General features: G+C 46.6%; 1 protein-coding gene across 1 annotated transcript; it reads left to right on the top strand.

Moving 5' to 3' along the window:
- Positions 1–25,834: 25,834 nt before the first annotated feature.
- LLPH (LLP homolog, long-term synaptic facilitation factor) lies at positions 25,835–54,593 on the top strand. Its single transcript, XM_069629757.1, has 3 exons — positions 25,835–25,961; positions 47,057–47,271; positions 54,046–54,593. Exons 2-3 carry the CDS (start codon positions 47,067–47,069, stop codon positions 54,210–54,212), a joined length of 372 nt encoding a protein of 123 aa, XP_069485858.1. The 5' UTR covers positions 25,835–25,961; positions 47,057–47,066; the 3' UTR covers positions 54,213–54,593.
- The last annotated feature ends 17,496 nt before the right edge of the window (positions 54,594–72,089 follow it).

The raw sequence follows: 72,089 nt of genomic DNA, 5'->3' as shown, positions 1-72,089 counted from the left end.
GGAAGCACCGTGCCTACAGCCGTTCAATCCGGAAGAGAGTACAGTCATCACCACGGATGCCAGTGCATGCGGGTTAGGTGCCGTTCTCACCCAGAAGAAAGGAGACGCAGAACATGTGGTGGCATTCGTCTCTAAAGCCCGGTCCATGGCCGAGAAGAACTACTCCACAGTGGAGAAAGAGATGCTGGCCTGTGCATGGGCTGCTGAACATTTCAGTACTTATGTGTGGGGCACCAAATTTAAACTGGTCACCGACCATATGTCCCTCATTCATATGCTCAGTCCAGGAGGGACAAAATCGTCGACACCCTGGTTGGCACGCATCGCAGCCAAACTGCAGGAATACACTTTTGAAATTAACCACATTGCAGGTAGGAGAAATGCTCAGGCGGTATGCATGTCAAGGCTGCCCGAGGATAAAGACAAAGCCACCACCTTCCTGCAGGATGAATGTATCGTAACGTCAATTCAAGACCTCAGGGGCCCAGATTTCCTAGAACTAAACGAGGGGCATTGGAATGAAGAAGACAGTAAAGACCCAATGATGGTGAGACTCAGTGAATGGGTTAGGAATGGATGGCCAGATGAAAGGTCTGTACCGGAAGGCATGAGGCTGTATTCGAAAGTGGCAGAAGAAGTTTCAGACGCAGACAGATTGATCATGAAAAGCGATCAAATGTTACCACCAGTGGGGATGAGAAAAGTCATCCTGTGCAGAGCCCACTCAGGGCATTTAGGGAACACTATGATGCGGCGAAGAGTGGGGGAAGCGTACTTGTGGCCCTCCGTGGATCAAGAAATGTGTGCAATGATAGAGAGATGCCATGAGTGTCTCAACAGTGATAAACGCATATGGCCCCACAAGCTCCGATGATTCCTATGGAGATCGCTGAAGCAGTGTGGCCCAAAGTGGGCTTAGACTTATTTGGACCACTGGAGGCAATGGCGCCCGAGCATCGGTATGGCATAGTACTGGTGGACTACCTGTCGAAGTGGGTAGAAGCAGAATTCGTCCCCAACATCACGACTGCCACGGTCATAGGAGTTCTCACATCCATATTTCAGAGGGAAGGTCTCCCTAGAGAGCTATTCACAGAAAAGGAGGTACAGCTAGTGTCGAGGAATATGGAGTCATTCCTGCACAAAAACAACGTTTATTAGAGAAAAGTTGTGCTTTACCATGCCCAAGCCAATGGCCTTGTGGAGAGAGCCAATAGGTTTATTAAAGGAGCCATCCATCTGGCAACCGCTTCAGGTATGGATCCCCTCAAAACAATCAAAGAGGCTATTGCGGCCCACAGGTTAACACCCAAATTTCACCATTTTGCAGGTTGAGAGGGAGGAGCGAAGCATCTACACTGGTACCACCATGGTTTACCAGAGTAAGAGAAGATCAAAGTGAATATGACTGAAGTTGTGTGGAGACTGGAAAATAGCAAAGCACGCATGAAAAGATGGAGCGATCAAAGACGAACAACCCAAGGTCGTGAGGTCATGGAAGGAGACTGGATCAAAATATGACTACCAAGCAAGGACCAAATGACAGGTTCGAGGTTCAGTCAACCAATAAGAGCTATCCATAAAGGGACAAACCACGTCTGCACCGATGATGGCCGCATGTGGAACATGGAGTGAGTAGCCATGTTTGAGAAGTATCGCGAAGCAGAAAGGTCACAAGAGGAAGCCAACCCTTGCAAAGGCCCCGACAGAGAGATTGCACGAGAACAAGGACCAGAAGCTAGTGCGAGAGAGACCACGGAGGAAGGAACAGAAGGAGAAGCATCGGAAGCCTCCCAGGAAACAAGTCAGGCACTGGACACAAGTGGCAGGAAAGAAGATCGACCGGGAAGAGAGCACAGAAGACCAGTGAAGTATAATGACTATGTTATGCAATAAGCTTGGCTGCATTATCAAATGGAGGTGTGTAGAGATATCACGTGATGCTAGGTCTCGCGAGAGCTCACACGCGAACCCGGAAGAGCGGGTGAAGAGAGCAGAAGCTGCGTAAAACGGGAGCAAAGAACACAGAGCAAGTCAAGCTCCCTGCACTCCTCTCCTGAGAGGAAATAAACCCCTTTTACAGACTTTATGGCATTGCATTACTCAGCATAGTTGAAGGCCAGTTGCCCTAGTACTCTATGCCTTATATGTTAATGTTTCCTGCATTGCTGGTACTGGAGCCACAATAAAGAGTTGAGCCTGTTACACAGACGCTTCCCGCCCATTTGTTCACAACAATTCCCTCATTCCTCGCCGTGTCCTCCGGTCTCCTGGTGTCGGCAAGCAGTGCGGGAGCGGTCGTCCTGGAAGGGGAGTCGGCGTCGGCTGAGTTTGCTCATAGCCGTTTTGCAAAGGTTTGTTCATAACAGTATAATAGATGTTTTCCAGACTGCCTATCTTGGAATGAACACATTCTATCATAAAAATAATGTATATGGTATTTAAGGCAGGTGCCTCCTCAACCTCCTAATAGCCACTGCTCTACATTTCAAGCCAGTAGAGGGAGCCGGCAGGTTTAGCCAGCCCCCTCTACAAGGGCTTGTCTGGCCCTGTCTGGAGCTGAATAGAGCCCAAAAACCTTGTTTTTGAACACTACAGTAAGCACCACAGCCCACTTGTACTGGACACCATACCTCCCTGTGTGATTCTGACTATTTGACTGCTGCCTGCATCCTCTCCCTACTTGCCTATCTGCTCATTCTAATCCCTGACCCTATTGAATGCACCTTGCTATGCCTCCTACTGTGTGCTTTCTGCTGCTTTCTTAATGCCCTACTTAATGCATTCCTATGTGTGTTTTATATCTGTGCACCGTCCATTTTTACTGCATTTGTGTGCTTTCTGGTAAATTCAAATTTAGGCATGTTTTACATCTGTGCACCCTCCATTTTGTACCGCATTTATGTGTTTTCTGGTAAATTCAAATGTAGGTGTTTTACATCTGTGCACCCTCCATTGTGTGCTGCATTTGTGAGCTTTCTGGTACATTCGAATTTAGGTGTGTTTTACATCTGTGCACCCCCATTTGTACTGCATTTATGTGCTTTGTGGTTAATTCAAATTTAGTTGTATTTTACATCTGTGTACCCTCCATGTTGTGCTACATTTGTGAGCTTTCTGGTACATTCGAATTTAGGTGTGTTATACATCTGTACACCCTCCATTTGTATGCTTTCTGGTAAGTTCGAATTAAGGAGTGTTTTATATCTGTGCGCCCTGCATTTGTACTGCATTTGTGAGCTTTCTGGTAAATTCAAATGTAGGTGTGTATAGATCTGTGCACTCTTCCTGTCTCCCTCGGCTGCTAGGGTCCTGGTGAGTTTGCCTGTACATTGTGCAGCCTCTTAAACTGTCTCTCATTTCCTCCACCTCTATGGCACTCTCCATCTATTCTTTTTTTTAAACTTGTTTTTTATTGATTTCAACAAGATTAGCATTATAGAAATGTATTGTTTGCATCCTCCCTCTCTCCATCTCTCCCCCACCACCACCCCCGAAGTGAGCCTTTTCGTATTCGGATCCGCAGTTCCAGTAGGTTCATAATATGAGTAATATTCTGATTCTATGTGGGCACCAATGGAGCATATAGTCACTTTGCAAGTATGATAGGACCAGTCCCCATTCTTGTTTGAAGACATTGGCCCTCATTACGACCCTGGCGGATTTTTTCCGCCATCGGCGGACTTTTCCGCCATGGCGCAAAGTCCCTTTACGCCATGGCGGATGGCGGACTTACCGCCCCATTCCGAGGTCGGCGGGGCGGTAAGTCCCCATTGACCCATTTACCCTTCCCCATTCCCATTTCGGCCCCATAGGGCTCAATGGGAGTGGGGAAGGTGTTAATTACGCCACCGTACACTACGGTGGCGTAATTAACACCGAGGTCCCATAGCGCCATGGATTTTTACGCCCACAAAAAGCGGGCGGAAAAGTGACCATGGCGCTCTGGGAACTCGTAGTTGGCGGTAAGGGGTCGGCGCAGCTAACGCTGGCGTAAACCCCTTACCGCCAGGGTCGTAATGAGGGCCATTGTGTTTCCCCTGAATTGTATATGTCACCCATTCTAGTGTGACAAAGCTCCAAACTTTCTGTAACCAGTCCTGGGTCGTGGGGCCCGCTTGCTGTTTCCAATATTGCGCTATCACCAGCCGTGCTGCCTTACGAGGGTCATAAATCCCAGTTTCTGAGTCTTTGTGTATGTTTTCGACCCTCTGTCCCACATCCCACACAACCAAACCCTTTTCCCCAGTTGCCCCGTCCCCTGGAACATCTTTTGCTTTGCATCTGTGTTTTCACACCTGTCCGGAACGCTTGTAGTCATGGGCAGTCCCACCAGATGTGTGCCAAAACGCCCCTCATATTAAAACCCCCCAGCCTTGATCTGATACCGATGGGAACATTGTATGGAGTCTTTTGGGGGTTATAATGCCACTGTAAGAGCACTTCAACCCACATTTCCCTCACCTGAATGGCACGCGTCTGCTCTGGGATAGTTGCCAGTAGATGTTCCCACTGCCCACCTGTAATAACCTCCCCCATGGTCCTTTCCCACTTTTTCATGTAATTCCAGTGAACCCGCTCCTCATTGTCGTTTAAATACCTATAGATATTTGATACCGACTTCTTTGAGCCTTTATGGGTCGTGACATACCCCTCTAAAAGGGGTCATTTGTCTTGTAGCTGCTACCTTTATAATTGGGTTGGTTAGCCAATTAATTAGTTGGTTATATTTAAACCGATTTTTCTACGTTAGCCCCATGTCTCATGTGCACTCCTCATAGGTCCTTAGAGTCTGTCCCTGATACATATCCTATATCTTCAGGCATCCCGCCCCAATCCATGTCTTAAATGCCCCCTTTCCAAACCTGGTGGGAAATCCGGGTTCCCGAACATCGGATTAAATGGAGAGGGGTTATCCGTTAGAGCCCCTGCTTGACTACTGAGTCCTACACCTCCACATCCACTCCAAGGACTTTGCCAATCCTGGTGTTGGGATGCCTTATGTTCAGACACATGAGCTCCAATAGGGATGATCCTGCTGCTGCCCTGTCCTGACGAGCACAAATCTTATGTTGACTATCAGCAGACCATTCTTTCATAACCCTCAACTAGGCCGTCTCGAAATATCTACAAAAACGTGGGAATGCTAAGCCCCCTCGATTCCTTGGAGCCATTTATGTGGTCATAGCCACCATAGTGGTGTTTTGCCTCCAGATATATGTTGATATGGTTCTAGTGAGGGATCTTAAAAAAGGTCTTTGGAATCCAAATGAGCAATGCTTCAAAATAATATAAACGCCTTGGGAGTGTTCCCATCTTGACAGCTGACATTCTCCCCCACCATGAGATTGTGAGGGGGTGCCACTTCATGAGATCTGCTTTGATTTTTTGAAGTGATTTGTGGGTAGTTTGCCCCATACATTTGCTCTATTGATCTTGTGAGGGTTATGCCCAAATATGTGATTCCTTCATACGCTATCTTTAGTTGTGTATGGGAACCCAGTCTATCCAACGTATCAAGGTTCAATGACAAATTCAAAATCTCAGATTTCTGTCTATTAATTTTTAACCGGGACACTGCAGCGTATACTTCCAATTCTTCCATCAGCGCCAGCAGAGATTGTTCCGGATCTGAAAATGCCACCAACATGTCATCTGCAAACGCTATTGCCTTCTGTGCTTCTCCCGCCATTCCTATTCCTTTAATCTGGGTCACCTTCCTATCCTTACCAAAAGGGGCTCAAAATAAATAGTGTACAGCAGCAGGGATAACGGGCACCCCTGTTTGGTGCCACTCTCCAATGTCACCCTCTTTGACACAGTCCCATTGACCGCAATCCGAATTGATGGTGATCTGTAATTGGCCATAAACATTTGAATAAACCCTGTGCCGAAACCCTATATGTTTCAATCTGCAAAGCATAAGTGACCACTCAACCCTGTCAAAAGCCTTTTCTGCATCCAATGACACCAGCATTGGAGGGTCTTGGGTCGTGGCCGTTTTTTCAATTAGATGTCATACTCTGCGGGTCTTATCATACGTCTGCCTAGCTGGAATAAACCCTGATTTGTCCTGTCCAATTCATTTTGGTTGCAAATGTGTTATCCTGTCCGCTAGGATCTTTGTATATAATTTGGCGTCTAAGTTCATCAGAGCTATTGGGCGGTACAAGCCTTGGGATATGGGATCTTTTCCTTGTTTTAGAAACACAACCTTTTTAGCCTCATTCATCAATGGTGTAATAGAACCCTTCTTTCTGAATGTATTAAAGAGTTTCATTAACCTTTTGGCAAGGATATTCCGATATTGTTTGTAAAAGATATTGTTGAATATCCATTTGGGCCGGGGGGTTTGTTTCTTGACAGTGCTCTCATAGCTTTCGTTACCTCTTCCTCCCGAATATCTTTCTCTAACCGTTCTTCCCTCTTCCGTGATTTGCGGGAGCGATAGCCCTGCAAGATACTCCTCCTGTTTATCCCCCTATCTGATGTGTATAGAGTCTGATAATATTCCCTAAAAATGTCTCCCATATCCTCATTTGTCATCTTATCCTCCCCATGGCTATTCCGAAGTTTCAGTATCATTGGTTTCAAAATTCAGGCCCATGTCGAAGAGCAAAACATCTTAGGCACTCGACAGTCATGTTACAGGGCTCGTCACGGCACAGAAACTGCCATGCTGGACCTTAAGTCCACCCTTGTTGGCATAGCAGATAAAAATAAAGCTGCACTGTTGATGCTGCTCGACCTCTCCGCAGCCTTCAATCTTGTTGATCACAGCTTGTTAGTCACAAAGCTTGGAGAGGTCGCGAACTGCTCCACATTGGCATCCAAATGGATAGCCTCTTTCCTGTGTCCCCGAAAGGTAAGGGTCTGTGTGGGCAACAATCATTCCATCCCCATTTCTCAGACCTGTGGTGTACCACAGGGCTCCTGTCTGTCGCCTCTGCTTTTTTAATTTGTATATTCGTCCACTACTGGATCTTCTAAACAAGTTGGGTGTACAGTATACAAACTATGCAGACGACACTCAGGTTGTCATTTAGCTCAGTGGCCACTACAAAAATGATGTGGAAACTATCAATAACATCAATAACATCTACCAAGCCATCCAGTATTGGATGGCTTGCAACTCCCTGGCTCTGAATAATAACAAAACAGAACTTATGATAGTATCTACCAAGAACAGCCGGTCCAAGCCCCCGACTATGCCAATTTCACAATTGCTGACACTGTCATCATGGTCCATAGGAATGAAACATTAGGCGTCATTCTGGATGACGAACTATCCATGAAATCTCATGTTCCAACATCCGGTCTAGCTGTGGACATATTAACAAGTGAATACATTATATTCGCCCATTTATAACAACTGAAAATTGTGCACTTCTGTCCACAGCTTTGATTAACTCCAGACTGGATTACTGTAATAACCTACTGTCTCTCACCACTGCTGCCAATATACAATCTCTTCAAGTGGCTCAGAATAACGCTGTCCGCACCATCTTTGAACTATCGCGCTGTACCCATATTTCCATCTATCGTAAGAAGCTACACTGGCTTTCGGTAAAACACCGAATAACACACAAGTTGTTAACAATAACACACAAGTGTGTGTTTTTAAGCAGTCCCATCTATCTGTGAGAACGTATTAAAGTCAAGACAACTGCCAGAAACCTTTGCTCTTCCACTGCTACAGTACTGGACCACCCAGGATTTAAGGTTGCTAAATATGGAGGCACCAGTCTTGATTCCCTGGGACCCCGGCTCTGGAATAAACTCCCTGCTGCTATACGCCAAATACAAAATTATCATCTTTTTAAAAAAGCTGTAAAGACTCACCTTTTCAATACAGAGTAATCCCCCCTTTCCCTCATCTGGCCAGTCTTTTTATGTTCTGTTCGTCTTGTTTTGTTTTTTCTGTGCGGCGTGAGGCCCACGGGCATGTGGCGCGTAACAAGAATTAAAATAAATCGGGTGTGCCTCTTATCCCTCAATTGCCTTGCGAGGAGCCTATCCGCATTATTGGCCTTGACATAGTACCACTGTTTCGTATATAACAAAGCATTCTCTTCCTTCTTAGTTCGAAGTGTCTCTAGTTGACCCTGAACATGTCTCAGAGCCCTCCTTAATCTATTATTAGTTTTTTTTGCCATTTCCCTTAGTGTGTCTCTTATCTTCTCCTCTAGCTCTTCCTCCAACTGTCACCTTTGTTTATCCCTCCCTGCCTTGATTGCTATCAGTTGTCCCCTCAATACCACATTGAATGCGTCCCAAACCATTTCTGGGGACACATCCTCTACCTCATTGTCCGCAAAATATTGTTCTATTTTATCACTGATTAGTGTAACTTGGACCTGGTCGTGTAAAGGTTCTGTGGGAAACTTCCACTTCCATAGCCCCCACCCACCCGGTATTCCCCATTGTAATGGTCATCGATAACGGGACATGGTCTGACAACGCAATAGATCCCAACTTTACTTCATTCACTTTCCCCATCAGTCCTGTGGAGGTCCATATATAGTCATTCCTGGATTGGGAGGAGTGCACATGTGAGTAATATGTGAATCTCTGCTCTTGTCCCTTTTCTACTCTCCATATATCATGGAGGGCCATCGTTGTCATTTTCCGTTTGAGTGTATTAGATGGTGCCTGTGCTCCCGGTGTGATTTGTGGGCTCCTATCCTGACTGGGAAACCACACCATGTTGAAGTCACCCGCCAGGATTATAGCCCGTTTAGCAAACTCTTCCAACCTCGCCAGCACCCCTCTCAGAAACCCATCTTGCCCCGTGTTCCGAGCATATACCATGGCCAAGGTGCCCTTATGGTTTCCCAGGACAGCATTCAGAAATAGGAACCTTGCCTCCTTGTCTGACAGGTACTCCTGTACCTGTGACCCCAATCTATCGTGTGTTGCTATCAGCAAACATGCCTTCTTTCCCCCGCATTTGCCTGGTATAGTTGTGTATACCCTCTGAGCTGTAGTTTTCCTTTGACCTTTTTGCTTATGTGTGTTTCTTGTTACATATGAATGTCCTGATTCTCGGCCCTCACACATTTCCAGTGTTTTCCCTCTTGATGGGTGTATGAAGCCCCCTTACATTATATGTCAACACCCTTTTGTGGCTGACTCCCCCTTTTCAGCCCAGTCCTTAGCTCCATGTCCCACCTCTCTCCTCTTCTGGCTCCCCCATCTCCCTCCATTCCTCTTCCCCCTTGCCCAATTCACAACAATAAACCCCCCTTGAAGATCTCCTTCATCCCATCCTGTCCCCTGAGGAGGGCCCAGGTTACTAAGATCGCCCAGACGAGCTGCCCGTCGTGTCTGGCCCTCATATTGTCCCAGAAATAATTTTTGGGGCATGCTAAACCCCATTTTAGGATTCCAAGTCCCTCACCCCTATCCCTGTTTCCCAATACTTATACTTAGCCACACTGAACACTCAATCTGCTGTCAAACATTCTTCTGACATCTGCCTCCTTCTTGAAGACTTTTATCTCGATGTCCTCGCTCTCACCGAGATGTGGTTCAATGCCAGCTCAGTCACTGCTTTTGACTCCCTCCTTCCTGACGGCTACAAGATCCTCTCCAAGCCTGAGCCTTACCGACCTGGTTGTGGAGTAGCCCTGATCTTCCCTGAACGGGTCCCCACATCTCTCATATGCCCCCAGCCCTACTCCTCCTTTGAAAGTCTTGTCTGCAAGCTTGGTGTCTCTCCGACTCTCTCTCTCTCACCCTTGCCACTACATACAGGCCCCCTGGCCCTGTCTCCCTCTCAGAATGGGCTGACTTCACCTCCTCTCTTCTGACCTCTACCTCTAAACTCCTCCTCCTTGGAGACTTCAACATCCACCTTGACTCTACTGTTTCTGCCTCCTCTCTCTGCCGTGATCTCTGTACCTCTTGCTCCCTCACTATTCTCCCCTTCGGCCCTACCCATTCGGCCTGACACACTCTTGATGCCTTAATCCCCGCTGATCTCCCGCTGTCCAATCCTCTCACTACCCGGCTCTCCTGGTCTGATCACTCTCTCCTCTCTTCTCATCTGGGACTTCTCGGTCCCCTGACCTAGCCTCCACCAGCACTGCCAGCCTCCTTCACGGTCATTCGACTGATGAAACAAGTGTCAACTGCTGTGTTTGCCTCCACCTTCATCCCTCCTCCTTCCCCACCACTTGTTTCTCACACCGACTCTGTCCTTGCCAACCTTCATCTTGCTATCACCAACACTTGACATCCTTGCCATGAGGATCCGCCTGAAACCTGCCTCCAAGCGTAACAGTTGGTACGACTTTGATCTAGCCACTCTGAAATGCAAGTGCAGAATTGCTGAACGGAAGTGGCAGACCTCAGGCTCATCCTCTGAGAAATGGGCCTGCCGCCTACTCCAGAGGCAACCACTCCCTAGCATTTGGCTCTGTCCCCTCTTCCCTCAAGCACTCCCTTGTGATCCTCCTCCTAAAAAAGCCTTCAGCCGACTCATTGTGTCCAGTCAACTAACACCCTATCTCTACTATGCCCTTCCTTGGGAAGCTCTTGGAGAGGTTTGTCATCCCCCAACTGACCCAACACACTGAGCTTCTTGATTGTTTACATGCCCATCAATCTGGATTATGAGTATCCAGAGACACAGAAACTGCTCCCCTGAACACCTGTGAAGAACTGCTCACAAAGCATGACTCTAACTCTCCTGCTGTTCTCACTCTCCTTGACCTCTCTTTCGCCTTTGACACGGTCAACCATTCTATCCTCACAAATCCTAATGTCTTTTCAAACACTTCCAGTGGACATCCCTTGGCCGGGTTAAGTCGAGTCGTGTCAACACCCTGTTTCCTGGGACTTTAGACTTGCGCCCTTCTCGTCAGCATTTCTCGGTCGGGCTCACTCTTGCCACCTTTCCATTCGCTTGCATTTGCAGGATTCACTTACCTTGCTGTCTCATTTGGTGGGATTAATTTCCCTTGCGCAAAGTGGCAAGTTTGAGGCAGCCAGCCAGCGTTCACCAGGAGGTGACACACCCACCAATTGGACGTGTCTAGAGTCTTGAGTCCCCACCAGCCCAGGTGAGTGGAGGGTGAGAATCCACCCAAAGGGAGACGAGCTAGCACACCCTGCACTGTTAAGAAGACATAAAACAGGAAAGCAGGGGGGCAGCCCAACACAACAGGAGGTCTTCCAGGAAGCAGGCCTTTGTGGGTGAAGGGTCTGGGGAGAGGTCCAATGCCAGGTGTGAAGGCCCAGACACAGGCAGCATATCTAGCTGACAATTCAGTGGTCATATCAGAGGAGGACATTCCAGTAACAGTATCAGCGCACCCATCTGACGCTTTCCAGATGGCGCAAGGAGAGGTCTCGCCATGGCAACCGAGCACTGCATTCGATCTAACAGACATTAGCAATTTGGGCCCACGGTAGATCCGCAGGGCCAAGGATTTCAGGGTATATATTGGTGCCATGGGGCTCATGGACGATGAGAGGAAGAAGAACATTTTGACATTGGCGGTAGGAGCACCGTTACAAGACATCCTTTCTGTGTTGGTGGATGAGGAGAAGGTCTCATTCGGGGGGAGATTCAAGAGGCACTAGTAATGTATTTTTCTCCACACACAAACGTGGATTATGAGTGGCACACCATGCTCCGGATAAGATTTTGAAGTGGGAGTATTTTACCCCCTATTATTTAAAGGTGGTAGTAAAATTATTTTTAGGGAGTAAAAAAGTAAGTCCCATTATGGCCCACAAGTACATGGCCCCAAACTCTTCAAAGGCCTGGGCAAACTCTGTGACTGCAAAATTCGCCTGCACTGACCCCACGGTCAAACCATTCACCCGACATTATCATGGATTTCTGATCAATATTAAAAAACAAGTGGAGGTGGAATCAGACGACTGCTAGACTTCAACATCATCGAGCCGGCGGTTGGGTCCATCCATCTCGCCTACAAGTACCCATCCCGATGAAGTCGGCGGAAGTGTCCATCTATTTTTGCATAGACATGCGCAGACCATATGAAACCATCCAACGAAAATGACATCAGGCCCCCAGAATCAAAGACGTGATTCACCTTCTTAATAGCACAACAGTCTTCTCCAAGCTTGCCCTCAAAAAGGTCTACCATCACCTGGAGCAGGCGCTGGAGTCTCGCTACATCACATTTGTGACGCACGTGGGGCTATATCGCTATAAACAAATGAACTACAGAATATCCCTGGCAGCAGAGATATTCCAGGAAGAAATACACCAGGTCATCAAGCACATCCCCAACTGCATCAATTATAGTGATGACATTTTAGTATTTAGTAAGTCAACACAAGAACAGGATTACACACTTCACTGAGTTTGCCTAGCACTTGAGGCAGCCCGGGTGGCACTCAAAGACAAATGTGAGTTCAGCGAGAAAACACGCAAATTCTTTTGCCACATATTTTCGGAGCAGGGCTGTTCACGATATCTGAAGAACTACGCAACAGTGAGTGCTCCACTCCAGGAACTCACTGGAGACAAGCCTGAATTCCTCTGGACTCCCCACTGTAAAGCCTGCTTTGAGACGATATGAGCAAACTGCCGCCACCACCATCGACATGGCTTACTTTAGCCATCCTGGTGCAGTTTGATGAGAGGACACCACACATCAAAAGAGTTGTGTCGTATGCCAGCCACAGTCTGTCGCCTATGCACCAAAAGTACTTGCAACCAGAAAAGGAGAGTTTGGCCTTAGTGTGCGCCTGGGAGTATTTTCACCTATTTCTGTTTGGAAAGGCATTCACGATCATCACAAATCACCAAACACTCTTCACCATCTACAGGAACCCCAAGTCCAGGATGCCTCCTCTCATAGTGTGCTGGGGACTATGCCTTCAGCACTACAAACTGACGATCTGCCATCGGCCGGGGGAAAAACAAGAACCATGCTGACTACATGTCTTGTCACCCCGCAGCGCCCGCCAAGCCTGAACTTTCCATCGCGGATGCATACCTTCACTATGTCATTAATCAGATGTATATTAGGTATATTAGGCCAGTTACCATGGTTGCCACTTGCAACATTTGAGCCTCTTTAGTGTAAGGACCCGGAAGGACCTCAGAACTTAACAGAACGGTAAGCCGGGGTAGAAGGCGTTTTGATTAGGAGTGATGTTGTGAGAATGGAATCCTGCCTCACTCCGTGCTTTGTTTGTTTTTTCTGCTAATGGGAGGCACAACCCGCGAGCTTTTGCAACACGGCAATATGCAGAGCATTTCTCCGCCGCACAGATGGAACCTCTTGGTAACGAGTGCATAATACGGCTGTTACGTCGGGTGTTTAATGTGCCGGCTTGTATTTTGTTCAAGCAGGAAGGCAGGTTTTAGATGTGGTCCATGTCGGATGATATGAAAAGGAAAGAGCATGTGTAGACGCAGAGTGTTGTCCAGCCCCATAGATAGAAACTCTAGGGAAGACGGCACAGTGCGGCTAAGTGTGTGGTTGGACAAATGATACATGAGTCCGCCTGCACCTTTTGTCACGGCTCAGAGGATTGCATCTCTTGCTGGTATGGAGTTTAGGTTGAGGGCTGTGCTTATGGGGGTTAAAAGAAAGAATCCAAATTGAACTGTGGTTGGAACGATCTTAATGACAGACAGGAGTGGTTACGCAGTATCAGAACTAGAACGACTACTTAGACTAAGTACCTGCAGTACAGGAGCTGCTGTAAATACGACGAACCCTGACCAGTCAGGAGGAGTTCGGGAATCTCTAGGAGATAGGAATAGGGAGGCCGAGTTTATGTGTACAATTGCTGCAGAAGGGTATAGGAAACCATGTCTTTTCTGTAGAGCAATGGCCTGATATGCCGTATAATTGACACTGCATATGATCTTTTCCGTGTAGATACATTGGCCCCTGGCACAATACTCTGGATTTGTAAGAGGGATGGTGATGGAGTTGACAGCCTTCAGCAGCTACCGTGGCCACAGAACTGATTACTTGTTTTTTTGAGTAGATACATGCCATGTGCAGTGAAGTAACTTTGGCCCTTGGCATAAGGGCATGGACAAGACTCACTTTGGGTGAGTATGAGTACAATGCTATTGTTTCAATACCCCTGTTTAATTGTAGGGAGTTTATCTCCCATGCACAAAGTGATTGTGCCCATGATTACTAATAATAACCATGCAGCAATTTGAATAAATGAGTGTTGCGAATGGGCAACTGAAACCCTCTTAATATGTCATTTCTATAGGATACTCGCAGAGATGTATCCAAACTGGTGAGGTGAAGAAGGAACAGGATTTACCTGCAATCGGCTCTGTCAGGAAATGTGTTGTGAAGAGACTATGTGAAACGACAGCAAGGAATGAAAACTTGTTTTTGTAAAAGAGGATGGTGGATATTGGAATAGTGTTCCCCTGAAGAATTTCCAAATACAGTTTTAATGAGTATTTAAGAAATGAAACATGTTGGGTGAGAGAGTTTATTTGGAAGGAAGGTGCATGAAGGTTATGAATGCGAAGAGAATACATTGACACAATTTTGTGAAATGTACATCGTATATTGTTTTTTTAGAGTAAAAATAACTTGATTTACACTATTGTTGTGAATATCCATCGTATTTAGTAAGAAGAGTGCCATATAGGATTCATGCTATAATGAATTTGTGATGTGTTGAATATGAGTTAGTAAAATACTTTGAGATGAATTTCATAACGGCGTTGCAAGTTTGTTTTTTCATCTAACACATAACACGTGTATTTAGTCTGACAGAGCGATTTGGAGTGTCAATGGGATTATCTTACTTTGAAATGACATAGAACCACTGGAACACTGTTGTTTATTGTGATTCATCAGATGAAGCCCTTTCCAGTGTCTTGGCAAACTCTTCAGCAAGAATCAACGGCCGACAAGGCGCTTGCCATCATCGTGCACTGCGTAACCCAGGTCAAGGTGAAACACACAAGAGATATGGCTCAACATCTTGATTCTGCCTCTAAAAGCGATGTTAGGGCTTTGACACTGGTACAAGATTAACTCACTGTCTGTCACGCCGCCCCCCACGTTACCTGCTGCACCTATAAAAACAAGGACACGCCCTACCCCGTCTGTGACCTCCACCCCTCTTGCCACCCGACACACACCCGACACACACACCGCAGCGTTTTGTTTCCACACCTCACGTGATTACGGTCACGTGTTTTCTTCCGAGGGATAAAGGAAGACCGGAAACTGTAGACGTTCCTTCACAGCTGTTTTCGTCTGGATCACGTGTCGCCCACTACTTCATTCTAAGGATCTTTACTCATCGCCTGACCACGGTTTGCTTCACGGATTGTTACTCTTGGCCCTTATCTGTTTTTGAACTTTGGACTGAACTTTGGATTACCTGTTGACTGCTACGCTTCGCCCAACGGATTGCTCTGTGCTTAACCCTTCATCTGCCTCGACCTGGATCGCCTGTTTTTGACCTCGGACTGCTTGGTTTTCTCTACGGATCACGTACCAATTTGGGATTTCGGTCCTGCACTAGGTGTTCACCTTGCCCTCTGCCTGGCCCAATAGCTGTCTGAAGGTCAACGCCTCTGTCGGCCTTTCCAGAACCATCTTCATATCCTCACAGGTACATTGTGTTCTTGTATTTGGCATTTAGTATATATTGCCTTGTCCTGTATTCTAACCACATTGCACCTTGCCTTGTAGCGCTCAAGGGGTTCTTCCGGCTGTGTCCCACGTCCAGGCTTGCGGACTTCCACCTGTGGCTTCAAAGATCACACAGACAGTATTTCTGGTGTTGTCAGTGTGATACTTGGGGACAGAGGGGTTGCCCATACTCTGCACGACCATCAAGTTTGTAACAGACTGTGAAGCCCTTTTGGTCGTCCAGAGTATGGATCCCTCCACCGGGGATCCAGTGACCGCGTTGATGAGGGCAGTGGCGGCCCTCAGGACCGACATGGCCGCCGCCACAGCAGCCATATATCACCGTCTGGACGCCTTACAGAGCAACCAACACCCTTTACCTGCATCGCTGAGTTCGGGGACCCAACCCCTCCAGACCGACTAGCACCTGTTCTGGCCCCAACTCCCACTCCAGTGTTACTCCCAACACCCGTTCCTCTTGCCGCTCCAGAACGCTACCAGGGGGACCCCCGGAAGTACCATACTTTCATTAATCAATGCAAGCTACATTTCTTGTGCAGACCTTTGGCTTTCCCCGATTCAGTCACTAAAGCCGCATTCCTTCTGTCACATCTGTCTGGGGTGGCGGCCACCTGGGCAAATCCAATGTTGGAGAATGATCATCCCGCTTTGTATGATTTTGATCTTCTCATAGCCGAAATGGCCAAAGTCTTCGACACTCGTTATAAGGCCCAATCAAGGGACCTAGAACTCTTGGATTTGACACAAGGGAAACAAACACTAATAGAGTACATCACACGGTACAACCAGCTGGCCGCCGAGACCTCCTGGCCGGAGGAGAAAAAGGCTATCGTGTTTTATCGTGGGCTATGCAACACCATGAAGGATGCACTCTCGGTGATTCCTGCCCTTCCTTCGGTGTTCACGGATCTGATGGATCTTGCCTTACAGGTTGACGCAAGGCGATCCGAGCGGAGGGCAGAAACAACATTCACTAGCCAATCAAGCCCGAGCACTTCTAACACCGCTTCTGAACCTATGCAAATAGGAGGCATCCGAAGTCCATTAACATCATCCGAACGTGAACGTCGGAGGGCTGAGAACGCCTGTTTCTATTGCGGGTTGAATGGGCACTATGTAAGGGAATGCCCCCGACGCCCCAAGAACAAGACCCCGGGTTTTCAGAAGGCTCGCCCATGATACAGGGGGCACCGGCGAGCCTGTCTATGACCCACGCTGAACCCGCCTTCGGTCCTATCAGACCGGTGGTAGTCCAAGCCCTTCTGAAACCCACTAGAGAGATCGCACACATCGTACAGATTGTGATTGACTCCGGGGCCACTGGTTGTTTTATCGATATTGCCTTGGCACATCGTCTCAATCTGCCCTTGGTTATAAAAGAACACCCAGAACCCGTACACGCGGTTGATGGCACTTCCCTATCCTCCGGCCCAATCAAGTTCCAGAATGCTCCTCTGGAAGTAATGATACAGAGTACCCATAGGGAAACCATGTTGTTTGACCTTATCACTACACCACAGTTTGGCATCATTTTAGGGATACCCTGGTTGCGACAGCACAACCCCTTGATAAATTGGGGGACGGGACAAGTCACATTTCAGTCAGAAGTGTGCCAACACTTTTGTCTCACAGAAGGGGATTCGGTCTCCACTCCTGCTACCATCCTTAGTGCCATGGCTTCCACCCACATCGATGACATAGCCTCCGACCCTGTGCCCTTGCATACCGTGGGGGCCGTCATGTCGAACATACCAGCTGACTATCACGATTTTCATATGGTGTTTGACAAAGCTACTGCAGAAGGTTTACCCCCACACAGACTATACGATTGTCCAACAGATCTGGTCTCAGATGCTCCCATTCCCAGGGGTAGGATCTATTCATTATCCCAGTCAGAGGAACGAGCTCTCAAAGAGTACATCCATCGGGCCTTACAACTAGGTCACATCCGTCCCTCCTGTTCCCCTGCTGCTAGCCCGATTTTTTTGTGCCGAAAAAAGAGGGCGATCTACGCCCTTGTGTGGACTACAGGCGTTTGAATTCCGTCACAGTAAAAAACAGGTATCCCCTCCCGCTCATCTCCACGCTGTTGGACAGGTTGACCAAGGCATCCATATTCACCAAGCTGGATCTAAGGGGGGCATACAACCTAGTCCGGATGAGGCGTGGAGATGAATGGAAGACGGCATTCTGTTCCCGACAGGGGTTATTTGAATATACCGTGATGCCCTTTGGGCTTTGTAATGCCCCCGCAACATTCCAACGATTTATCAACGACGTATTTTCTGATATCTTGGATACGTTCGTGGTGGTATATCTGGACGATATATTGATATACTCATCCTCTTTGGAGGAACACGTTGGTCATGTTAGGGAGGGCCTCTCTCGCCTCAAGGCGAACGCCTTGTTCGCCAAACCCGAGAAATGTCTGTTCCATACAAAGGAAGTGGAGTTCTTAGGCTTTCACATCTCCCCCGGAGGGTTATCCATGAATCAGACTAAGGTACGGGCTGTCACGGAGTGGCCGACTCCTGCTAACATCAAACAGCTCCAGTCCTTTCTCGGCTTCACTAATTTTTACCGGAGATTCATCGCCGGCTTCTCTTCTATTGTTTCGCCTTTGACCCCTCTGACTAGTCCTCTCGTCCCGTTCACCTGGACCTCCGTACACCAGGAAGCCTTTGAGACGCTTAAGTCCAGATTTGTTTCTGCTCCTGTCCGGCAACACCCTGACCCTGGTCTTCCCTATGTTCTGGAAGCGGATGCCTCCTCGTTTGCATTAGGTGTGGTATTATCTCAGCCTTGTCCAACCAAGGGTAGCTTACATCCAGTAGCCTATCACTCTCGGAAGTTCTTGGCTGCCGAGACACACTACACCGTGACCGAGAAAGAGTTATTGGCTATTAAAGACGCCCTCCAAACGTGGCGACACCATCTTATGGGGGCAAGATATCAGACGGTGGTTTACACAGATCACAAAAACCTGCAAGATCTGGCCTCCCTGAAATGTATAAACAGTAAACAAGTGCGCTGGCATTTGTTCTTTGCTGCCTTCGATTTTGTTGTTAAACACAGACCGGGTCGTATCCACGGCAAGGCTGACGCTCTTTCCCGTTCTCCTAGTGGGGAATCACTGTCATTGTTTCCGGACACACTGTTAGGGAAGGGCCATGTGATATGTATGTGTACACCATCCCCACCCATGCTCACCGCCATCAGACAATGGGTTTCCAAACATCCTCATGCGCTCGCCGAATGGGACATTGCCCTCCAAGAGGGGTTGCCGTTTATCCAAGGCAAATTGTTTCTCCCTACATGTGATGTACGTAACCAGGCGCTTGCCTGGTCACATGATGCTGCTATAAACGGCCACCCTGGGCAACAACGCACCCTGGAATTGCTACAACGTTGGTGCTGGTGGCCATCCATGAGGAAAGACATAGAGCACTACGTAAACACCTGCTCGATATGTGCCCAATGCAAAACACGCAGAGGACGGCCTCTAGGGTTGCTCCTACCATTGCCCATTCCCCCCAGGCCTTGGCACACTATCTCTATGGGTCTCATCACAGATCTTCCCCGCAGACAAGGTCACGATACCATATGGGTTATCATCGACTCATACACGAAAATGGCCCGGTTCATTCCCTGTACGGGCATACCATCAGCCCCAACCCTGGCTGGCCTGTTCTTCAAGTCAGTCTTCTGCCTCTTTGGTCTGCCGCAGGTCATCATATCGGACCGTGGATCGCAGTTTACGTCCTGTTTCTGGCGTGCTCTTACCAAGCTCCTGGGTATTGGTGCTCGCTTCTCCTCGGCCTATCATCCCGAAAGCGATGGACAGACCCAGCGGGTTAACCAAGCCCTTGAACAATACCTACGTTGCCTGTCCCTTCAGTACCAAGATTCCTGGCCCAATCTGCTTTACATCGCGGAGTTCGCCTACAACAATTCCCGACATTCGTCCACTGGGTTTTCCCCCTTCTATTCGTTGTATGGGCAGCATCCACGCACATTACCGTTCCCTGATTTCCCCTCTGCCACTCCTGCAGCTGACGCCTGTATGCGCGATCTAGCTGGCGTCCATGTACAGACTCTGGTTCATCTCCGTGAGGCCCAGGCGGTGATGAAGGCTAAGGCGGACCGGAAGCGGGCTGAGGCACCGGAATACCATGTGGGCGATCGGGTATGGCTGTCGACCAGACATTTACGGATCCCCGGCTGTCGCAAGCTGTTGCCTCGCTTTGTGGGCCCTTAAAAGGTCACCAGGGTCTTGAACCCTCTGGCTCTCTGGCTGTCTATTCCTCCTGCCTGGCGGATCCACCCTGTTTTTCATACCTCTCTCCTCAAGCCCTTCCTGGCTCCTACTCGTGTCCTGGTTCCTCCCGCCCCTGTCTCTATGTCTTCTCAGGACGTCTATGAGGTCAGCGCCATCCTTGGTTCCCGTGTCCATAGGGGTTGCCTCCAGTATCTGGTGGACTGGCTGGGTTATGGTCCCGAGGACCGTTCATGGGTTCCCTCCCGAGATGTCCGGGCTCCGCTTCTGGTTTCACGGTTTCATAGGGATAACCCGGCCAGCCCATGGGGTCGTGGGCCTTTGAGGGGGGATTCTGTCACGCCGCCCCCCACGTTACCTGCTGCACCTATAAAAACAAGGACATGCCCTACCCCGTCTGTGACCTCCACCCCTCTTGCCACCCGACACACACACCTTAAAACATTCACCGCTTTGCCTCCTCGCTTCCTGTACAGCAGGGCACGGCAGGGCATGATTGGCAGGACTGGCGTTTATCGCCCTTTACATCGCTGGCAAACGAAGTGGAGACTTCTTCATCGCCGAGACACGCGGCATTCATGGAAACCTGCGCATCACGGCGCGTCATGGATCACGTGACTCATGGTCCCTTAGCAACGCCGCAGCGTTTTGTTTCCACACCTCACGTGATTACGGTCACGTGTTTTCTTCCGAGGGATAAAGGGAGACCGGAAACTGTAGACGTTGCTTCACAGCTGTTTTCGTCTGGATCACGTGTCGCCCACTACTTCATTCTAAGGATCTTTACCCATCGCCTGACCACGGTTTGCTTCACGGATTGTTACTCTTGGCCCTTATCTGTTTTTGAACTTTGGACTGAACTTTGGATTACCTGTTGACTGCTACGCTTCGCCCAACGGATTGCTCTGTGCTTAACCCTTCATCTGCCTCGACCTGGATCGCCTGTTTTTGACCTCGGACTGCTTGGTTTTCTCTACGGATCACGTACCAATGTGGGATTTCGGTCCTGCACTAGGTGTTCACCTTGCCCTCTGCCTGGCTCAATAGCTGTCTGAAGGTCAACGCCTCTGTCGGCCTTTCCAGAACCATCTTCATATCCTCACAGGTACATTGTGTTCTTGTATTTGGCATTTAGTATACATTGCCTTGTCCTGTATTCTAACCACATTGCACCTTGCCTTGCAGCGCTCAAGGGGTTCTTCAGGCTGTGTCCCACGTCCAGGCTTGCGGACTTCCACCTGTGGCTTCAAAGATCACACAGACAGTATTTCTGGTGTTGTCAGTGTGATACTTGGGGACAGAGGGGTTGCCCATACTCTGCACAACCATCTAGTTTGTAACACTGTCACAGAGGACCTGATTGTAATGAAGGGCTGCAAGATTGTGCTGTCCAAGTCCAGCAGGTTGTGGATCTGGAACATGAGGGTCACCAGGGGGTTGTTCTCAACAAAAAAGTTGCTTCGACATAAGATATGGTTCTTAGGTCTGGACAATATGGTCTAGGATACACTGAATAAGTGCTACATTGGTTGCGTAGTGGCCCCTGACCCCCCAGCCCCATCTGCATCCGGTACAGATGTCCCCATTGCCGGAGGGCATCTGGGAAGAACCGGCAATTGATTTCTTCTTTCCCATCTGAGACGGTACCTACGCGCTGGTAGTAATGGATGAATACTCAAGATTCCCTGTGGTCCAGCTAATTCTGTCCATGGCTGCTACGGCAGTCATACCAGCGCTGGACCGCACACTCACGGCCTACGGCATCCCCAAAACTATCAAGGCGGATAATGGCCCCCATTCACTAGTTTGGACTTTGCAAACGTTGCAGTGTATGAGGTTTAAACATCGGAATATCACGCCTCTCTGGACCCAGGCCAACGGCATGGTCAAGCGCTTCATGGGGAATAAGAAAAGGGTGTTGCAAGTGGCACATGTGTCAAGAAAGCCTTTTGAACAGACCCTCTACCAGCTACTGAGAGACTGATACAACATGCCGAATTCACCCAGAAGAGCTGCATTCCGGCACGTTCAACAGACATATTGTGTGTCGAGTGTATTCTTTTGCTCCGTGTGTGCGGGCGAGCTATAAGGATGAATGTTACCCGACCTCCTAAAACACTCCGGAGGTCGTGAAGGCTAATATCACACTGGCAATGAGGATTCCGACACAAGTCGCCTGTCAGAAACTAAAAAAAAGAAACTGACGACGACGTGCCGCTGTGCTGCCTGCCCAACATTCCACTCCTAAATTATCAGAAAGGCCTAGAATGGCCCAAGAACACCACAAGGCGCTCTGCTGCCTGACCCATATTATACACCAGGGATACCAGAGGGGTCCACTGAGGCTCAGAGACTGCCTATACCACTGCTCCCAAGCAACCATAAGGGAGACACAGCGGTGCGCCCAGGCAACAGAGGACATACCTCTTTGCCAATCAAAGCGACCACGTGGGGACACGTTATACCACTGACACAGCAGAAGGGGAAGGAAGCGTGCAAAGAAAACGCACTGGGAATATGGCACCAACAATTTGAGCTCCACTTACAGGCCAGAGACATCATTGAAGGGAGAAGAGAATGCATGTTCCTGCTACTAAACATCAGCACTGCAGTGTTACGTCTGTTCAACACACTTCCTAACAGAGGGACAGCAGATGAATACAACTCAGCAAAAGCGACGTTGACCAACAAATTCAAGCCTGAACTGAACCCAGACTATGAAAGATTCCAGTTTTGCATGACCTGCCAGAGAGAAAAGGAAACCATGGGCGACTTCCACATCTGGCTAAGAGAGCTAACGATTGGATGTGAGTTCCCAGACGAGGACTTTGCGGTCCGTCTGCAGATCATCAATGGGCTGTCGTCCGAGAAACTACGTCGGGCAGTACTGTCGGAGAAAAACACCCCGCTGGACTGCATACTGGCAATGGGGAGACTCCTAGAGCGCACAGATGACCAGGTAGCAGCCATGGAGGCAGCAATGTAGCACCTGCCCCTGGACAATGCGCAAAAGGAGGTGGCCGCGGTACACGGTCGACAAGAGGAAAGGCGCCCCAACAGCATGAGGCCAGGACGCCCGAGCCAGGACGAAATGACACCTGCAAGTGGTGTGGTGGCCCCTGGCACAGAGCCGAACCATGCCCGGCGTTAGGAGTAATATGTCGGAAGTCCAAACGGCTTAATCACTTCGCTGTCGTATGCCTTAAACCCAATACTGCGAAGGACACAGGCCGACAACACACCTCCAACCGGCAACAAAAGGGGAGAGGTAAAGCCAGAGCAGTCGACACTACCCAGAGATCGCCCAGCAGTAGCGGAATGGAAGAGTCCTCTGACAAAAGTGCGTTCCCCGAGAGACGCTGGAAGGAAAGATGGAAGAAAACAAGATGAAAGGAACATCGAGTGCACATGATCTCCACCATAAAGCCAAACGGAACGAAACCCAGTCGGAAGAGACGACAACACAAACTGCCATTGTGCACCATCCTGTCAGAGTGGTAATTGACACAGGTGCGACGGTGAACGTCATGCCTATCCACACCTAAAATTTAGACCCGAAACCGAGGCTCCAGAACAGGCGAGTGAGACTATATGCATATGGGTGCAAAAGGCCCCTACCAGTGAGCGAGTCATTCTGATCAGACCTAGCATACAACAGAGCCACGTGCAGAGCCTGGATATACGTTGTGGATGTGGGACTGGAAACGCTGCTAAGCTGTCGCACCACAGAGGAATTGCACCTGGTACACTTTGCGTTCAGCGTTAACCCATCAGAAATAGGCGACCTATTTGCAAAACACCATCAAGTATTTCAAAGGATAGGGTACCTCTGTGGCAGAACAATCAAGCTACACATCGACCCGACAATACAACCTGAGGCCCTACCACGCCGCCGAGTCCCCTTCCATATGAGAGAAGCAGTCGAAAAGGAGCTGGAGAAGCTAGAAAAACCAGGGATAATTGAGAAAACATCTGGCCCCACTCCGTGGGTATCACCGCTGGTCGTCGCACAGAAACCACAGCAACCCAATGCAGTAAGAATATGCATCGGCTGAGAACGCCACGTCATTCCCACCATCGATGAGCTGATTGTGGTGGAGCCAAAGCCTTCAGCAAGCTCGACCTAAGGTCAGGCTATCACCAATTACACCTTGCCAGAGAATCCAACTTTTTCATCCCGGCGGACCTGATGTTTGGCAGGCGAGTGAGGACCCACACCCCACAAAGGCCTGAGTCGAAATGTCTGACTGTCTTGGACCAGAGGTTGCAGGAGAAGGATACGCTAGAGATGAGAAAAATGAAGGATGTGACGGATTCCAAGAGGAGTGCGAGAGATTGACCTCTTACCTTAGGCGACAAGATGGTGGTGCAACAGACCTGATGCAGGAAGGAGGGTTCCAGGTTTGCCCCAGGGATCCTTACAGGTACGCAGAAGACTGGCACCATGGTTACGGCAACAGACACTGAGAGAAGGCCAATCACATGCAACATTTTCCACTTCAGAGAATGTGAGGGGAAGAACGCAAAGGGCAATGATTTCCCAATTGAGTGGTTTGCTGAGGACCCGGACGACCCTTACAAAGGGAATGGCAAGGCGTCTGATTAAGATTGGAGAAACATGGAGACCAACCCGCCAGGACAAAGCTGCATCCTGCCACGGGAATGGCTGCCTATTCGGGCCAAGTGTAATACTGTAAGACTTATTGAAGAGATGGGTTAAAGTATGCTATGTTTCCATTTAAGAAAGGGGAAGGTGTCATGTTGTACACTCAGTCAGTCTTGTTATGTGAGGCGGGGTTAGAGTGAGCGTTTTGAGTGGTATGTGACATTGCGGGACAGGAAGCCCGTAGTTAATAAGGTTTGGTTGAGATCGACCGCACAGTGTGGGCCTTCTGTTATTGGCACGCTGCACCCATAGTTGTAAGCCATTTGCTAGGGCACGAACAGCAGGCGCAACTAGCCTGTTCTTAGGTGAGCCCCCGTTAAAGTGAATGGGCGTGTAAGGAACTTGGCAGGTGAAAGAAATGATTCCAAAAGCCTGTGAGTTGAGAGCTATTACATATCGCTCAACTCACACGCTTTTAGAAGGGGTCACCTGCCTTATAATCAGCTGACTCACCCGCCAAACCCCTGCACGCCCATACATGGGTTGCTGCGGGCCAAAAACAAAATAGAGGGTTTCACCAGCATACATGCCAAACCTCCCGATTTAGGCGGAAGACTCCCAATTTCTCAGTAATAAATAATGCTATATTTAACTGTCTCCCGCCTAAAATAATTATAACTCCAATGCCAGTCTTATGGGAAAACTGCATTCTCCCGATTTCTGTTGTGAAATCTGATCTCCCTCTCAGGGGCTCCACAATGTTGGCACCAGCTGTGTCAACAGAAAAGGTTGAGAGCTCTGCCTATGATAATTACTCAAAGCTGAAAATTGGTACACACCTAACGCTAGTATGCTTGCTTGAATGCGAAAGAGTGCATAAAAATGTGTGAGTGTCACACTACTAGATATGTGACACTTGTCAGTAAGAAAGATGCCAGTGCTCAGAGCCTGAATTCCGAGGAGTGCATCAAGCATACTCTCTCTACCCCTCTATGTGAGAAACTGAGAAAAGTTTAACACAACACTATTACACGGTAAAAGAATATTAATGGATGGATAATGAGCGTCTTGTAACCGAAATTCGTTTCATAAAGATAAGCATATTTATATAAAGAAGTGGAAGTATTTAATTAGAACACAATATATCCTTGTTCAGAAAGTATTGAAAAGGGATCGTTTAATTCTGATTCTCACAGTAATTTCTATGGTTGTTGGCCTTTCTTTGGTGATCAGGGCGCCTCTTCAAGATGGCCGCGGGGTTCGCAGGCGCGTGTACCTCTCGCTCGGCCATGTCTACCGCTCCATGTTATTTACCCACAATACATGGCGAGGGCAGGGAGCAGCTCCGCCGCGTGTAAGAGCAGCGACGAACTCTTCCTGTTGCTGTCGCAGTGCTACGTGTGTATCGCGACTCAGCGAGGGGAGACTTGTGCAAGTAGCGGTGAGTCTGCAGGGGTCCGAAACCGTGCTCCCTGTCCTCTGGGTATTCCAGCCAGTGTACACGTGTCACCAAGCGTGTAGCGACCGCCAGCATCCCTCCTCCACTGGGCTAGCCCAAATGATTGCTCCTTCCCACATGCCTAATCTGTTCATGTGGTTTTATATTCTACGACATCAGTTCCCCGCTTCGCATGTGTGGATGTGCCTCAGTGTGCTTCCATGCATTAAGTAACTGTTTGTTTGTATGTAATGCACTTATACCAAGTGCAACACTTAAATGCATTTGGGAATGCTAGCATGTCCCACACTTGGATAGCATCTTGAACGCTAGCCCATACCTGCCTAACCTTTTGGGTTTTTCCCGGAGACTCAGGAATTTTAACAATTTCTCCAGGTAAGACTCTGGAATCTCAGGAATTTTGGTGGGGAAAAGCTTTCACTGATTGCTGAACTGCACCGCCATGGACTCCCTGCCTGAGTGTGGCTTTATCTCTGCAGCAATGACTGTGACGCTTTCTGCACATTGCCAAAAACAATGTAGGTGAAGCCATAGCCCTCAACTCACCTGCTTTTGGCGGGTGTCACCCGCCTTGTAAAGGGCTGACTCACCCGCCAAGCCTCCTGCACGCCCATTCATTCCAATGGGCGTCTCACCCGCCAAAAACAAAATCGGGTCATTTCACCCGCCTTTGCAAGAAAAATGGTTGAGAGCTATGGGTGAAGCAAAATAACGTGTGTTTATTTTGCTTCACCTTTCATTCTTTTTTGCCGACTGTTGAGGCCTCTAAGGACGACAGCACGCTTAGGTGGGTCTTAAATGTCTTTTATTAATAAGGCAAACTGGTGGGTGTAACTTGTACTTGAGTAGGGCAGGGGAGTTACTCACAGTTCCAGTCTGGGCCTTCCAGTTGCTTCACTCGAGGCAAGGTGTGATCAAGGATGGCATGCTGTGAGCTTCCAGGGCCCCCAGGTGGCCTCCTGTGGCCTTGGACTTATGCCCTGCAAGCTGGCACTCAGAGGGTTCTTTGTGCCTCCTTAATAGTGGCTCCTTAATAGGAACAGCGCTATGAGCCGACCTCTTGGTCTGGTGCTCTGCCAGGATCTGGCGGCAATGCTCTCTGACGTTTTCTTGAGAGCGCGGGCTCGCGAGATCCCGTTGCATCGAGATCGTGCTCCCGTGACGTCCCCACACCGACTTTCAATGCAAATATGCGTGTTTCTTTTGCTTTCATTCTTTTTGCCCAGGTTAGGGTGGGTTCAGCCCCATTGAACCACAGCCATCAGGCTGGACAACTCGCCACTGTACTACGTAACCTGATGAAAAACAACTAAGGTGAAATGTCAAATTTCGGTACTGCAAAATTTAGGGAAAATCATGGAGTTTACATGTGCACATTTTAACGTGTTGATTTTATGGAAGTCGAATGCCTTTTGTCCTATGCAATGTGGGTGGTTGTGAAAAGGCAATTTAATGAAATGTGCATGTTTCAATTTGAACTGCAAATTTCTGACGTCACATCACATTACAACAGAGTTTACCTTTTTGACATGTGGGCGGAGTCATGTGAAAATGGCTGGAGTTTTTTGACTGTGGGCGTGGCATAAATCTCAGGAATTTTGATTTTCAAACGTAGGCAGGTATGCGTTAGCCTCAATCGCTTCTTGGCAGGATTGTGGAAGCTGGCTGGTGCAACACCTGGACAGAAATGTGAATGTTGGCATGTTAAATATCATATAACCCACTAACCAAAAAAAGCTCAACATTTCTGCATACGTATCTCACTCAAAAAACCACCCCTTGCACAGCATCCTGCACGCACTTCACAACCCTGCATCAACACATAAACCACACCAACAGCACACGAGGACCGACATTGATCCCATACTCGCACCAAAGCTCAGCACCCGTGTATACCGAGTTGAAGCTGCCAACAGAACACCATTCCTCTGACTATCCTACTCCCTTTCACCTTACTAACCCATCCGACCTTCTCATTTGAGATCCGCCTGGGGACCAACTCTGTTGGTGACGGTGCGCGGTACAAATACCTTTTTAACATTTAACAGATGAAGTGCTTCATAAGCGCATAAGAAAGCGCTTATGAAATAATATCAAGAACTTGCGGTGGGGGCATATGCTCTGATTAGTTCCTTCTTGGGGGCCCCCTTCAGTGCGTGTAGTGCAAGAATCACAAATTCTCTTCCCTCAAGGTTGAACTATGGTCTCACTGTTCAGCACACCCTACTGAAACACAAACCAAAAAATGATGAAGGCTTTTTAACAAAACAAGGATTCCTTCAAGAAGTACTCTGCAGTGCTTATGTTAATATGGCCAGTTGGTGCCTTGTTCACGTGTCAGGGGTGTGTGTGTGTATGCGCTCTGTGATATATTTTATTTATACTGCACCCATACACAAGTGTTTCAAGCGCGATTGTGTGCATGGGGGCCTTAGTGTCATGGTGTGTGGTGTCTTCATAAGAATGTGTTCTTTTTTTTTTTCATTTGTATAGTGCCTAAACCCTCGGACACCTAGGGGCTGTTGCAGTCTAGTTACATCTATGCATATGCTTGATTCATAACTGGGTATAACGGTAATATATTGGGAGTGGACATACAGTTAGGAGAGAGGAGAACAGGACATGGGGTGCATGCAGGGTGACATCCTGTTTGGTGAAAGTTGAGGCGAAAAGCCAGGTTTTCAAAGTATTTCGGATGCCCAGTATGAATTCTCTGCTCTTAGTTCTGCTGGGAGGGAGTTCCAGTGATTAACTGCGACTGTTGGGAAGCTTATGCCCCCTCCTTGGGCTCTTTTCACTTGGTATGGTCAGTTTGTGGGCATGGGTGGATCTTATTGGTCTGTTGGATTTTGTTCTTGTGATTTTTTTATTTTTTTTTTTGTTTGTTTTGGGAAAGGTACTGGGGCCAGTCTTATTCAAACATTTGTGGAGAGAGAGAGAGAGTCTTGAAGATAATTCTTTCTTTGGTCGGAGCCAGTGGGCATTTTTTCTGACAGCTGTGATGTGGTCCCTTTTCGGGATGTTCAGTGTTGTTCTGAGGGCATTATTCTGTGTTACTTGCAGTTTAAGTTCCTTTTGGATGGGCCTGAAAATAGGACGTTACAGTAGTCCAATGTCGCCCCCATGATTGCTCTGGTCATGTAGCTATTCGAATTGAGGAAAAGTCTAGCTGCGTTGATTAGTTTTGCTGTGTAGGCTGCTGATGAGGCAATAGCACTGACTTGTCTGCTTAAGGATAAGGATGCGTCTAGATACACACCTAGGGTGTGAGGGACTGTGTTCTATACTTGACCATTGTCAGTTGAACAGCCGGTGTTGGAGCTACAGCCTGGATGGTGGTTTGGCGTCTCTTGCCTTTTACCTTCTTGTGCTCTGCGAGGCACACTATGTTGCACCAGACGGTGCTCAAGAGAATGCTTGAGAGAAGTGGGGAAAATTCCAGTGGCGAAGGAGAGGTTGCAGAGGTCTGTCAAGGCTGGAGCTATTCAATGTTGTCCATGATGGATTTGGAGGGTTAAGGGTCCACCTGCTTAGAAGAAGCTTTCATAGACCAGACTTGTCTAGAGACCGAGGGAAGAGAGAAGAAGGGGGGTGCTGGGGGAGGCCGAGGGCGTCCGAGTTGATGGTGCATGAGTGGGTGTGGAGGAAAGAGAGGGCAAAATGTCCTCTGTTTTGGTGGTGAAGTGTGCAGCCAGGACCCTGCAAAGGGCCTGGGCGGGTGCAATAGAAGATTAGGGTTGGCCAGTTCCTTACAGACCTGGAAAAGTTTGGATGCTGTGGAGATGCAGGCTTGAATATGGATTACTTTTCTTGGACTGGATGCAGAGTGTATATTGCCTTTGCAGAAGGCGGCAGGCCAGTTTGTCAGAGGGTGTACCTGAAGATCCCCATTTCCGTTCTGCTCCCTTGCGTTTAAGGTCAGCCAGGTCAGAGTCGTACCAGGAGTTTCACTTTTTGGCAGGCTTCAGTCGGACCCTCGTGAGTGGGGCAAGCATGTCGATATTGGAAATGGAAAGGTGAAAGTTGGAGAGGGCTGTGCCGGGGTGGAAGTCGGCCTCAGAATTAGGAGAGTAGGTGGTGTCAAAGGCAGCCACTGACTTTTTTCATGGGTCGGATGACCTTGAAGGTGGGGGCAGTGCAGGGTGTGCCAATCCTGAAGAAGAGGAAAGGTTCAAGTGAGAGGAGAGAGTGATCAGTCCATGAGAGTGGGATGTCTGTAGATATAAGAGCATCCAAGCCGTGGCCAGCAGTGTGTGTCGGACCAGAGGGTAGAATGGAGTCAGAGCAAATCGCATAGGTTGCGGAAAGCTCCTGAAGAGCCGGGAGAGTCGAGATGGATGTTGAGATCCCCCAGCAGGAGGCGTTGGGGGGGGGGGGGGGGGGGAGGAGGAGGAGGAAAGGAGAGAAGATGCCAGGTCAGCCCACTCTGAGAGGAAGAGGGTGGACTGGCCTGGCGGACAATAGAAGGTTACCAGAATAAGAGAGTGGGGGAGAGATGGAGAGCCTGCAGACTAGGCATTCAAAAGAGGAATGGGTCGGAGTGGGAATGGTGAAACAGGGATCCACTGTGGAAAGATCAGGGCAACTCCCCCTCCTGGCCTGTTGAGCCTGGGTTCAGAGAGGATCTTGTTGCCTTCAGGGCGAAGTGTCAAAACTCCTGACATAGGGGTCCTTATACCAGGTCTCAGTGAGAGCAAGAACATCAAGGTCCCGGTGTTCCAGGAGGTGGCAGATGTTGGAGGAGTGCTTGAATGCGGAGTGAGAGTTAAGCGTGGAAACGTGGAGCAGATTGCCATTTTTGAAAGACTTAGTGGGGCGGGTCAAGGCCCCCCCAGGTAAGCTGTCCAAGTGCGTGAGAAATGGAGGCAAGAGAAGGCAGAGGGGCGAATGGAGTGCAAGAAAGGGAGCCGGGACAGTGGTCGATGACAAGTGAGCCTCAGACGCGTTGGCAGTGGGGGCAAAGGCACTGGCATGGGAGAGGCTGAAAAGGTTGTCGGTGAAGAGAGTGGGGGCAAGGGAACCAGGATAGTAGAAGACAACAAAGGAGCGATAGTAAGAGAAGCAGTGTGATCAGGTGGAGGCAAGGTAGCCAAGGTGTGCCTAGCAGGTCAGGGAGGCTGTAGGTGCAGTTGGCAAGGGAGCCACTGAGGAGGAAGGTGCTAAGTTGATAAGGTGAGGGAGGAGCCTATCAGAAAGGTTGAGTTGAGGCCCTTGTATCAAGATGGTACCATTTCGATAGACATTTATGATGACCCTGGAGGTCGAGGAGAAGGCAAGAAGAACCTCCCCGCGGTTGCCACCATTGATGTCTGAGGAAGAGTAGGGGAGAGAGCAGATCGACCATATGTAGAGTCCATAGGTCGGGAGAGGAAACTACAAGAGGATGTCTGAGAGTCTCTTTGGCGGATGCACTGACGTAGGTGTCGGCGAAGGCCTGGGCTGGAGCCAAGTGTGTCCTCCTTAAGTTTCTTCCTGCCAGACTTGGTGAGCGGTGAAGGATAGGAGATGGAGAAACAGTTAGAGAAGATAGGAGAGATAGAAAGCGCCATTATGAGGATGCACAGAGTGTGATGCACTTAACCAGGCTGTGCAGCTGAGGCACGTGGGAGGGAGTTGGCAGAAGGACGCAAGCGCGCCAGGAAACACAATGGGAATGGGAAAGGGCAGTGGGAGCTTTAAATAAAGGGGATACCTGCAATCTAAACCCTGGTCCTTCAGGTATAGTACAAAGCACAACAAAATGGTGGATCGTGATGACACACTACACTATTTCAATTCAAAGCAAAATTTTATTCAATGAATCCACAAAATACATGTGTCTATGTTACTCTAATGATTCACAACTCGGGCATCCAAAAACTCTCAATCCTTCATTCATGCTTCTATACATAAAACCATAATGGCCAATTCAACAGTGTGTAGTCACAATCTGGTCCTACACAGATCTTTACAATTAATTATTCCACTTCTATTCGTTCTGACCCTGTCCTTGTTGACAGTGTCATTTACAGTTTGTTTTGTAATTTACAAACAGTTTGTGTGATCGTCGACACATGTTTCGGTCTCCGTGGACATACAATCTTGTCCATTTTCATTCAGTCGAGTTGTCCTGCGCTTCTCATGGACTGGAGTAAACCATATCGTAATCTAAAACATATATAGACAAATCAGGATTGTGTGCCCTTCCCATTTCTTCTACCAATGAGTCTTCTTGTCAGAACAAGCATGTTTGAGCAATACATGCCAAACACCATACTCGCCCCTGGGTATAGACTTGGGGGAGGGGGGGGGGGGGGAGAGAGATGCGGATGGATAAGGTGGAGTGGATCCTTCCACATGATTCTAGTAAAAAGGAACGGTTTGTCAAATCACTCACTAATTTTGGGCGTATACTCGCATAGGCAAACCCTTGCCACATTTATTCTTGATATGGTTACACTTCTTCGCTGCCCATAAGACATGCAACCTCCAAATATGGATCCCAGGGGCTCAAAATCCTAACGATACAAGACCAGTAGTACCATAAGGCCACATGATTGTATTCACCAGTGTACTGTCTAGATATCGTCAAAAGAGCACCGTCAAAAAGACACTTCTCCTCCTTCCGGTGACCCACAAATGGACAATGCATAATGGTAAAACTCTTTGGTCCAATGTTGTAAATACACTGGCTCAATTTGGAATGATTTTTTTAGGGGTCTCTACAGAAAGAAGTAAATGAAGGAAAATGTCAATTCTCCATATTGACCCAACTGATACAATATAATCATCCACATTGACCACAAGGCGGCCGTCCCAAACCACCAACTCGGGAGTGATTAAATGTACCCCACGGTCATACATTACTACTGCATCACCCTAGGTGGATCAGCTGGTCCAACGTGCACCCACGTTATAGACCGCATATTTTATACGGAACACCAGTCGCGTCCAAATGAAACTGGCATCTATCTAAGGTGCCACATAATGCCTAAGCTATATTTAAAATTATATTTACACTGCGGGGTCCAATTTTCCATGCAGTACATGTAGCTCTCTCGGAATGCCCCACTAACTGGCGTCTGTCTCGTGTCGCGAATAGTGCCCCCATATATTCCGCTGCATTTATACCGCATGATTCAGTTCCTTTGGGACAAATCCACTAAATATGCATCTGTCAATATGTCCAAAATAGCAACTCGCAGCCGTATTCCTTACCTGTGTGCACTCCTCAAATACATTGTGTTCAAAATCCAAACGAATGGACATCAAGAGAGACAGGACTATTCCTTATATTCATGTGTAGTACTCCCATGGGCATAGAAAGAGGACTTACTCATGCTTTGCATTTTTTACGTGAAAGGGAGTCCACATATCTGGGTGTGATATACTCTTTACCGGCTGTATGTATTTATGGAGAGTGTAACAACCCATATTCACATTAATATTTTTGTGGGTAAAGTGTACGCATAGTAACTGATGTTATAACACACATACTACATACTCTTCGTATTGGGGGAACCTATGATAAATCACTCCAATTGTCATTCCCCAGATACAGAGATGACCGGTGTGTCTAACCAGTGGTTACCTACCCCTGAAGTACCTCACACAGCCGGCACAATAAACGTTTGTTGAAAACCTGACACCAGGAGTATAGATACTGGTAATTCATAAAAAAAAAGGGGGCACCACATGCATGGTATACCATGTAAAATAATTCATATGGGTGACCATACACACAAAGTTGTTTATTTGCATGTAACAAGAATATTCCATTCTACAGTAGGGATGTAACGGTATACCGTTAAAGATACCGTGAACCACTTAATTGAACAATAATAACAGTCACATTGTTTATACCGTTATACCGTTCATACCGTTGTGTGCTTTTCAATCTGATTTGGAAAGGCTGCAGTAAGCAATTGCTTTGCAGTCTTGGTTTTGTACTGTTGGATGTGCCGTCTACCAAGTAGTTTCAGTTAGAGCAGTTTTGAATGCCATTCCATAAACCACACATGCCTTACACAAAATCAATATGTTAGCAATAGGAACAATAGATACAGTGCCAAGAAGGAATAGGGTTTACTTTGGCGTGGCGGCTTTGGCGTTTATATATTTATAATGGATAATATCCTCTAAACATATGGCAATGGGGGATTTCGCTGGTTCTATCATTGAATTTACATATAAGTCACACTGCGAAATTCACTCATCTCTGTGGGTATTCCCTGCTGCCATACCAAAGGGTAACATGTCAGTGATTACTGAACACCTTTTGGCCCGCAAGTAAACTAAAGGCTGTAACGTAAAGGGAAATTGCGTGTGTGCGTTTGTGTGTGTGTATGTGCACAAGCGTATACTACCATCGGCCTCCATTGATCTGTGGATCTGTGGCATACAGGTTATCAAGATGGCAACATGTTCATCTTCACCAGTAGCCAGCGGGGAAGCAAAAAGCCTAAATGACCACTTAAGAAAAGCTATTCAGTTTGCTTTGCCAGTTGCAGCAGGCCTCCACCCCACCCCCTCCTCTCCACACGTGTTTGTGTGTTTGGTGGAAGCAAGGCATTTCAGTGGAAAGTATGTTGAAAAGCCCAATTCTGGCCCTGGGTGCCTGGTTTTGTTTGTGATGATACATCTGTCAATTTATGACCTTTTAGAAAATATTTGTTAAGATCAGTTAACTCCACCTGCTATACCGCGATAACCATGATATAACGTCATTTGGCAAGAAGGTTATTGTACCGTCATAAAATGAATACCGTGACACCCCTATTCTACAGAGACATTTAAACCCTGCTTCACTGTGTCCAGAGTATGTATCGAAACGTTGCTGAATGCCATGCAGTAGAGTGCCTATATCGACCCCTCTGTTATTAACCTTTATGTGTTGCAAGACAAACCATTTCATGTCCGTGTCCTTATGTTCAACCAAGGGTTTGTCTGCCACTATTGCGTATACAGCTTCTATGTTCGGATATACGCTGTCTATTTTCTCTCGTTTTTCCCACATATAACAGTTGGCACGGACAACTAATCACATATATGACGTTCTTCGTCAGACAATTTGTATGATGATATTTCATTTTCAAGCAGTAGTGCCATATCTAAATTCACGTTTTGTTTCCGTGAGTGGGCAAGCGACACATTTACCACATTTATAGAGGCCAGTCACAGGCGCTAGCCCCCATTGATTTGAGTACTGATTGTACTTTATCACCTGCCTTGTATGTGTGCACCAGTTTCTGCCTAAGATTTTGATTTCTTTTTAAAGGCAAACATAAGTGCCTGGCTGTTTGATCAAGTGCCAGTGTTTATTAATACTCTTCTTAAGGTCATCACTAATGGGATTGAATGTCGACACTCCAACTAAACGGCCACTCTGCCTTTTTTTCATGGGTCGTCGGACAAGTGTCTCTTGCTGTGTCTTCTGCTCTTTTGAGGTGATCCCTCACTAGTTGTTTTTTTTGGGTAACCTCTCACCCAACCTCCCTCGTAAGAGGTCTGCATGTGTTTTTAAATTCCTCTTTCTCCGTGCATTTGCGCCTAATCCTTAAAAATTGGCCATAGTATGTTGGATTTCTAATTGGCAGAACATAATAATGCAGGATGACAGCACACCTAGATGTGACTTAGTTTAAAAATTCAAATCGATGCAGGATGAAAGCACACCTAGTATTGCTTGCTCCGCTTTGCTTGACAAGGCTCTACTTTTGTATTTTGATTCACAAACACTAAACGGACTCCTTTTTGTGGGCGTTTTATTTTTTTGTTTAAAAAAAAAAACCTTTTTGTGGATGTCTGAAAACATCTGATCAATTCTCCAATCCACACACTAGTTGGCCTTTTAAATGTTTGATTTGTTTCTCACAAACACCACAGGACTCATTGAAAAACGTAGTGTCCTAGGCTTGAAACCCATATGAACAAGTATGCTATGATAGTTTATATAGCACCTATACACAATGTGTTTCAAAGCGCTTCAAGGGAAAATACAATGTCATTCTTACAGGCCATGAACAGTAACGATGTGAAAGGAACTATCGTACTAGGCCTGACAACATTTCAGATAGTGCTGGAGGGGGAGATGGGGGACAGACGAGGTTGCGATCATACTAGGTCCAGTGACAATTCTGATAGAGTAAATGCCTAGAATAAAGTAATGGGAGGAGGGAAGGAGATAGGAAAAGGGAGAGGAGGAGAGAACAGAGAGTAAGCAGTCAAAAAGAGTGGAGAAGCAAGAGGGGAGAGATTTTACACTTGCAGAAGTCAGTAGTAACATAATGTTGCATGCCAGGATACAAGATGAAGATGGGAACAGCATGATTGAGGGTTCCATGAGTACAAGATGCAAATGAAGTCCAGCATGAGAGTTGAGAAAGGGTGACGCACCATGAATCAATGAAGTCCATAAAAGTCAAATAATGAAGCTACTTGTAACTCCGGCCCAAACTGCACCCGTTTAGGACAGGGTTACACAGACACTCACCGACCCCTGCCAGGGCAAAAGATGCGCTCACAGCTATAGAGTTTAAATAGTTTAACATGTGTAGGTCGTTTTTACTGCACTTACCTTCCAAGTTGTTGGAGGAACCCATATCCCACTCCCTGGGGGACATTTGGAATGGCCAGGGTCCAGGACAGGTGTCCCCTGTCCAGGGATGGTGGAATGGCCTGGCTGGGCTGAAGGACAGAGGGAACACTTGAGAAAACTATTAATGGTTGAAGAGTCTGTTAGATGGCTAGAAGGAAGGGTTTTGTGCTGTCTGTCCCTGGGAGGCTGTTGTCTTGAGCAGGCCCCAGAGTATGATGGAATCTTCTCATGCCAGGCCGTGTATGCAAGGAGTTACCCAATGAGTAGAGTGCCATGGGCCCTTTAGGAAGTACGGCCCTAGTTGAAGACATGGCTTTATCTGGCATACGTGTGGCCTGTGGACAGATGCAGTGGACAGGGAGGAGTGAGCAGTACCTCGGACAGGTGGTGGAAAGCTGGTGAACTGCTAAATGTGGGCTGCACTAACGGTGTGTCCCGGGTCGGGACAACAACCCAGAACAGATGGCCTGCAAAAGTGAGTCAGCCCGTCCTAGTGCCAGATGGAGCACACTAAGAGAGTAGCCTAGGTCCAGAGTCGCGTTGGCGGTGTGGCTCGGTTTAAGGTTAGTGATGTCCCAGGTGAGGAAGAAGGCAGGGGCCAGGGGAACCCGGGTCGCGTTGACTGGAGTGGCTGGGGAGCTTTCGCTCACCTGGGCACACTCATGGCAGTGATGTGAGCGGATCCTGCCCATTCAATTCAGGGGGGTCTATCCACTGGGAGCACGGCCCCATGAATAACAGCGCCACCACAGAGGAAACTAAACTTGGGCAGTGACACTAAGAAAACACTTTTGAAGTACAGTGAGCCACATATGTCTGAGTGCCTTGAGCCCCTGACCCTAAGGCAGACACTTGGAGAGCGGATTAAAGGACTGTGCAATGACTAACTCTGCCCAATTCAGTATGCTACGTTACTGACTGGAATTCAGTATGTAAATATATATCTATGTACATTATTCTTACTTGTATTGATACACAGTGATGTTTGTTCTGTTGGTCCTGAGTTTTAGGGGACATGGTAAACCTTCTAGAACATGGGTAAACATTTCAAGTTGCAAGCTATTCATCCCATCAGTTGTCCTTTTACACACAGCATTAATCACACGAGTCCATTATTACTAGCCACTGGCGAGTTCCCATTTTGAGGCATGTTTTTGAACATACTTTAAGAGGGGGGGATCCATGTCATGGAGATAGCTAGGTGAGGGGATCTGGCTTGCCATGAGCCTGACTTGAGGGATGGCGGTCCCCCCTGAGTTGTCCCATTACGTATGGGGGTAACCATAGCAAAGGTCCAGATGGAGGGAAGTGGTGTTGCTCTTTTCGGGTAGTCCACTTGTTGGCTTCCTCGAGTGTGAGAAAGGGACTTGAATTCTAACAATACCTCGTGTTTTTCATAATGATCCGTTTTGTTTTTGGAGAAACTTGCAACAGATTTATCCTCTGCAATAATGTCCCTGCAAAACTGCCTCCCATTATGTGCAGAGAAACCCCTCAACGCTCACACCAGAAAAAATACAACCCACTAGGGGGAAAAAGGCCCAGCACACCACTTGCAAGGGGAACAAAGTTTTATTTATACATAAATAGAAATGTGCCAGCAAAGTACTATGCTGCCACGGAACATTCTGGCGAATCGGTATGAGCGACACTTTATGAATGCAGTGCCATCAGTGACATACATTGCATAATGTACAAATCCAAATGGCTGGTTGGTGCGACCCTATACATAGGCTACCTGCTCCATAGGGAATGCCAGGCCATTGGTCCCAGCCCCTTCCGTCCGTCTTCTTCCATGCAGGCTTTGCCTTGTGCGTCATCAGACATGAAGCTCCACTTAATTGGTTCTTTGGTGAAGAAAACCAATGGAGGTTCGATCTCTGACCTGATGTGCACCTCGTAGTGCAGACAAGGGATCTATGTGATCACTGCAACCCTATTGCGAAGGCCAAAAATGCGGACCTTTTTTTTTAAAACATTATTTTTTAAAAACTCTTTACACCACATACATATGTGGGAGGAAACCCCCTGCATCACCCCTATAATATTATATCATATACCCCCCCCACATATATATGTGGTGTAAGAGGAGCCAAAAAAAAAGTCTGCATTTTCGGCCGCGTAATTGACATTTTTGGCCATTACCCAGACAAGGGCTAAGAGAATACTGCGATTGCATTACACACATTAACTCGATTCCAGACCCGTTGGTGTCCGTTGAAAGCTCACCACCCCCGTTTTAGCTATGGTTTACCCTTCCCAGCACCTTGCAGTACAATCACGTGAACTATGGTGAAGGCAACTGGTCCCTGCTTTCTGATCTTTCTTGGTCGATTGAGGGTCCAACCGTTTTATGGTGTGGACTGACTGGTACCTTGGAATGCTGGGGCTCTTGGGATGGGGGCATCTGGGTGCTATTACTTGCAGCTGGGTCAGAGGCTCGTGCCCTCCTTGTGAGATCGCTTTTCGCAGAGCGCTTTCAATCCCCTTTGGGCCTTGCAGGGCAAATTCCTTCTGGGATACCAAATGTTTGCAACATGAAACAATGAAGGGTCTATGAATCTCTGTAGCTCTGGCCTTTCTCACTGGTGTCCAAGCTACACCCTTTTCCCGCATGTATGCACTTATTTCTGTGTGCACGTCTCGGGCCCTGGCTGCAGTGCGAAGTTAGGCCTCGATTCCAATGTGTCTGCTACTATCTAATATGGCGTTTTGGTTCCCCATGTTTGCTAGAACAGAAACAGCCCTCATCCTCCCTGCACTATGGCCCGTACCACCCCCCCCTTCCCTGTGTCCCTACTGCACACTTCCAGGACTCTGCCACATCCGAAAGCACTGGGGGGGGGCTGGGATGATCACCCACCCCCTTCCCAACATATGCCACACTGTAGCTGTGAAAATCCTCTGCAACTTTCTTTGACGCTAAAACCACATTGCTCCTGATGATAGCCAATTTATTTAATGGCTAGTAATAAACTGTTGCTCGGTTTAGTTATACCAATTGTACAGACCATAAAAGGTGAACACCATCCGAGATTAAGATATAATTTTGAAGAAGTATTTAACCACCTATTATTTATTAATTTTTTTGGGGGGGGGGGGAGTCAAAATGTAATTTCTGTCACCAGTGGGGCTGTCTTTAGGCAAATAAAGTATACTTTAAATCTAAAATCCAATATGTTTTTGTATTCCATACTTTGCAGCTTGTCATTCATACAAATTCGATTCATTTATACCTTCATGGTACTCTTCAGATCCAGCAGTAGATCAAAGTTCCTTCCTTTTGCACTGTTCTGATGAGCACTAAGAAGGAGATCGATGGGTGGATAACTCTGGGACAACACGTTTGTCTTGGAAGCAAGACCATGCAGTGCAACACAAGTTTGAATCCTGATCCTGCACTTAGAAACCAATAAGCGCGTTATAAAAGAACAATTATTATCTCTATGGAGCCGCACGGGTTGAGGCAAGCACATGCATATTTGTCATTTTATTGGGCATTACAGGGTTCGAAATTGAGGGGAGCTTTTTAGCTACTGCTTTTAGCTTGGAAGAGCCTGTTCAGATTGACACAAATTGCTACCAGGAACAGCTTTTAGCTCCCCAGCCCAACTGATGCTGAACACACACACATTTGACATCAACTCTGTGCGCGTGGGACAATCAATAAACTTAAATGCACATATTTACATCATTTAAAACATAAGAGTCCTACATTATGGATAAAATGGTTAATAAGCTAGATTTGCTGAACTCTATGTACTAGCTCCTCATTCTCCAGTGGTAGCTCTTGCTCACTGGTTAATGCTGGATACCTAGGAGCAGCTTTTAGCTCCTCCTTATCCAATCTTAATTTCTATCCCTGCATTATTACTCCCCATTTCTTTTGTTTGGGATTGTTTGCCTGTTTTTAGGATGCACCAGTTGGCTTGTCCGTCACGTCTGAATGGCTGGACGGAGCTTTAAGAGTCCATGTACTAAGAATCTCCTAAGAAACATCCAGACATACTGCATTAAATGGTCCCCTTTAAGAACATCCACAAATACCTTTCCCAATACGGAAGAGTTATCACAATATAATCTTAAAAGCATTGAAATGTTGGTCCTGAAGGCAGCCAAGAAGTGTTCAAGTGCTTTAAAAAAAATGGATTCTGTTTTAGTGAGAAATGTTTTCAAATATTTGATTACCCTTTCTGCTCTGTATAATTGATGGTGGGGCAGGGGTGGCATCCTGTTTCCTATCCCGCAAGATGCCACATTGCAATTTCATTCTGTCTTGCAACACCATCTGTTTTTCTTTCACTAAAGTCAGATGTAGTTTTCATATTTTTGAAGTGAATGAATGGCTTTGAAATGTGAGATTCCACTATAAAATACAGCATCACGTTGGCACCGTATGGATTAGGGCCTTTTTTAACCAAGCCTTGAAGTTATGCAGCAAAGATCTAAATACTTGCCAAGTAATTCATTTATCACATGTCTCCTCTTTGATGTATCATACAGAGGCAATAATATCAAACATTACCAAAAGTTTATCTCCAGAGCAAAAGTGTTCGATCACAGGTGGATGCGTATTCAGAAAGGCTATTACCCAACTATGCATAAACCATAGCAATCGTTGTTATAATTCAGGCTCCAGAGTCCTAGTTCTAGGGGGATTTTAGTTTTCTGGGGTTGCAGGTAGTAAACTTGATGGTGGGCGTCAAATTACGATCACAGTACTGAATGTGCCTCATAGTGTATTGCACTAATAGGGTCAGCTTGTTCACCTCTCAAGTCGATCACTCACCAACTACATCTAGTACCATGCTTTTGTTCTAGATATTGCCATCGTAATAAAACTCTGCACTATACGAGCTGCACCTATGCTTACCAATAAATTATCACATTTGAGAAACGCGCATCCCTACTTGGACAACCATATCCCCTCCCACTCATCCAAATTGGTTTCCTCTCAGATTATTTCTTTTTTTTGTTTGTTCTATTGTCCAATTTCTTTTTCTTACTGCCTGCTCCCCAACCCGCCCTTCCTTTCCACTGACTGTCTGGCGACACCCTGCCTGGGTCACAATATGCCATCCTTTGGACAAGGCCAGGCGCCGTAAGATAAAAGTATTGGATACCATAACATATACTTTGAGTTGTATGGACGTGCACTTGGTTCTAAAAATCGCGCTTTCCATTGACGGAACGATTGGTGTTGACTCTTTGGGGGTTCTATGGCTGTTTCAAGTATTTAGAGTGACAAATGTGTCCTGATATTCTTAGTTTGAGATTTTTTAGTTGACATTCATATGCAATGATCACTTGCACTTAATTGTAATTTCCGTCCACGTTGTGAGTGAAGTCGGTACGTTTTTAGTCTTCTCCTTGGTACAATTTCCTTTTCACCACACAGACCAGCCTACCCGCCACCCTGAGCAACAAAGACGCAACTCCAAGGCACATATCATCTTCCCCCTTTCTTTACCAAATGCATCTCCCAATCCTTAATCCCACCCAATTTCGCCATCCCCACAGCCAACAGCCCACCCCTTCTCTCTTGTAACAACACATTTAAACCCTTATATGAAGGAGAAAAGCGGGGGCTTCACAACAAATGCTGGATAGTTCTGTGTAATCCATGAACTGTTTCTATATGGCCACATATTTTAAATATCTCCCATCACACAGGGCTGTGATCTTTTCCAAAATCAAAATATCCCAGCACTTCATCCTCCACATTTGAAGGATCGGATGCTCTGACTTTTCCAATTCTGGGCAATGGTCAATCTAGCTGCCAATAGCAAGTGTCCTAGCAGGGTTATCGGGTAATATTATCCCCACCAATAATATTGCCATATATATATGGTCCTTAGGGTAAAACCATAGGTGATATTATTAGTGGGGATAATCCATGGGGTTATTGGGTCTGGGGGGATGGCGCAGGTTCCATGGCTTAATATCAGCACAAAAACATATGGCAATATTTTTGCAGGGATATTAACATATGGAACCCTAGCAGGGATGCAATATGCCCAGACATTTGGGGGGGGGGGGGCCTTGCCAGTGTCCCCAGCAACACCACCAACGGCTCCAGCGGTAAGTGAACCCCTATAATCTCCTTGATCTTACCCAAAACATCCCTCCAAAAATACACCCCTTTCCCACAGTCCCATAGCTCTTACACATCTGGGTCCAGATTCAGGCACACATCCTCTACTGCGATTTCCAAATTCCCTTCCTATTTATTTGTATAAGGCAGACTGGGGGTGGGGGGATGGGAGGGGGGAGACACCACCCCCATATATCTAGTAGCTTTACAGCTGCAACACTTTGGAATTTCTGGCGCCAGCTTGGAGTGTACGCTGAAAAGGGTTTAAGGGCCTCTTTCCCTCGCTTTTAATCCTGCCCAGTGGCACAGTTGCACATACCGAAACCACTCCACTTCAGTCAAAAAGAAAGCTTTTTTACATTCAGTAAAGAACAATAGGCTACCCACTTATATACCTGCTGCAAGTTTTCCAATCCACCCGCAACCCAGGCCCCAAATCTTGCCTTCTCACAGCCCGGCAGAAAGGCGGTGTTATTCCAAACCAGTGCGAGTGGACCTGCACCCACTGGAGTGCTTTGAATAATAAAGCGTTTGCCTAGTGTAAGACAGCAACAAAGACCCCCGTCCCCCAGCACACGATCCAACTGTGACCAACATATGGAAGCCTAGACACACCTATCCCAGAGAAGGCCTTCTCTGTAGCCCTCCACTTTGGAGCAGGATTGTTCCCCAACCAGACCATCACATGAGATCTGCTCAGCCAGGTTATATCTGAAAGCTTCTGCAACCCACCACCGCCAACCCTGTCTCAAATATTTTGTCAGAACCTGTTTAGCGACCGTGCCCTCCTTTTACCCTAAAAGAGTTGGGAAGTCCTATACTGCTAATTACAGAGCTCGGCATCGAGAATTCTAACCAGCAGGCCCAGGCAGAAATATAAAGGTTTGGGAACTAAGTTCATCATAACAGCACTGATCCTGCCAAACTAGGATATCTCCTACCTGCCCCATCTAGCTAGATCTTCCGTCAGTTCCCTGAAGGGCGAGGGGAAATTAGCTTGGTACACCCCAGACACCCTATTTGAGATCTGGACCACCAGGTAAGGAAAGGATGCCAGACTCCACCGTATGGGGGAAGAGTGCCTCCATATTAGACCGACCTGACTCACTGAGATGTCGAGCCCATGTGATATGTTGTAGTTAACAATAAATCCGACCACTTTCTGTAGAGATGTTAACTCTAGCAGTGTGGCTCCCAAAGATAACCGGGGTTTGCCAGCATTAAGAGAACATCTTCATACACTGAAATCCAGTGATCTTTCATTATTTCTGGCATGGCAGGCGAACAGCGTCATTGGTAGCATGAAAACCAGTGAAGAGGGGACAGCCCTGCCTGCTCCTTCTAGTTATAGCTAAATTCTGAGAGTAATGCCCATTCAATCTAAGCGCAGTGGCAAGAACCAACTAAGAAGTTCGGAACAAAGCCAAAAGCCTCAAAGATATGCCTAATATAGCCCCAGTCCACCCTTTTGAACGTTTTTATGGGCGCCTAGGGCCTCCACCCCTGCCTCCATCCGCTGCCTCCATTGTGGCCCACCCCAATGATTTCTAGGACCCATCTGATGCTATCATGAGTACTCCTTCCTGTTTGATCACCATCTATAATTGTTGGCAAGACCTCCCTCAAGCGCTGCACTAGGATCTTGGAAAATAGCTTTGAATCATTATTAGTCAATGTAATTGAAGGGTATGAGTCGGAACAGGCTGGGTCCTTCCAAGGTTTCGGAATCAGGACCCTAGTAGATGTTCCCATTAAGTGTCCAAACCAGATTCTAGGAATTAATTGAATAGGAACATCAAGTGTGGGACTAGAAGGGACCGGAACTTCCTATGAAAGGAGGCTGTGAACCTTTCTGGGCCCAGGGCCTTGCTCTCAAGGATTTGATTGCCCATTCCACCTCGCAAGGTGTCGTATAGGCAACTATAGAAATTCCCTCTGATCAAGGTGCGGGAACACAGCGTCACGCAAATGTTGAACTTGCGCTCCCTCAGATAGCAATTTCCCTCCAAATACAGATGTAAAATGTATCTGTAGTTTGTCCGACTTCTGCCCATTGCAGCCCCCCTTGATCATGTATAAGGCTGCTATGATGATCCGCCTCCTTACCTTCTTTATTTTATTGATCAAGAGGCAATTTGCCTTATTGCTATTCGCATAATAAAATTGCCTAGTTTTAAAAATGGCCAGTGCAGATATATCAGCCAGGTATCCTCCATTTTATTTCAATGCTACTTTTAACACCCATAGGGAAGCATGCAACCCTGAACCCTTATGCTCTGCCTCTCCCATTCCAAATGCCCCTGCCTAGTACGCTCCCTAATATACACCACAGATCGACTGATCAGTCTCCCGGATGACTGCCTTCATGGCATTCCACACGGTTGCCTCAGAGATCCACATTCACATTTTACCGAAAATAATTTGTAATGGCTTCCCCTGATTTGCCTGCAAAGAACCTGTTCTGCCAAAGCGGGATCATACCACTTCCAGGGCCTTTTAGTCAGTGGAGGTCTATCCAGGATCGCCAAAGAAAGCCTCACAGTTGCATGGTCTGATAGTATGCGCTGTTCGATCTCCACCACCCATACACATGGGAAGAACCCATTGGGGATCAGTAACGGGTAGAATCTAGAGAACCAACCCCCATGCACATGGGAATAGAAAGGGAAATCTGTCCCCATGGAAAACCCTCCAAGCATCCACCAGGCCCTGTTCCTGTATGTATTTATCGAATAATATGGCATGCTTTTAGTCCGCTCTGGACGCAGGCAGGGTTTTTTTCCACCACTGCATTAGGCACCAGGCTAAAATCACCCCTCCTCCCCCGTCAGTATGTCACCCTCAGCAAAAGGTAGTGCCTGAGATGCCACCTCCTCCAGGAACCGGTCCTGCCCCGAGTAGACGTGCAGAGGGGAACTTGGGTCAACAAGCTATCCCATAGCCACCTTAAGACACATACACAACTCCCGATGGGATACTGTAGCATTTTCGTATTCGAGATGGGGGTGCCTGCCCTCAATAAATTGGCCCAACCCTGCTTCTTCTACTCCCTGAAGCAACCAAACAGTTTCGGGAAGGCCCTGCGTCTCATTCTTTGCTCATCCCTCTGAAGCAGGTGAATCTCTTGCAAAAATACAATGGAAAGTGACATCTCAGGCTTCCTTTTTACTGGGAAATTAAGCCCATGCACATTCCGGTCGCCAGCCCTATTCGCTCGTCTACGATGGAGTTGTGATCTTTCAGGGTCATACCCCTAAATTGTCATACCTCCTTAACTTTGGTAACACCCCCAAGAGCCCTTCCATGCTTGACTGACAATTGCAGCCTCCAATTTACAGAAACCATGTTCAACTTTTACCACCCCCATAAGTGTGAGACTTGACCGTAGGATAAATCGAGTGTACAAGTTTCTACAGACAAAGGTGGTTTGTGATGTCAGAACTAATTGCCTGCATATGTTATGATGGGCATTGCCTTCCTCTGTTGCCTACGGGTGATGGGCATGATTAACTTTGTTTCCCGGGTAAAACCGACATTGATATTAAAAAAAGAGAAGTCGTCCTATTCATGGATCACCATCCTTAATATCTGATTCCTTTAACCACCTGTACCCTATTATCCAAGTCGATACTCTTATATTTTTTTTTTTTTTTACTAATGAAACCTCTTGTTCGCATGAGGGCCTTGACTGTGCAAGAAAAATTAACCAGCGTTTGTCTGCTTTTGCCCCAGATCTACACCAACTGATGGGTTTAAGATCTGGCACGGTCAGAGTTGGTGATTGTATTGGATGATCTATACAGAATGAATTAGTTTGCTGACACTGCTCCATTGGGCTGTTTCATACAGTCAACTGCCCGCTCCGGTAGTTCATTGGCTTAGGGAAGCAACACAGTCTTCGTCCTCCATACACTGACCAGGGCTTAGCGTGGACCAGAGCAGAGCCCCCAGCAGTTTCCCCAACAGCACCTGAGCCAGGGCTCTGTTTCCCGCATAAGCAGCACATACAATTCCTCCTATATGCACTGAAGCCTTCATTTGAATGGGCACTTCAGGAGACTTGCATTAAGGAAGGGGGGCTGAGCAAATGATTTACAAGCACCTACTGCAGTAGAACAGCCTAAACCTTCCCTCCTATAATGATGGGGCGTCCTGCTCACGGATGCCCCCTGCATGTCCCCAGTCATTTCCCTCCTGTTCCCACAATTCTTGCTACTTTTGGGGTGCAGCGGAGGTAGGAGACCCCGCCCTGCTTCCTAAACCCGCCTGCTGCAGTGCCCTCCTGGCTTGGAGAAGTGGAATGCACTAGCCAACTGTTTTCTGGGTTGCTCTTTTGTGTCCTGCTTCTCCGTCGCAGTGTACAGACTGCAATCCTAATTACTATTTTTGTTCATCTTATTTTGACAGGTTGTTTACAATGGCGAAAAGCTTAAGAAGTAAGTGGAAGAGAAAAATGCGTGCTGAAAAGCGGAAAAAGAATGCACCCAAGGAACTTGCTCGACTGAAGACGATCCTCACAAAAAGTGGTGGTGATGTAACAATGGAGGATGTTAAAGAGATTGCGACGGTTGTGGCCCCTGAGAAACTTGTAGAGAAAACGGACGCAGACACTATTGCGGATGGTGAGTACTTTTGAACGGGGGTGAATTATGTTCACTTTTCTGGCAATGCTTTAGTCAACCGCAGGATCTCACATTTTAAATATTCTGTACTGCAACAATGGAAAATAGCTGCGTGAGTAAAGGAATGGTAGTTGTGCCTGGTGTAGCAGGGGAATAAAAGCAATTGCTTCCAAAGAAGTGCTTATCTCGCTGGGCAACTTGGGCTGGGCATATTTCAGTGCTCGAAGCCATGTTTTGCTGGCCTTAGAGTTGCTTATTAGAAGTGTTTGTGAGGTTAAAAGCAGGATAACCCATCCTTGTTGACTTGTAATGTCTTCTTCAGTCAGTGTTGCTTATTCTGGTGGAGCAGCAGTGCTGGCTTCTGTAGTGCGTCCATACTTAAACATCTCCTGTGGTGTACTAAAAGGCTCAAGCCTCTCCCCTCTCCAACATTTACATGTCAGCCTTAATGAAAATCGTTCGAAACCACGAACTGACCGCCTACAACTACGCAGATGATGCATGCCTCATTGTCAAGGTAACACTAACCCAAGACCAAACGACACCCTCAACAATTACCTCACTGACCTATAAATCTGGGTGACGACCAACAAGTTCAAGCTACACCTGATCAAAACAGAAATGATCTTGCCCCCAGAGGATAACGCAGTGGACACAACTGAACAGGCATCAAAGCGTGGCAACTCAACTGGAAGCATCGGCTGTTGGAATACTCATGGACAACAGACTTTCTCAACACTATAGCAAAGAAATGCTTCTGCCTCCTGTGACTAATTAGAGGGATCCTCTCCTTGACACACAGAACCCTTCGAATCATCTCCTTGGTATTATCAAGTAAATACTGTGAACAGCCTCTACCCTGGAATGCCAGAACGGCTCAAAAAAACTCCCAATACATCCAAAATACTGCAGCAAGGATACTCCTGAAATGGAAGCGACACATCACACCAGTCCAGAGAAGCCTACACTGTTGCCCAGTAAAAAAACACATTAACTTCAAAGCTCTCTGCGTCGAATACTACACTGGCAAGGAGCAGAATACCTCAAGCCAAGATCAACCGCTTCCCATCAGGAAGAAACCTAAGATCAAGCGACTATCTTCAAATCGAAAGAAAACCGTATGAAAAAAGGACATTTGAAAGAACTGCATTTTTACGTCAATGGAACTTGGTCCCGAGGGAAATAAGAATGACAGACGACCACCTCAACTTCAGAAATTGATTGAAAACCATGATTTAGCTCGCCTTCATTAGTACTAACCATCTCTGCTCCTTGTTTTATTATTTATAATGCGCGACAGACCCAAGGGTATCTCTGCTTCTCTCTCTCTCCCCAGCATACCCTCAGGAGCCAGTCCCACCTCGCACATACACACAACCAACGCATCCGCCTTGAAACAAATGCCACAAACAGCCCAGTCACTGGACGTTGCCCTTCCAGACACAACCTCAGTGTTCATAATCCAAACGCATTCAGAAAGCTTCTATGTGTGACGCCAGTTTCCCCTGGCTATACAAGCACGAACAGAAGAGCACAACCTCTACCTTAGCCCCTCACTAACCAACCCACTTTCTTACAGAGCCATGTGAGCGCCTGGCAACCATGCAAATGGTAACGGAGCGTAGTATAATTCAACTTAACATAAAAAAATCAGGTAGAAAGACTGGCCCAATTTGGCACCAAATAAAGATTATAATCGAGCTGTGATGGTATAGATCCCTGGTGAACATTGCAGGGCTAAATGTACTTCGAGACTCAGAATGGGTGGTGCGCGCAAGCAAACAATGGAACCGGCATAGACCATGGTCACCAATGTCCAGTCTTTGGTGGTGGCCAAGGAGAATGCCCTTGTAATGAAGGCTGCAGAAAAATCTAATAACCTAATTTCCATGAGGGAAAAACGAATTTCTTTATTCGTGACTGCATTGCAGTGCAAACTGGGTATAAAATGGACACACCATAAGAGCAAAATCCATCTGCACTGCTTAGAAGTGTTTGGCATTTTCCATGCTTGTATCTTTAATATTTCGTTTGCACTATACTTAGTCCTAATTTTGCTGCGTTTTAAATTTTCTAGTGCAGTTGGGTGTGGTGAAAAGTGTCACTTGTATTGGTTTTAGATTATTTGATGCAGGTTTGCTTAGAACTAATCTACGTTCAATTGGGACTGTTTGATCAAGATTTGAGACCCTTCCCTAGTTGTAAAACTTCCCACATTCGTTGTTAACCTATACCTCGGAGCAGTGATTCCCCCCCCCCCAACGTGTAGCTTGTGAGCAACATGGTGCTTTCCTGACCCTAGAATGTTGCTCGCCAGTTGCTCTGGGCCATTGTGTGGAGGCCAAGAATGAGGACATTCAGGGTTGAGACATCAATGGCGGTGTACCCTGAGCCAGGACTCGGCCTGCTCTATTTACCAGGCATGGCATACTGTTAAAGCATTAGCTGTGTAGGCATCAGTAGAGTGGTCTGAGTGGTGGGGAAGGCTAGGTGGATGCAGAGAGCAAAGGGGGGGGGGGGGGACACAGCTGCAGAGATTAATCTCTCAGGGCTTCGGATGAGACGAACCCCAGTGATTGAATAGAGCCTGGAAACTAGCCTGGCCTAGTCATCCACGTGAATACCCATTGTACTGGTGCTGTAATACGAAGTAAAAATAACTCGCAACTGAATCCAGACTTATTGAGACAGTCCCAGTCTTGGCACGCTAAAATTTCTAGACCACTTGGAGCTCTAGTATACAAAGAGGTGCACCACGGGCTGGATCAAGTACACAATCTGTAGCGACAATGTTGCAGCCTACTCAACCGTCCCCTGCAGCACTAAGGTAGCCAGTAAGGGTTAGTTGCCAAAGCTTGCCAAATGATTAGAAAGAAAATCAGTGACTTGAATGCCCAACTGTCAATGAAGTTCCCATGAGCTTCTTTTGTACATGTACGATTTGTGTGTTAGAACAATTTATTGCCCAACATGTTTGATACGAATTGCATCATCTTTGAAGAACTTTTCATCTTCTGATTCTTTGTCCAGTACGAGAAAAATAATCGAACTAAATGCCCATGTTTGTATTCTGGTAAACTAGCAACTTATGTGCCTTTGTAGAACTGGTACTTGCATATTGGACTAATAAGTGGCATGCCATCCCAAGCTTTTTGTGGTGAATCCGGTGGGGTCCTCGCTGATCTTGCGGCAGTAACCACCTCCTGTGTGGCTAGGGTATGGCAGCTGCTACCTGAGCCTGACCCTGGGGTGGCTATATGAGGAAGGATCACATGGGAGGAGACAGCCTGCGGGGCGATGTGATGGCTCCATCCAGTGAGAGATGGTATCCCCTGTTTTTCTCTTGAAAATAACCTTCCTGTGTCTGAAATCCTCATGGCCTATTGGCATGCATCTACTCCTTTTCCTATAAAGGACAGTGAACCCCCTTTAATCAAATCTGATGATCACCTTTTTCAATTCCTCTCGTCAATGAATCAGAACTGACTTGCCATCAAAACCAGTCCATTCTCAACAATGGACTTTGGTTCCCAGAATCCTCAAAGTACTGGGATCAAGAAGAGTAATAGAGCAATGTGAAGTAAAAGACACTGCAAGCACTGTAGTGTTTATTTTGTCACACACCTGTGCCTGGGAAATGTAAGCAGCCCAAACCGAGAATCCATGACAGTTGATGTGGTGACTGACTAGAGAGAGCTGTACCTCACTTAAGGACCAGAGAATCGAAGATCCGGGACCGGCATGGTGGAGCTAGGTGGCTCAGCGACTGAGAAAGAAGCTGTTGAGCCAAGAGACGCTGCAGGAACGCCAGGAGTTGGTGAGGGACTCCTGGGTGTTCGCAGATGAAGGCAGTGTTTCACCTACCAAAGCTAAGAGGAAAGCGGGTGTGTCGTGCAAGCCGCGGATGATGGTGAATGAGGGAAGGTGCCTGCAAGGAGGGGGCAGGCGGGAATCCTTCTGCAGACTGCAAGAGTTCTCCAACTGGCTCACTGGGCGTATCGGCGAGCATGCAGCGGGTGGACATTTGAGAGCCACTTAACAGTGAAGGAGATTTAAAAAAAAAAAAAGACATAGAGGAGCCTAAATCACAAGCAACCCCTCTTCTAATGTGTGAATGTACACAGTACAAATGCTTAAGAAGCAGAGAGGAGATAACCAATCAGGGTTACACTATCCAACGTTATATATAAGGAACTTTGGAAGTGGGTGAAGACTCTGAAGGAAGAGCAGTCCTGGAAGGAGAGTATAACAGGCAATGGAAAATGATTGTTTTAAACAAGAAACCACACCATTGGATAGAAATAGCAGGTGACCTGAAATAAACTAAAAATGTAAAGCCAGACGTTTGTGTGGAAGTTGGCCAAGAGAGGCCCACATAACTATTGTGTATTAAAACCTCAAGGAGCAAAGCAGAATCCGGGGGACGGGAGCTACCCTCTGGAGCCAAGAATCTTCTTCCTTGAACATTTTTGTTTGAACCATTTATTCTTCCTTTATGAACTCTATAATGTTAGACATTCCTCTTTTCATCTTTTTCACCTTATAGTTTAGTTTATAGTGTGAGGTCGGAATAGAACTTTGTACACAGCAGTTTTGTTTTTAACATCCTGACACGGACAGATCCTTCGTTTTGGGTTAGGGAGGGAAATTCCTCTTAGAGCAGGGTCTTTTCCCCAACCCCTTTACAAAAGTCTTTAACCAAAACATGGCAAACTTGTGCCCGACTCCTCACATTGCCTTCTTAAACAATTTGCTTATGCCAATTTCTTTACAGGAAGTTGGTGTGCCCCATGCATCATATTTGTTACAAATGTACCTATTTCTTGTATTTCAGTGTCCTGGTGGAACACTTCACATTGTTTTATGCTTTGCTTATCTGGCGTGTGGTTTATGGGCGATTAAGGTGAATCCATACCAAATTGTGCGCAATTAATAAATTGGTATAGCTACCAGTTGCACATACGTTACTGAAAATAATTTCTCAGTGGCATAGTAATTATTTATTTTAGTATAGCATTTCTAGCTAGATTTTTCTGGCTCTTGTTACCCAATGTAATTTACTGAATTTATCAATATTGAAAGGTGAATGGCTAAGTCGGCCCTGCCAGAGGTTTGAACTTGCGCAGTGCAGGCTGACCAATTGTCTAGGGTGAGCACTTAACAAGTGAGGTATATGAACATATAATATGCACAGTATCAAGGAAAACTCATTCCTTCTGTAAAGTTGTCTTCAAAAGTTCCAACACAATAGTATAGCTCGGTGGCAGCGCGCTCCTTTTGGGGGCAAGGCGACGCAGAGCAACACAGGTTTGAATCCTAGGTCTGCGCTTAGAAACCTCTTCTGTATTAAGTACATTATTATTATTTTTTTTTAAACAATTATTATTAAAATAAAAGGTTGTGAACAAAGTTACTGGCCTACTAATGTGATTAACAATGCACCAATTACAACTATATTTCTGAGAGGATTGCTTGGGGAAAGAGTAGCCAAATCCATCGGAAACATCTTTTAAATCCTAATCACTTGGCTTCAATGTAAGAGACCTAGAGCACTATTTGACACTGCATTTCAAGGGAATTCTTAGGTGGATAGGACCCCCCCCGCCCCCCCGCACCCCCTTCGACACTCGAAGCCTGGTTGAAATTATCTGAAAATTCAACCATTTTCTGTCCAGTGTCACTCATCCCCTGCTCCAAAAAAAAATTGCTATTTTCTACTAAAGATACTGCCAATACTTTTTTGGGTGGGGTGTGGACCCAAAATGAGCCTTTCATTTTAATTTAAATGTTACCGTTCAGACATGCTTAAAATTTAACATTTGCCATTAAATCTCTTGAAAATGTCCTGGGAGAGAACTTAAAGCACTCACTTATTTTGTTACGCCTCACAATGTGGAATAATTCTGCGGTGCTAGTGCCTAAAAATAAAATATTTGCCACTTTAGCATCATTTGACATTAAATTGGTATTGTGATACTTGAGGCCATTATGGATTGCCTGGACTAGACTTTGCACCTGGATGAGATTACTATTATTACTGATCATTAAGTAATTAATAGTACGGAATGTCTCAGATCGCCCCACCAGATCTTTGCTACAACACTGCCTCAAAATACCAAGCTTTAAGCTTCAGAAAGCGGGGGGGGCAGCAGATTCCAGTCCTAGCAGCCAAACAATTTAATTCCTTGCCTGTTAAGAGTAGAACCTTCTTGCTCATCTTCAGAAGAAATGTAAAAATGTGGCTCACCTCTCAGGGTCTATAATTGGGTCTGCTGTTCGCAACGTAGTACTTGCATCGTGTGTACCTATGCTGCTGTAGCATGTTTATTCCCGGAGGCTGCTCTTCTTGTATATAATTTGTAACATATGTACTTTTGGTGATATCTAACTACTGTACTTTCCGAAATGTATACTTCTTGTAACAGATGTAACCTTTAAGAAAAGTGCCCAGATAACTTAGGCACGCTATACAAATAGATAAATGAACGTGTACCATTAGCAATATTGAACTTGGTACAGTTAGGATTTTGTGTTCTAATTATTTTACCCCTAACTGAAAGCCATAAATTACATCAAATCAATGAAGTTGCTCACCGTTCAATCTGACACGTAAATGTTGCTCGTTGCTAACAAAAGGTTGGGGGCCACTGCCTTAGAGGGTCCTTTTGTTAATTATGTGTTTCTTCTGCAAGGTGCTTAGTATTGTCACCCCCTTCTTTCAGTATTCATAAACGAGCCGGTTCTTTTTTAATTTTATGTTTATTTATTTTTTAGGTGAAAGCTGCAAGATGGACATGGACAGCAAAAGAAACAAAAAGAGCCTTCTGAATGAGCACGGACAGTATCCAGTGTGGATGAACCCCAGGCAAAGGAAGAAGCTGAAGCGGCAGCGTGTGACGGGGAAGAACAAGGGGAAAAAGACCAAAGCCGGAGACTGGTGAACTTTGCAGATAGACTGTCTATCACAACGGGTCTCTTCTGGGGCCGCCAACGTGCCTGGGGTTAACACCTGGAAATCGCAAAAAGCTAATACCTTATTTCTGGGAACCAAACGCCATGAACACTTTATTTTTGGTTGGGCGCGTTATTTAATGCAACCTTTCGGCTGTCCCGCTTCTTAATATAATGAAACAAAAGCTTGGGAAAATGTAGCTGTGTTAAGGTCTCTCTTGACTGGTTTGGAGTGCTTAATGTTTCATGATTTATGAAAGCTGATGTCTACTTCAACTTGAGGATTTCCTGTAATGTTTAAGTGCATGTGTACTTTGGTGTGATGTAAGTATAATCTGTTATTGAATACAGTGTACATTTGAACTTTTTAACCAGTTTCTGGTTTACAATTTTTTTAATGCCATTGCTGCTTCATTTTTAAACTTTCCACTGTTGTCGTTCTAATGATCACAGTTAGTTTCCTGTCACTGTTATGCCTAGATAGCTACGATAGCTCAGTGAGTTAATCTTTTGGTTGTGAGATATCTGGTGAACCTGCAGACCAGCTCTGCCCTTCGTTCTTATGTGGACAAAACATGGAGTACCATTGAAGTCGTTAACATCCATTGTTACTATGGGAATCTGACATCAAACACTTTCTTTAAAAGAAAGTGTGGAAATAGGCGAATGCTCTATCCTATTGCAGACTTGTTAACAAACGACCAATTTAGTCCACTCTTTGAGAATATACATGGAGTAATTGATTACATTGTTGACATAAATTGTATGACTAAGTGTATATAGTTTGAGCCAGTTTATTGTGTTCCTGCCAACTGTAGAAATGCTGACATTTGGCGCTCCTTTTGACCTCAGCTGTTGGAGACTGCTTTAGGGGTTATTGGATGTGTGGGGATATCCTGATTGGGAGAGGGTGTGGTTGGTGCCTTGATTCAAGACCACTCTCAGCCATGTTATTATTGTGGCTTGGTCTTCTGCAAATGAGAGGCACATATGGGGTGCAGCTTAAATAAAGTAGCCGGCATCAGTATAGTGCAGCAACCTGAAACGTTAATTGGCGAGAAAATGTGTATATCTGGGCCCTGTGTGAGGGACAATCCGGTAAGGAGGCGATTCCTCTAAAACCAAACCCCAATCATCAACAAGGCTTAGGGTGGCCGTTCATCTGGGATACTTGCATTTTACCAATTCAAGACATCCTGCAAATAGACTGATTCTTAAAGCTGGCTCCAACTGCTGTAAGAGCGAAGCGTGCCATGCATTGGCATTCTATTTCTGTACCCTGGCACAGACCTTGCATATTCTTAAAAATCCACTAGACCTGCATGGTGCAGTCCATCAGTTTACATACTCGCCCTAAGAGAAGTGCACTTGCCCCATGGTGATGGGGGTCGATATTTTCTGGGGTTTTCTGTGGAATTATGCATGTCGTTATAAGCAAACTTCATAGTTGGTGCGATGTTGACACCCAAATGCCAGCCTTGTACAGTGAAACTTTTATTTCCCATATTCTACAAGCGGTTTGTTTGTAGTAATATTTATGTTTTAAACATCAATTTACGCACCAGCATGGTTGAGTACTATGCAAATGGTAGTCTCCCTTCATAAAATGTTGTCGATGTGAGTGGATAGTGGATTTTACATGCTCTTCCTTGGCAGGAATACAATTAGCTCACACGGTCATCAAAATTATTTTAATGTAATTATGTGTATAGTCTCTGTGTAGGCTACTATTCTTAACTGTTACCTGAAAAGTGATTTGAGGCCATAACAATGGAAATGGGTGCTATAAAAATATCATAACATGGATGCAGGGTTTAGTAGCCCCAATACGAAGCAAATGCGCACGCGTTTATTTATTTGTACCATGCTTTTGCAGCACAGTAAAAGCAGGTGACGTTCTCACTGGGCTCATTTATAATAGTTTCCCAGGTTTGTGCCTGCCATTTTCCTGCATTCTGTCAAAGGTTTACAGCGTGTAACTGACCTTACAGATAGAAAGGATGTATGCCCTTACCACTTCACACATCCCTCAAAATATATCTTGCAGTCTTACACTTCCCGCACCCCTTCGGATAACCGACCAGGTCTATTTAACTAAGACCCTACCCATCTATCAGCAACGATTTTTATCGCCATTCTGCACTGCACAGCCCTTCTGGCTAACCTGCCAAGTCCTTACAAACCGCATGGAGCACACGAGTTACAGCTAACTGGTACTGCAGACCTGTATTCCTCAACACCACAGGTTTCTGCATCTGCTTTCCTCCTAGCCACTAACCTGCCCTGCCCACGTTTCTTCTAGAGCCATGCGCAGCGAGGCCAACATTGCGCCAAATAAGACCGCTTATGTATAGCCAAATGACCTTTCAGTTCTCGAATGGGGGAAACTTGTGCTCTCTGCTTGCCTTTCTTCAATTCCTATTCTTTTAATTTTAGTCTATTGCTTTTGAGAGGGAAAGGTGAACGCTGGAAAATAGCACTGTAAAATTACTAACCTGCTGTTTCTTTAGTTCAAACATTTCTCGGAGGGTGCAAAATGTTCAATTCGGTTTTTCTGTTGAAAGCTTGAAGCTCCCCAAAACACTAATGCCCCCATTTTCAGGACCGTGGTAGTTGGAAGTCCTAAAAAATAGTAAGTTGCATTTAAAGATACATTGTGCGTAATATTGATAAAACATGAAATGATTTAAATACCACATTACAAGGCTTGATACTTTGAACCCAAGGAATTGTGGTTGCCACTTGTTCCATTTTAAGCACATGGGTGACTAAATTAGTACTGCATGGAAGGATTCAACTAATTTTGAAAAAGACAGCTTATGAAAGTATAACGTTCTTAAAGGTTATTGGATTTTCAGAAAACTTTTTGCAATTGTTGCACAGCTTCACAAACACATTTTTAAGAAATTATTAATGGTCCATGCGTTTTTAAGGTGATTTGGCTATGTTGATGTGGCACGAGTCTGCCTGGCATAAGATGGTTCCACGTGCGTGAATGCGGCTCTATATTACCACCTCGAGCATGGTAACTATCTGGGTGGATAGTTCAGAAGCAAAGCGCTCACCTCTTGCATGGGGCTAGTTTGCCCTGTGTAATTTTGAATCCTGCTGCAGGTGTGACCTGACCTATTATCCTGACGAGGTTGAAAAAAAGAGGTGGGTGAATTGAGTGCTCTTAAATGGGAGAATGCCACCTGCTACTAAAACGCATTGTAGTGGGAGAATTCTGTCATGAAGTGCTGAACAAGAACCCAAATTATTATACCATGCATCTACTAGAATTTGATGGTGTTACTGTGGTGTTCTTAACCCGTTCCATGGGACATAACGGGGTTAATGTCCCGGCAGTCCGAATTAGCGGCCTGACCAAAGCGAGGACGCTTAATGAGGGCAACGGGACTTTACCCCCAGTATGGCCAGGGGAACTGGTTAAGAACACCATTAGCACCCAAAGTTACCAAAGCGGGTCCCATCCAATGACTGAAAAAGCTTTGCCAAGATGGCCACCATGATGGTAGAAGGCAGGGGTCCAGTTCCATTACCATGGTGCTATATTCTTATATATTTTTTTGACCTTTTTTTTTTTAACACCAAGGTGATTTTCCGAAATCGCACAATTAGTATCTGACAATTCAAATTTGATCTAAAACAAATATTTATTGTTATTATAAAACATAGTTTGACTGGCCCAACGCGTTTCGAGTTTACTTATACACTTCATCAGGGGCAGACATTCTTTTTCTTACAAAGTTCTATGAAAGAAGAAAATATTTGAATATTACATATTTCAATCCATATTATGTTCATACATAGATTAACTGCCTATGCCATGTGAATCCATTTGGCCATTCCTACCCACGACTCTGTGCCCAAAACACATCCTCCTGGGATCTCTTTGCGCTCGCTCTGTGGCTGCTATTGTCCTTACTAAGCAGTCTTCTGCGAGCTAATGGCTTAATTGCAGCTGTAAATCTTCTATTGTTGTAATAAGATGTCCTAGCCAAGCATGCCTTCATCCATTTCCTTGCACTGAAGTCCGGTTAAAAAATTAGCATTGATCAAGCCAACAGTGTTGGCTTGCGTATAGGGCATTTGACGGGCACTGCTACCAACTGCACAAGTGATCGCAGCATTTTCCCCACTGTTGCCTTCTTTTGGCCAGGTGGTAGAGTTATGACTGCTGGCAATTGCCTGCACAAAAGCCAAACTGATGACTTTGGTGTGCTTGTTAATTCTTGTTAGTGACCCTGGCAGTTTGGCCGCATACGTTGATCCTGAAATTGAAGTTCATGGTAATCTAGGTAATGCTTGACCACAGTCTAGCATGAAAATAAAATTGTGCTGTGGTGAAAGACTGGTTTGGTGAATTGATATTTTATTTATATTGCGCTCATCCACAGGTGTTTGGGAGCGTGGCAAGGGAGGGGAACGGGGGGAGAACAAAACAACGATTTAACTAGGCCCAGTGACATTGAGAATGTGCAAGTGCATGGGGAGGGGGAGTGGAAAAGTGCCAGGAAGGGAGGGGGGAGAGATGGCAAGTGCGACGCAAAAGGAGAACAGAATAATTAATAATACATAAAATAAATAATAAGCAGCAAAAGTGGTGGTGCTGCCAAAAAAGTGGCAAGTGCTGAGTTTAAGACATTAGACTGGGTAGGTCAGATAAGTGCAGGAAGAGAAAAAGGGGGGGGGGGGGCTGCATGTGTACGGATACAGACCTCAATGCAAGGGGTGGCCTAGAGGCAGTGCTGAAGGGTGGCAGGGTGAGCAGGAACCTGGGCCCGAAGGACAAAGAGTGGCCAGGTGCATGGTGCCATGAGAGAACAGATCAGCAGAGGGGGGTGGGGGGGAGGAGCGAAGGCGGAAGCAAAGAGGAAGGTCTTGAGGTGCTTCCGGAACTGGAGATGGTTCGTCTCAAGTTTTAGGGTGGCAGGGAGGCTGTTCCAGAGGGAGGCCCCAGCCGAAGACCGAGATCTACCCCCAGCTCGTTTCTTTGAAAAACGACTGACCCTAAGGGAGTTCGAGGTAGAGGAGCGAAAAGAGCTCGAGTGGGGATGTATTTGCGGAGGGATAGCTGAAGGTATTTTGGACCCAGGCCTCAGAAAGCCTTGTGAATAATGAAAATGGTTTTGAATTTAATCCTTGCATCCACTGGGAGCCAATGTAGAGATTTCAGAGCTGGAGAGAAAACGATCCCAGGGTTTGAGGCCAAGGACAAGTCTGGCAGTCCTGTTCTGGATTAGTTGCAGAGGGCGGAGAGTAAAGGCAGGTAGGTTAAGAAAGAGGCTATTACAATAGTCCAATCTAGAGAGAAGCAGAGCTTGGGAGACAGTGAGCTTCTGGGGGAAGGAGAGGAAGGGCAGAGTACCTCTGAGGAGTGCAGTAGGAAGTTAGACTTTTTAGAGACATCGGAGATGTGGGCGGAGAAGGAAAGTGTAGAATCAAAGATGACCCTGAGAGGTTCTTAGCCTCACAGGTGGGGGTATGAGGAGTGCCATGGGAGGCCGGCCAGAGAGTGAGGGGAAAGGATGGAGAAGGTGTGTCAATGAGGAGGATCTCAGTCTTGCTGGCATTCAAAGATCGTTTTAGTGCTCCACCACAGTTCAAAGTGCTGTATTTATCCCAATAAATTACAAATCTAGTGTGGACAAATTGTGTGAGTACATACTACATAGTGGGCTGATTGGTGCTTGCCCCATACACCACCACCATCCCGCACCCCTTGGCAAATGTGTCTGTGCAGCCACTGTCTCGGAAGAAGAGTTCTGGAAAATGAGTTGATCATTACTAGCCCACCTACTTGAAATACCACTTGGATTGATATTCTGAGCAGTAGGAATAGCGTCTGGCATCGTTGACCTATTGACTGGACTTCTTGACAGAGTATCGTTTGCCAGCTCGATAGCTGTGTTTTTTGGTCACCAAATCTACCTTGTTTGGTGCTTCTGACTGCTCCAGTTAATAGAATTTGGAAATGCCTCTATAGTTTCGTCAGGCGTAATTACCTGGATGCGCGCAGGCCTCGATATCCAAAAGGCAGACCCTACATCTTGGAGACTTTGAGGTTAGCAAGAAAATAAATGCAATGCTAAATCGGCTGAAAATGTCCACAAGCACTTTTGCTCCGTGCTGAGGTCTGACGTCATTTTGTGTGGCACTCTCCTATGATGGAACCATCGGCTCTAGTTTGCTCACAGGAATACACCTACCCTGTAGTGTCTAAGAACTGGACTTTTGCATGCTGTGCTTGAGTACCACCTAGCTTGATACTGTGCTGCAGATGGTGGGTTAGTGCCTTTCAGTGGTCACCCACATGTTCTTCTTTTTTTGTGCCTGTGCCACCACCAATGTGGTTGTCTTTACTTGCTACCTCTCCCTTACTTATTCCCTCTCTTGCTCACTCTTACATCCACTCACCCTCTCTTGTTGCCAGTGGCACCATCTCAGATTTCGATGGCCATTGTGTTCTGTAATGTTCTGCACAATATCCTGGGAGTGGAAGGTTGGAACAGGTCACAGGCTGAGGGGGTTCCATGTGTTAAAATCGTGGCAAAAATGGCAGTGGACACTATCGTGGCAAAAAGGCTGTGGTTTTGCTGCCGCAATCCATGTAAAGGATGCTGGGGACACCCCCGCAAACCCCGCTCCCCTTAAATGGTGTAAAGGGGTACACCTTTAATCATGGCATTTTTGCAGCAATTTTTTTTTTGTACACGTGATGTTTTTGCCATGATTTCATCACTGTATATCGATGAGGGATCAATAGATGACTTGCGACATAAATAGTTTTTAATTTATTTTAAAAGAGCATTCTTCAGTTCAAAACACGGGGGTTGGATGGAGAAAGGGTGTAGCCAAGACAAAGATTAATCTAAGTAATAGTTCACTGTCTAAGGAAATACAATTCCGTGAGAGGGATATTCAAACCCTTTATTTTTATTTGTTTATTTCTATAGCGCCAAAGCCTGCACGCAACAGGGCGCGTACAATCGGCGCGGACAACAAAAAGAGATGTGACGATCTGTTCATTTGGACCACAGGGAATCATTTATTTGAATAGTAACGTTTTCAGTTTCTGAAGACCAGAAAATTAACATACACGGAAGCTCATTCCCTTTTGCTGCAGCTTTATCTGCAAAGGAACGTCCTGGTCCTTTGGTTCTTTTGGCACATGTGTGTCCAACCAAACCCTGCGTTTCAGATCTCAAGGACTGGCGTGGTTTATAATGAGTTATCGGCTCTTCCAAATATGCTGTAGCTGAACCTTAAAGGCAATGATATACCGTAAGTCATAGCTTTGAAGGCAATACGATCTTCCAAAGCTAGCCAGTGGAGAGACTTCCTGTCTTCGGAAATCCGTTGTCTTGTATTCCTTTTGATAGGTCTCGCAGCATTATTCTGGATAGTTTCGCATTGTGCGATGTAGCTCTTGTTGGCACCCGCTAATAGAGCATTGCCATAATCCAGCCTCGAGAGAATTGTGGCCCTGGCAATCGTGGTGCAGGTTCTTTTTCACTCAAAACGGGTCTCGTACGTTTGAGCAACCTCTGGTAATATTGGCAATTCTTTTTCTCCAAGTAGGCTACATGTGTTTCAGCTCCCAGGGAGGCTTCAAGATAAACACCTTGTCAGATACTGGTATCCAAGCGTCTCTGATAGTGAAGGAAGTATAGCTAGGGTTCAAGTTTGGCCCTTGCCTGGGATAACCAAAGATCATGAGCTCAGTCTTGCTTTCATTTAGGCAAAGCCAATTTGACATCATCCAAGCCTCGATGGTATTGTAAATGTTAGCAATTCTGAGATTATCAGTTTTATGGCATCCAGTTAGTTCGATGGTCAACTGGGTGTCATTCGCAAAATTGGTGAAATACACCCCTAGGTTTGTAAACGGGGTGTTCTAAGGCCTCTTGAAGCTTCTGATGGACTAGCAAATCAAAGGCTGCAGACACGTCCAAAGGTATCAGCATACCAGTCTTTCCTCTATCCAAAATGTTGAGCATTTTGGTCTGCAGGTCAAGCAGCGCAGTTTTGGTACTATGTGATCCTCTGAGGCCAGATTGTTGCGTATGAAGGTTATTTTCATCAACGAACAATTGGAGCTGTCTAGTTGCTGCTTTGTCTAAAACCTTTAATAGAAAGTTGCAGTTTGTGATTGGGCGAAGGTTGGAAGGATCATGTTGGGCAACTCAGTTTTTTTGACCAAGGAGGTGACTGTGACTGCTTTAATAGCTGCAGAGATCTTGTCGTCTCTGAAAGACGCATGACCATTGTAAGGAGAATGGGTTTAAATATGTCCACATTATCTAGGATAAGTTTAGGCGGGAGGATGTTGTTGGACGCATAGATGAGAGCAATGTCTTCATGTCGTCTAGGGAGAGTGAATTAAACATGTGTTCCTGGGCTTGGGATCAGGACTCTGGTCGATGGTATTTGGAATGCTACAAGGCAGGTTCTTATAGTCTCTCGTGCCTTTTGAATTTTGTTATGGAATGCTAATTGAACCTTCACACAATCCATCTTTGACAGTAGAAATGGTGGGGATAGTAATGATGGTTTGTCAACTGATTTCAATATCTGAAATAGTTTGCCAGTGGAATTGGCGGCTGCAGATATTTGCTCATTAAAAATGTTTTTCTTACCTAGTAAGACCCTAGTCTAAGGTACGACCATATACCGATTCCCAAGTTGCCAATAACCGAGCATAACCAGCTCTGAATTCATCAGTCTTGGTGTGGTTTGCACAAAGCTGCTTATTGTTCCTTAGTTCATGCAGTCACTCAAAGCTCTTATGGGGCTCTCGGCCTGGGATCCTTCTGTAGAGGTTGCCCCCAAGAGTCGGCACTCTTGGGTGGTGGATATTATTAGGGTATTTCAGTGTGGACCTAGTGTTTGGAAGCAACAGGGTGCTTTACAAGTCATAGGGGAAGTAAATGGTGAGAGAAGCAAATTCCAAGGGATCAGTAGAATGGAGCAGGGAGCTAAAAACGGTGCAGGAGGAGGATGGATAATTTGGCATCTAGGAGCAACTAAGGGAGGAAACTGGGGAGCAGATCTCCCAGACTCTGAATAGGTGGGCAGTTGAGGGCATGTGGGCCTCAGTATTGGGCAGGAGCCATTCCTTAAAGGGAGAGTCTGGAGAATCCTGAAATGTAAGGGTGAGTCTGGTGATGAGGAGGAGGTACTAGAGTCTGGGGGCATAGACTCAGAAGGACTCATTTTTTGTGTGTGTTTTTTTTTTTACTTCCTTCACCAGTGAAGTTGAAGTCTGCACGCATTTCTTCTGCTGGTTTGTAGGCCTTCAATGATGATGTGCTATTCAGCGAGGTAGCATGGGGACTTGAGGGTGATGGCCTTGAAGATTATGCAGCAGGATTTGATTGGAAGGCGATACCGGCTTACAGCGGTAGCTGATACAGTTTGCTGATGGTCGAGAGAATGTGGAGCAGCCTTGGAGGCGTGCTGCATGGTTGCGTAGCTGCCAGGTAACCGTTGAATTCCTCCTCAGGCAGGTTTTCAGGCTGCATTCATTTTTGTTCTCTTGCCCATTCCTCTTCCTCCAGCCAAGTATGGTGTGCAAAGTTCTGAGCCAGTCCCTGGTTCAGGCCGATCAAGAGCCTGACACAGGCTCTGGCTTTTTTGGTGATACTGTTGGGTCGAATTCTTGTGCAACGCCTGACTCGGATTCTCAAAGAGACTTTTGTTTTCCTTGGTAGGCTTGCCAGTCCCCCCAGAATACGGACTGTGACCTCTGTGCTCTGAGTTTTTAGGCTCCGACACGATTTCTCTCTGGACCCCGGTCAACCAGGCTGCCAATGTTCTAGTTGTTTTACACTGGCTGCACCCCAGCTCTGGTCCCACTGATCTTACCACTACTCCCCTGCAGCTTCTTTGGGGTTATTGGATTGGCCATTTCCGGTTGCCTTTTTTGGGGGACCTTTCTTCCCCCTCCTCCATCGCCATGTTGCAGCTCTGTCCCATTTACAAAGGTAGCTGCTCCTCACAAGTCTGCTTCTCTCCTCCACTCGCCCAGCTCTACAAAATGCATTCCAGACTGAGGTAACGCTGCCTCTTCTACCCTGTCGGAACAAGGTGCCTGCTGTCTGAGTTGCTAGGATGGTCAGGTAGTTTACTGCTGTAATCTGATTGGGAATTGGGCTTTAATGAGACATTTTGAATCCACTGCATGCAGCCTAATAATTGTTTTGTTGGGAGTGGGCTTAATCTCTTCCCAGTGAATGGATTTCTAGTCCTTCTGTAGCGCTTTTCAATACGTTTATTAAACTGTATATTAGTGCATGAAATGTTGACACTTTAATGAGTCTGAAAAAGAAAACCAAACTAAAGAAATGAATACAGAAACTATCCGATGTAATGATGCCCCTGAAAACTGTACACATGGAAGATGGACAAGCTTTGTGGAAAGAGGCGCGTCAGCCATAATTAAGCCACCTACCTAACACCCAGGATCAAAAGGTGAGTTTGTTCCCCATATATGGCATTTCCCGGGGTAAGCTGAAACAAGAATGAAGGAAGACGTCCGAAGTCAGGTCACTGTTTGCAACTCTATGGTTATCACTGCTATTTACTAATCTTGCAAGCCGCGCACTCCAACTGAACCGGTCTACATGCCACCTGCATGCCATTGGGGACCTATTGCACACACTCGCACATGGTGTGGGTTGGCAGCAGTGTCGGGAATAAGGCTGGATATGGAAAGCCAAGGGTGTATAAACCAGATTTTCCATACTAACGTTTAAGAGAGTCCTGATTCTGTTAAAGACACGGAGGCGAGAAATATTGGAGGATAGAAGTATTCTAAAGAACGAAGTATTGTGCTTCTCTCATTGAGCGTCTTCAAAGGATTCATGTAAAACTCGTATAAACAACTGAACTACATTTCCCAAGACACCAGGGGGAAAAAAGGGTAGTTTAGTCCAAAAACATGTGACTGGCCATAACCAATGACACGCTTAGGGCATAACTGTCACTTCCCTTACATGCGAAGCACATAGGCTTCCTCTGTCCACGAACTCCAGTCCCATTGGATCACACAACCTACATCATCTCTTCCCTTTCACGCTCTCCTATGCAGGATTCGAATCGGCAACTGAAACTAAACCGCAAAAGCAAACTCGCCATCGGGTGGGCTATACAGCTCGTCGTTACGTTGCAACTGTTCTACTGGAAACATCTCATTTTGATTCACAATCCATTGCACGTTCTTCGCATTCTCTATCCAAGTCATATCCTGTAGTAGCGTTCTAATATCCTTCTGTTCATTCCAGCTGACGTCTCTTCGCTTTTGCATGGGAGGGATAATAATTTGCCTGCGTGTCTTCAATAGAATCATGACTTTCCTTAACGTTAGTATGGAAAATCTGTTTTCTATGTCAAGAGTGGAGGCACGTATTATGCTTGTTCAAAGCTTACTTCCCACTAACGATGCTACCCGATTGATCGGTTTAAAGTGGAAGTTCTTGATGACCGATTCTCTTGATCAGTCTGCTGTCTTCATTGTTTCCCAGCCTTGAACCTACCGTAAATGCCTTTGATGCCATGGCCCCTCTCGCTGAGTGTGCTCTGAAGACTTGTGTAACTATTCCGGCTTTGTTCATGGCCCATCTGGCATGAGTTGCACAGAAAACTGCCTTAATTGGCCTAGTTAACCCTGAGTCTCCCCGGGAGATCTAAGATTTGTTGTCTCCGTCTCATAGACCTTGAGGGACTTAACTACGCAGAACCTTGGCTGCTTGGGAAAACTTGGCAAGGACGCTATACCTGTCTTAGTGCATCAACCGATGTGTAAAGTCACCCCATCCAATGTAGAACCTCTGTTGGAGACTTCTAGCGCTTTCACGTCTGATACTCTTGCAGAATGTCAAACATGAGAGGGTCGTCAATTTGGCTGTCTCATCTTTTCTAGATAAGAGTTCATTATGCAGCCAGTTAAGGAAAAGCCTCCAAAATTTCTTCACATCCCAGAGTTTGGAATATTTAGGAGCTGGAGGCTCTGTCAGCCGAACCCCTCTCAAGTCCCTGATAGGCGTACCCTTTATGGCTGCATGACCTGCGAGACTGCCAATCTATAGATGTTTATTGTCCTATAAGCCTTCCCCGCTAACTTGCCTGGTGACCAGGAACTCCTACTGTCCAGCAACTTGCAAAAAGCCTGGCTTTCCCCAGGAACTCCGGAAATCTTCCATGCTATATGCATCATCAATCCATTGGATAGAGTTCTCCTGGATTCTGAATGATGTACGGGTACCCTGGTGAGGAAGATTGGGGGCTCTATGGAGAAAACTAGGAGAATCGGGAACCAGGCTTGTGTTGGCCATAGATGCGTTGTGAGTGAGAATATGAATGAATGAATGAATGAATGAATGAATGAATGACAAACAGGCGAAAGGCATAGTCTGTGTCTGGTTCCCATTGTTGGAGAAAGGCATCTGTTGCCAATGCCGCTGGGACCGGCCTCCAGCTGTAGAACTTCTCTAGTTGATATTGTGCATGGATCCCAAATGGACATTAGTCTCTGGAACACTGCACAGTTCAACCTCCAGTTGCTGGAGTCCTTCAGATGCCTGGAGGTCCCAGTCTGCTATCGTGTTCACCAACCCCATTAAGTACTCTGCTTGCACCGAGATGTAGTGCAAAAAAGCCCTTGACTTAATAAGATAGTACCTGAGAATGTGTGCCCTCTAGATGGTTAATGTACCTTACAGCTAAAATGTCCATCCTCAGGATAATGCAGCATTTCACCGAGGGGGGGGGGGTGGGGATGGGGGCTTGGTCAGTGCTTTGATCGTGTGAGATCCTGCTAATGGTTCCAGACAGTTGAAGTGGTGCTTCAGTTCTGCTTGGGATAATTCACCCCCCCTCCCCCTGTTGTCACTGATCCGCAGTGGGCTCCCCATCCTTGCCTGCTGGCAACCGATTCTATTAGAATGTCCAGGGCGCACCCATAGATTGCTCTCCTGTTCCAGGCTGCCATGTGGTCCAACCACGACTGCATCTCCGTCTGTTCTTTGCTGGAAATCGGAACCTCCTGGTCGTAGGACAATCCCCTGCTTAAGTGCTGTATCTTCATCCTCTGGAGTGAGCGATAATGCAGTGAGAATATCGCTTGGATCAAGGATGCCAGTAGACCTAGTGTCTGGGCTAAGTTCCTGAGCTATGGTTTCTGCTTTGCCACTGTTGGAAAAATCTCTTTGTGAACCTTCTGTGGCAGTAAGGTTAGCAACGCTTTGTGTCCACTGTAAATGCCTGGATCTACAGTGATTGCATTGGCTGTAACTCTTGACTTTTCCCAGTTTGGATGGAACCCTATGTTCTACAACAGGGACGTAGCCCTCCTGGCTTGTACTACCAGCTCTTCTTTTCTTGTGCCATAATTATCATATCGAGGTAGAATATTATCCTTAGGTAGAAGTGCTACGGATTACGTTGGAAGTGTTGGAAGCAACTTGTTTCCTGAGTTACTGGTGAAACTTGTGCGGATTGACACGTATTCACAAATTATTTGCACATCACGCTCTGGTTGGATCCTTTCCTCTGAACTCTGAGCAATTGGAGGTAGGCAGCACACATACAGTGTACTGTGGCTGGGGGAAGCTGTAAACCGCGACTGTACCGTGGCCTGGAGCAAAGCAGAGAAAAGAAGAAAGGAGCCTTGGAGTCTTCAAATTGCAGAGCCGGAGCCGAGTTCAGCTGAGTTGGAGCGGCGTGCATGCCCTGCACGCTTTGCTCTAGCATTTCGGATTGGCGATGCGTGAGTACTGAAATCCCCCTGTGCTCCAGCGACCCTTTCTTTCCCATAAGTGACTGCCTTTGACTAGCTACGTGCTACGCCCCCCTATCTGAATTGGTGTCCTAGTCCCGTGGTTCTGCTGTTAGTGGTGAGCGGTGTCTGGACCTCACGCTAAATACAAGGACCAGTTTCCAATCTATTCTGTTGAAACAGTCTTTTGTATTGCAGTTTAATGTTGGAGCTGTGGGGAGATTTGGCGATGGCTGAAGGACATGGAGGTTATTGCTATAGGTTCCAGTGATTTTTCTCAATATGGACTTCGGGACTTCCCCCTCCCCCGCCCTCAAAACTTCTGGATCCCCATGTTTTGGCCCTACCTCTGCCCCTAGAGGTTCAAGTCATGGCAACTATGGCATCGGCAGTGACTACCTTGCAGAATCAAGATTCGCCCGCTCCCCACCTCAATCTCTCCATTCTCTTAGCCTTGCGGAGATGGGTGTTCCTATAGAGCAGTTAAAGAGGGCTGCTAGAGTGAATGACACTTCGGCCCTTACAATGAGTTTGGAGGAAAGAGGGATGGGGGGGGCTTGCCGAAGGTTCTGGTGGAAGTTGAGCAGGGGAGTGTCCCCACAGCCTCCAGTGAGGCTTTTCTCGATTCTAGCCCCTAAGAATCGCCCAGAAGGTGGAAACCCCGAGTCACAGGCACTGACTTGACTGAAAAGCAATACTGAGCATGGAAATGAGGGACTTGCTAGCCCACCCTACAAATTTGTAAAAAACTAGCCAAATCCTGCATCAAATCTGAAATCCTGTTGGCAGCCGAGGGGGCTGTTGCCAGAAACATTTGCCTCCAATACTCGTTTTTCTTATAGAAACCCTGACTCCCTCTGCCTCCAAAGGTCTTTGTGGGGATCTCCGGGGACCTTCCTAAGTCTCTACCCCTAGCTTCAATGAGGGGGGAGCTTTTGGGTGAAGATGCAAGTGGGAGACCCTCCACTTTTAAAAGACGAGCAGGCTTTAACAAAGTCTCTTGGTCCTGACCTTCGAAGAAATTGAAGCTGAATCAAGGAAGTTATGCCGGGGAGAAAGCAGCGACGTTGAGCGCGCAGGTCCAGGCATCTCGTGTAGAAAAAAATCATCACCTTTTGAATGGAACAGTCCACCAGGGTGTGCAGAGATCTCAATTGACCCTTGGTGGGTCGCCTATTTCTGATGAAGATTTTCTTCTCGATCTAGCGGCTGCTCAGGTCGGAAATTTGATGCCCCGTCCTCAGCCCATTGATGCCGGCTTGATCCCAGTCCTTGGCCCCCTACATGAAACTTCATGAAACAATGAGTGAGCATACCAGGGACCAACCAGTCTATTCTGATTACTATTCTCCATACAATATTAATATTCTTGGAGGGATTTGTGACGGGAATTCAGGGCAACATGGATAAAAATAAAGACTTTACATCTATTCTACACTCTATTATTTCAACAGCTATGAGAGATAAAGACAAACGGAGGAGTGAAGCTTCTCAGAGCTGTATACCAGTTTCACCATTGAAAGTTTTTACATGCCAGGTGCCCACAATTCTGCTGAACAAACAAGTGGTAGATTACAATTCTGAGAACCAAGGGGTGCAGGAGGATGCCCCCCCAACAGTCTTGGTCCTAAAGAGGGCCATGGAGATAAACAGAATGATACCAGAGGTGTCTCTCCCTTTGTCTTCGATCACTGTGGGTCCATGTATTAATGATCAGAGAAAGCCTCTGGCTGATTTAAAGACATTGGGCATGGAGATCACCCCCACAGGTATGGACAAAATGACATTTTTTCAATATTACCAGCCACAAATAAGCCCAGTAATCTATCGCCCCAGTCAAAGAGGTTTGCCTTAAAGAAAAGGCTAACCAAACAAAAGAATGTGGCAAAGCCGGGGGATTTGAAGTTGAGCTCCCAACGTCTTCATGGTTTGGGAGCCGGTGGGGGAGGGGGCGAGTCTCGGTTATTTATTAGAAACTTGGTACCACCGCAGTCTCCCATGCAAACCCAGGAGGGGGGAAGTTGGGGGGAGTGATACTCAGTTGAGGGGAGTGCCCATTATGGACAACAACTCCCCCCCCCCAAACAAGCAGAGAATTATGTGATCGAGGGTTCTGATGATCCATCAACAGACCTAATACATCTTTCAACCTATTCGATAGAGGATGACTCCTTCTTAATCCTGGAGCCTAATGAAGTCGTACAAGGTCTAGTACCAAAAGAAGTGCCCAGCAGTCGGGCTCAAGATCTCACAGATGGCAGTGGGAGGCCGAAGGATCGGGTGGAGGCTCAGCCTGTCCCGATTTTGGGACAACGACCGGTAGGTCCTACCATCTTCCCACCTTGATGCTCCTTCACCGAGGTCCTCGAATGAAGACCGTTCCTCATCACCGGTGGGCACGGTATCTCTGGAGGACCCTCGGTTTAAAACGCTCGAAGAGAAAAGCTCTAGCTTCTTGTTCTGGGGAAAGGGTGGGAAACTCCTTGAGGAATAACTCGCCTGTCTGCCATATAAAATGTACCTTTCCGAAGTTGCTGAAAGACCCTACTCCCCCTTGCTCCTTGGAAAGAGCACCTACAGGAAGATCGAGGGTTGTAGTGCTTGGCTTCGAATTAGTGACAACTTGATCTTAAGTAGGACCAATATTCTGAGATTAATGAATGCCATCCCAGCCTTAAGCCATATTAAATCTAAGGACCTCCTGCTGGTAGAATCCCGGAAAAGCACTGATTGGATAGAATACTGCTACACTTAGCATCGAGGTCTTTAAAAGACACACTAATGAAATGTTGCCAGAAGTTCTTGTCTTTGGGCTTTAGTTTCTCAGACGCAGAGGGTGCCTCTGTAGAACGTAATCACCCCTGTGATAATAATCAAAGATTTATCGGACAAATGGGAGGTCTACCATCATCGTCCCCAGGTGCATCAAACAAGCACCAGCGAGAAAGACGTAAGATCTCGTGACGTCCCTGGCCTTTTGAAACATATCCAGTCGGCTTTATAATAGCTACAAGGCCCTATTTCTATAGAGCACAAAGGAGACCGCGGCCGGAAGCCATTGGATGAAAAAAATGGCATCGGCTTACTGGAGGTGGCTGGCGAGCCCTCTGGCTAGGGGGCCAGTTTCCCCGTAGCTGAGGGATCAGGAGGGGACGGAACAGACCATAGCCCCGAACCAACTGTGGAAGATTTGCTGCTGGAATACACAGGGGTTTCAGCATCTATTTGGAGGAGGAATTTCTAAGATTAGTGACTTTTAAATAATTTGTCTTCATGAGATGTGGCTCAGGTCTCCCCCCCTCTATTGGAGGGCTTCTCGATTTCCTTCAATCCGGTACAAAAGGGGCAAAACGGTTGTCCAATGGCCGGTTTAATGATAACCACTCGTCTAGATAGAGGCTTCAAGATTATTTTTGAATCTTGCCCTCACCTTTAATTCAGGCCATTATTATATCAACAAATTTACCTCTAGTCGGAGGGATGAGGAAGGTGCTGGTTATTAATTTGTATTGGAACGAGGCCTCGAAGTGTAGTAAAAACTTTGCATAGTCTGTCCACATACTTATTGACGAAGCAAGAGCTGTCCATCGGAACCTCCAAGACTTTGTGTGTGGAGACTTAAATATCAATTTTTTTTGATACCCGGTTAACCCTTATTGAAGATCTGGCCTTAGAAGCTGCACCCCAAGTGATGAGAGTTCTCTTGTGGAGGAATGACCTGTGGGAAAGAAACATTCGTTTGGACAACGGACAGGTTTACGGCGAGTATTCAGGTTGCCCAACCTGTAGGAGGGGCACTATGGCGAGGGTACTGGACTATGCCTTTGCCCCAGAATCCCTATTCCATGATAGTGCCGGTATGGAAGTAAGAGACACTGCCTCAAGTGACCACAGGATTGTGGTCATAATGCCAAAAAATTGTCAGTTCAGACCAGAGTTTGCGTCACACTGTTGCTGTTGAGATTACTCCAGAGGGAAATAGGTTGAGGGTGAGACAGTCCTTGTTTACTCTTGATGAAAGGGGAGATCGCACTCCAACTTAACAGAAAGTACCCTTCAAAGCCTATGACATTAAAGATTTGGCAAT

This window comes from Ambystoma mexicanum, chromosome 12, assembly GCF_040938575.1.
Source record: "Ambystoma mexicanum isolate Mex_15411 chromosome 12, UKY_AmexF1_1, whole genome shotgun sequence".
Taxonomy (NCBI): domain Eukaryota; kingdom Metazoa; phylum Chordata; class Amphibia; order Caudata; family Ambystomatidae; genus Ambystoma; species Ambystoma mexicanum.
Note: the sequence above shows the minus strand (reverse complement) of the source record. Positions and strands in the feature narration are given on the sequence as shown.

Bases quoted from the DNA above. Each gene is read 5' to 3' on its own strand.
- LLPH (XM_069629757.1), top strand. From the start codon at position 47,067: ATGGCGAAAAGCTTAAGAAGTAAGTGGAAGAGAAAAATGCGTGCTGAA. The intron at 47,272-54,045 runs GTGAGTACTTTT...TTTATTTTTTAG, and splicing joins CGCAGACACTATTGCGGATG to GTGAAAGCTGCAAGATGGAC.